General features: G+C 34.5%; 2 pseudogenes; both read right to left on the minus strand.

Moving 5' to 3' along the window:
- Nucleotides 1-25,518: 25,518 nt before the first annotated feature.
- On the minus strand, nt 25,519-28,894 carry LOC120114755 (annotated as a pseudogene).
- A 1,761-nt stretch (nt 28,895-30,655) lies between these two features.
- LOC120114738 lies at nt 30,656-33,288 on the minus strand (annotated as a pseudogene).
- Between the last annotated feature and the right edge of the window lie 38,801 nt (nt 33,289-72,089).

A 72,089-nucleotide genomic window follows, 5' to 3' on the forward strand; every position in this document is an offset into this window, starting at 1 on the left:
TAGACTTTGTTTGAGAAAGTCGAACCACTGTAAATCGCTGTGCAATTACTTTCAATTTTTCTGCAAAAGCTTCCACGAAATTTTTAATTGCCAATTCACCCCCCTCTTGGCCGATTCCGTCGATCGATTAACTCAATAATTGGTATCAGAGCCTAACTCATTTGAAGGTTTAATCGCCTCTTGAGTCGATTCGGGAAGAGTTATATCGATTATTAAAGTCATCAATGGCCTCCGCTTCAAACTTCGACTCCGGTCTCGATTCGATGCCCGTCAACAAGCCTCCTTTCTTCAATGGAGCTAACTATGCCTATTGGAAGAATAGAATGATGTACTTCATTCAAGCAAGTGACATGGGAGCATGGAATGCTGTAGAAGAAGTAAACATCAAACCTCTCACTCATCCAAGGTTGTGGAGTGAAGGAGAGACAAGAATGTTCCAGCTCAACTCCAAAGCCATCCATATTATTTTTTGTGCTCTTGGACCAGATGAATACGGAAGAGTTTTATCGTGTACAACCGCCAAAGAAATATGGGACAAGCTTCAAGTCACACATGAAGGTACAGATGAGGTAAAGAAATCAAAAATTAGTATTCTAACACATAGCTATGAAAATTTCAGGATGAAACCAAATGAAGACATCAAAGCTATGACGGATAGATTTTCAACGATGGTCAATGGTCTCAAATCATATGGAGAGAACATCTCAAATGAAAAGCTTGTGAGGAAGTTAGTCTACTCCCTCCCAAAATCATGGCAATCAAAGAAGACGGCAATCATCGAGTCTAAGGACCTATCGTCCTTAACTCTTGAAGAACTTATCGATTCACTCCTCACTCATGAGATGATGCTTGAAGATGAGGTGGACCTTGATAAAGTTGAAGAGACACCAAAGGAAAAGGAGAAGAAGAAAAATATTGGAGTTGCTCTCAAATCCACAAAAGATGAGAGTGATTCTAATAATGATGATGATGACGAGGAAATGGCATTGTTTGCCAAACGGTTCAGAAAAATGATGAGACCTTACCAAGGAAGAAAATTCAAACAAAACAAAGGCCTCAAAAATGAACCAAAAGAGAAGGACCCAATCATTTGCTATGAATGCAAAAAGCCGGGGCATGTCAAATATGATTGCCCATAATTGAAGAAAAAGGGTCAATCAAAGAATAAGCACAAGGCTCATGTGGCTACATGGAGCGATGGAGAAAGTTCCGATGAAGAGGAACAAGAAGTAGCAAACTTGTGCTTGATGGCATTCGGGGAAGATTCTAAGGTAACCTCTAACTCATCCGATTTTGATGATTTATCTTATGATGAGTTATTTGAGGAGTACAATGGGTTGGCTTCGGATTATGAGAAATTGTTTTTAAAATATAAAATGATGTTTCAAATTGAAAAATGAAAACAAACTCATATCCAAAACCAACAACGATCTTGAAAGTAAAATCAAAGATTTGCAAATCAAACTAGAAGAGTTTGAAAAGAAAAATTTAGATTTGCAAAATTTACTTTCAAAGATCAATGATGATCATCAAAAGAAAATTGATGATCTTAAAACTTCTTTTGATAAAGTTGGAACAAAACATTTTGAAAAAGGTGGAAATTCAAAATCTAACTTTGTTAGAAAAAGTTTTAGAAACTACAATCATAGAGGTCCCCAAAGAACCTCTAATGGAAAAATCATTAGAAGTATGTGGGTTCCTAAAGAACTCATTACTACTAAAGATAAAAATATCCTACACAAATGGATACCTAAGGGGACTAGGATTTTGGAAACTAATGAATATGGACCCAAAAGAATTTGGGTACCAAAAATCAAAAATTAATCTATGTTTGTAGGGAAAGGAGCATTGCTACAAGGCACGGGAAACAAATTCAAATTCATGGTACCTTGATAGTGGATGCTCAAGACATATGACCGGAGAAAAAAGTCGGTTCATTGAGCTTAACGCCAAAAATAGAGAAGAAGTGACTTTTGGAGACAATTCAAAAGGTCACATTGAAGGTATTGGTACAATAGGTAATACCTCTTCCATACAAATTAAGAATGTTTTATATGTGAATGGATTAAAGCATAATCTATTGAGTATTAGTCAATTATGCGATAAAGGATTCAATGTCTTATTTGAAATTAATGGTTGTAAAGTCATTGACATTGCATCTAATCGGATTATGCTTGTTGGTCATAGAATAGGAAACATTTACATGGTGCATTTAGATTCTATTGATATTACTAATTTATGCCTAGTTGCTAAGGATGAGCATGATAGTTGGTTATGGCATAGGAGACTAGGTCATTCTAGTATAAGTGTTTTGCAACAGTTAATTCAAGGAGACTTAGTAAGAGGGTTGCCTAAGCTTAAATTTGATAATGATAAAATCTGTGATGCTTGTGCTAAAGGAAAACAAAAACGAGTTTCTTTTAAATCTATTAATGATGTATCAACTAGTATAATATTACAATTGATCCATTTAGATCTTTTTGGGCCAACTAGAACTACTAGCTTTGGAGGAAAATAATATGCATTTATCTTGGTAGATGACTATTCTAGATACACTTGGGTTCTATTCTTAAGTACTAAAGATGAAGCATTAGAAAATTTCATCACATTTTCAAAAATAATCCAAAATGAAAAAGGTTACTCTATCACTAGTGTTAGAAGTGATCATGGAACTGAATTTGAAAATCTTGGATTTATTGAGTTTTGTAATTCTAATGGTATTAGCCATAATTTTTCAGCACCTAGAACCCCTCAATAAAATGGAGTTGTTGAGAGGAAAAAATCGAACTTTAGAAGAAATGGCTAGAACCATGCTTTGTGAAAATAATTTGCCAAAATATTTTTGGGCGGAGGCCACAAATACCGCTTGTTATGTTGTAAATCGAGTAATGATTAGGCCAATTTTAAAGAAAACTCCATATGAAATTCTCAAAAATAAAAAGCCTAACATTAGCTATTTTCATCCTTTTGGATGTAAATGTTTTGTTTTAAACAACGGTAAAGAAAACCTTAGCAAATTTGATGTTAAAAGTGATGAAGGAATTTTTCTGGGTTATTCCTTAAATTCTAAAGCTTATCGTGTATTTAATAAAAGAACTTTAGTTGTAGAAGAGTCTATACATGTTGTTTTCGATGATAATCCCCTTCCGAGGAAGGATTCTTCTGTTAATGATGATGTAGGTATTGTACAAGCAAATGACGTTAGACATGACGTTGGAGAATCATCATCAAAGGAAGAAACAAAAGATGAGGAAACTCATGATCCCCTTGAGAATCCAACCAGTGAAGAAAGGGAAGTATCTTTTCCAAGAGAGTACAACTATGTCAAGGATGGTGAAATTATAGGTGATCCATCAAAAGGGGTAACTACTCGATCTTCTCTTAGAAATATCTGTAATTATGTTGCATTTATTTCATGCATAGAGCCTAAGAACATCAAAGAAGCATTAAAAGATAAACATTGGATTATGGCTATGCAAGAAGAATTAAATCAATTTGAGAGAAGTAAAGTATGGACATTAGTTGAAAGGCCTAGTAATAAATCTATTGTAGGTACTAGATGGGTTTTTAGAAATAAACTTGATGAAAGTGGTAATATAGTGAGGAACAAGGCTAGACTTGTTGCTCAAGGCTATACTCAAGAAGAGGGCATAGACTATGATGAAACATACGCTCCCGTAGCTAGGATAGAAGCAATTAGAATGTTATTAGCATTTGCATGTTTCAATGAATTTAAATTATATCAAATGGATGTTAAAAGTGCATTTTTAAATGGTTTTATAAAAGAAGAAGTGTACGTGGAACAACCTCCAGGTTTTGAAGATTCAAATTTTCCGGATCATGTTTTAAAATTGACAAAAGCTCTTTATGGTTTAAAACAAGCTCCTAGAGCTTGGTATGAAAGATTGTCAAAAATTTTTAATTGAAAAAGGTTTTTTAAAAGGAAAGGTTGACACTACATTGTTTTTAAAGAGAAAAGGTAAAGATTTATTAGTAGTTCAAATTTATGTTGATGATATAATATTTGGTTCTACTAATGATGTTCTTTGCCAAGAATTTTCTAAGCTAATGCAAAGTGAGTTTGAGATGAGCATGATGGGGGAGCTCTCATTTTTCTTGGGACTCCAAATCAAGCAAAGAAAAGATGGCATCTTCATTAATCAAGCTAAGTACGTCAAAGATATGCTCAAGAAGTTTAGACTGGAAAATGGGAAACCTCATAACACTCCAATGAGCCCTTTCAACAAAGCTTGACTTAGATGAAGGAGGTAAATGTGTAGATGTTAAATTATATAGGTCAATGATTGGCTCTTTGCTTTATCTAACCGCAAGTAGACCGGATATTATGTTTAGTGTTTGCTTGTGTGCTAGGTTTCAATCATGTCCTAAAGAATCACATTTACTAGCTGTTAAGAGAATCTTTAGATACCTTAAGGACACTCCTAGTTTAGGACTTTGGTATCCTAGAGACTCTAGCTTTAGCTTGCATGCCTTTTCTGATGCGGATTATGGAGGATGCAAATTAGATAGGAAAAGCACCTCCGGTACTTGCCAATTCCTTGGAAATATGCTGATTTCTTGGTTTTCAAAGAAACAAAATTGTGTTGCATTATCTACCACTGAAGCGGAATACATTTCAGCCGGTAGTTGTTGTGCACAAGTTTTATGGATGAAACAACAACTTTTTGATTATGGAATTGAAGTAGGTACCATTCCTATCAAGTGTGACAATACTAGTGCTATTTGTCTCACTAAAAAACCCATCCAACACTCTAGAACTAAGCACATTGAAATAAGACATCACTTCATTAGAGACCATGTCACTAAGGAAGATGTAGTTCTAGAATATGTTGATACTTTGCATCAATTAGCGGATATCTTTACAAAACCCTTAGACAAGGAAAGGTTTTGGACACTTAGAAGAGAATTAGGTTTAACTAACCTATCTTCACTTAGTGTTTAAAATAATTTAGCACTTTTAATAAATACTGAAAAATGCTTATAATAATAATTTTTGATTGCATTCTTGCTATTAGTTAGGGGGAGTTTATGATTCTTAGTGAAAATTAATTTTATGTTCAAATAATGTTTAAAGATTAATTTAATTGTTTGAACATAATTATTTTTCAATATATGAGTTGCCTATACCACTAGAGAAGATTAATTTAGCATTTTATGTGCTTAAAAGTCGGATTTTAGCATTTTGGTACAGAGGGAATCGATCCCCCCATGAGGGAACCGATTCCCCCTTTGAAGGGGAACCGATTCCCCCCCACAGGGGAATCGATACCCCCTGGGGTTCTATTAAAATCGGGCAGAACACCCCAAAATTCCCAAAACCCTTCTTCTATCTTCAAGCCATTTCTCACCCTCAAACATTCAAATCTCCATTCTTGCCTCAAATCATTGATTTTAATCGGAATTCACTTCAAATATCATCTCCTAAACTTGCAATCATCATTAAAATCATGCAAACAACATCTAAATCCCCTCAATCTTCATCTTTCAAGGTAAATTTTTCTAAACTCTCTATTTCATTATTTTTGAACATAGGATTAGTTTTAATTATTTATAGGTTGAAATAGTGATCGGGCATTGATTGTTTAGTGATTAGAAACTAGATGTTACAACTAATTTCATCAAAAACACAAGAATTTTCCAAAAAATTTAAATTTTCGAAATTAAAAAAAAAATTGTTGTTTTTCAAATTATTGTGTTTTGATTAAATTATGTTTTGTTATGAAAACTATACATATATTGTTTCTCAAAACCATATTTTTCAAAAAGTTTTTCAAAAACTTTGCCTATTAGGATTGATTTAGAGAACCTTAAAATATTGAGGACTCAATTGAGTTTTGGGATTAATTGAATTGCATACATTTGTTTTTAAAATTGCAGGTTATCCAATCTATTACGATTTCCTTCACCATGTCTAATCCTAAACGTGTTAGGTCTTCATCTAGTCGTTCACACCGACAACCAAATCCACCTCCAAATCCTCCACCTATTCCAATTTCTAATCCTAATCCTATGATCCTAATTTGACTATCCAAAATTCGTGTTTCAATCATCCTGGTCCTAGAAATCATCGTTTTTGGTATTATCAATATTTCGACTCTTACAAAATCCGGGAATAACGTATTCCTTCTCGTCAAGCTATGTTAGCTATCAATTTTAAATATCTTCCTCTTTTACAAGAGTAGAAATTTGATAAACTCTTTGACCTTGAACCCATCGTTTACCATCAACTTGTTCGTATTTTCTATTCTAATGCCGTTTGTGTTAAAGACCAAACTGAAACCGAAACCATAGGAATTCATTCCTACCTTCTAGGACAATTCTTATATATTGACTCGGCTTACATAGCTAATACATTCGGATTAGATAATGAAGGGATTTCAAATGAAAAACAGGTTTTAGGATCTCGTTATAAAAGAAGGGATAGTGCAAGTGTCCTAGACCTTCATGAACGTTTTCTTCATCTAATGATTTCTTGGTGGTTTCGACCATCTGGAGGTCATTATTCTACACTTAGAGCCTTATATCTTTGGTGGTTACATTATTTCGAAAACAATATTAAAATCAACCTACCTCAGATTATTTTTGCTGAAATTGTTGAAACCGTAAATCTTGTTCCTAATAAAAAACTTTGTTCATCTCTTGTTTACGGTTGTATTTTGAGTAATCTGTTTTTCAAAGCTGGGCTTAGAGTTGGTCTAGATGCCATTTTTCCTCTTAAGAAACAAATTAACCTTCTTTCCTTAACGAGAGCGGGATGGATTAAGGATAAGGAAACCGGGGAATGGGTTCGATCTTCTGCAACTACTCCGGGAGCTAGTTCTTCACAAGCTCCACCCGAAGCTGACGAAGATCTCGAGCTTGAGCAACTAATGCGAGACATCGATGAAGTTGAAGATGAACCTGAGCAGGCCGAGGAGCAGCCCGAAGAGCAAGCACAACAATCGACTCAAATGCCTCCATATTTTCAATCTTTTATGGAGACATTTGATTACCGATATGCGACCATGGATTCTCGCTTTACTTCTATAGAGTCCCATTTATCCACAATGGGAGCTCAACAATTAGAAATGCTTCGGGAAATGCGTGCAAATAATGAAGCAACCAACGCACGTATTAATGACCTCACTAACGAAGTGGCCGCTATGCGAGCTCGTTTTCCTCCTCCTAATCCGGATATATGATTAAATGTTTTACTTTGTTTTCCAAACTTATTGTTTTAACATTTTGAATATTTTGGGATGTTTGAATTTGAGGATTGTAAATTTGTTTGGATTTATGGATGGTTTGAACTTATATGTTTGGTGTGATTTATTTATTATTGCATCATTTACATCATTATTAGCAATATGACCAATTTTGTCATATCACATTATTTATGAATATTGATTACGGAACTAATGGCTAACGTTTCTCTTAATTGTGATCTTAGCAGCTTATGCATACATATACCTAATCAATTGGCTTAATGTTTTTCACGTTTATTTGAATCTTTTTGATTTAACAAAAAGGGGGAGAAGTGTGTTTTAAGTGTGTTTTTAAAATGATAAATGGGAGAAGTGTTAAAGTAAGGGGGAGTAATTTCAAAACTTGATTTCAAAATCTTAAAATTACTAAAATGTTTTGTTATATCAAAAAGGGGGAGATTATTGAAAACATTTTGATATTTCGATATAACAAATTAAGTTAAATGAATTTTAAGATTTTCCAAAATGATTTTCTAAGTATATTCGATATAATTATTCGAATATCAAAACATTACTCAAAATATTTCAAAAATCATTTTTGATCCTTACTTAAGTGCAAAATTAAGTTTTAATCTTAAAACAATTTCAAAATAATCTTTCAAAGTATTTCGAACCATTTCAAAGCCAAAAATTCCTAATTGCTCAGAGGGAACCGATTCCCCCCCAAGGGGGTACTGATTCCCCCTGAATGGTTTGGCTCCGAGATTTCCAGAATGCTCGGAGGGAACCGATTCCCCCATAGGGGGTACCGATTCCCCCCTGTTCAACGGTCGAAATATTTGAATTTTACACTTAGGGAACCGATTCCCCCCACGCTCCAAACTGTTTTATTAATTGTTTTCACACTAAAACGGCTATATGATCTTCACTAATCATCCCCAACGTTCAGAAGAGATTCAAGGTGTATTTAAACAAGTTTTAAAGCCCTTGATCAACAAGAAATCATAGAGAAACAAGAGAGAAAGCATCAAACACCAAGTTTGTGCAAATCAAGCCAATTTTCCTTTCAATATTCATTTTGCTTTCAAGAACACCATTTGTGCTCATTTGTAATTATCTTTGAGTGTTCTTTTCTTGTTCTAGAATTGTGCAAACATCTTACCATGTGAGGTTTTCTTGTAAGTTTGCAAATTTGTAATCTTCTCTTTGGGAAAAAGAGTGTTCTCAAGAGTTGGGGTATACTCTTGAGGGATTTTGTAAGGTTATCTCTTTGGCCTCAAAAGAAAGAACAAATTAGTGAATTTGTTGGAAAATCCTTAGTGTGGATAGTTAAGGTAGTGGACGTAGACTTTGTTTGAGAAAGTCGAACCACTGTAAATCGCTGTGCAATTACTTTCAATTTTTCTGCAAAAGCTTCCACGAAATTTTTAATGCCAATTCACCCCCTCTTGGCCGATTCCATCGATCGATTAACTCAACACCTATTCTCTTATTAAACCGATATATTTTACCTATAAGTTCCCAAACTTGGACAAAATGTTGGAATCAAATCTTTGTGTTTATTAATTTTGTCATTTTTATATTCTATTTTTGCCACCTACATTGTAAATTTACCTATTACTTTAAAGTTATTGCATTTTGTAGTTATTGAACATACCTAAATATGGAATGGCCATTCAGTCCTGCACATGATGATAATTATGTTAGTGATATTTGGAATAATGCAGACAAAAAACATGACTCCTACTGTGTATAAGAAACATGTACAAAAAACATTTGGATAAATTTTCCCAACTCATACATAATTACATTCACATACAAAATTATAAATCATATACAAAATTAAAAATCTTATACAAATTAACCATGCATTTACATCATCCCTTCCTTTTGTTATTCTTGTGTAGCATGTCAGCTTTTGTCATCTTCTCTTTTAGTTGATTTTGATTGTGGCTTACGAGATCGTTTAATATTCGCATACGATCCCATTCTCCAACAACCTATATTCAAATTGTCAGTACGTTAAGTATTGTAGACCACAGCATTCAATCTACGACTTTTAACAATTTAACCGCAAACAAAACTTTAATTCTACTTACAAAATCACAAGTAGCCCCTCTAGAATCAATCGATTCCATCCACATCATCACATAAATGCCGCAATCATGTCCATTCGATTCTCGTTCATCTTATGCTCCGCGAATTTGAATCTTTGCAAGGGGAAATTTCCTAAAGATCCACAGCTCCTACCCAAATGCGTTTCTTATTATAACTATCTAATATTTTCATCTGCATTAAAAGAATATGATGTTATGATCCAAACAAATTATGCATTAGAATTGACATAATTTCCTTCATACATACCAATCTCTTAGCATCATTCACTCTCTGTTTAGCTACTGCATATGTAAACAGACAATCATGTACAGTTGCAACACAGTCTACCATATCCAACACCAATAGATACCAATGTGAATTATTGTGGTTTATTGTGATCATGATCTGTAACAAATTTCACACCCAATTTGACAAAATTCAACATTATATATCCAAAAACATCATTTATGCCTATTCGTATGGTGTCTTACCTTCTCACAGTTGGTGAATTTCTCATAGTTATGCAACATGGGAACCCAAAAACTCACAATACCCTCAATACAGACGTTGTCCAACGCCTGTTGCTGCAATTACGTGACAATCATTATTAATTTACCGTCTATAACATTACTTTTCAACATTTATTAATTTAACTCACCGCTAAGTGGTATGGAATGTAGCCAATCGTCCGGCCTGACTTTTTAGAATCGTAGCATACTGTCCAGGCGAGCAAATCAATAACCTAACAAAATTAATTATACAATCAGAATATATTCAATAGGTTTTAACTTTTAATCGATGTCTACTTACCACACCGCCAACCCATTCACTAGGCTTCAACGTTGCAACGTTGGATACACTAGCGTATTCATTTCCCATTGAGATTACAGAACATCTGTATGAATCATTAGGATTAATATATTGTCATGAAATATTTAAATATCACTCACAAAGCAATATATTTAACTTACCCCGATTCTAACCCACTATTCCATAAATAATCACAAATTGCAGCTTCGATCGGTTCAATTCCGCTTGAAATAACCCCTTTTTCAACCTACAGTTTTGCATACAAATTTTAGTCACAACAACATGATAAAAATAAAAATAAGTTTTATTTTATTCAACTTACCTTATGCTTCCTTTTATGGGGTGCAGGACATTCCGAATCCAAATCTGCATCTATAACACTCTCCGGTGTATAGATGTTAGTGACATCCTTTCTCCTCATTTCCTCCATCTTCTATTCTTCAATTTTTTTTAATTCATCATATTTTTGCTATACATAGCTTTTCATCCCTTTTATTTCACCCTTCATTTTCCCCCCTTCATCCAAGTTTTTCTCAACCACCTCCTTCAGCCCTGTAAGTTCACTCCTCAATTCCACAACCTCCTTGACAACTACATCAATTTTTCCACCCGTCAACAGATTAAGTTCCCTCAACACCTCAACTTCATTCACCACTACATCTACCTTTCCTTCCATTTCCCCCTTATGCCTCTCAAGTGTCTCTTCATCTCTTGATTGTCTTTGATGAATATCAAAAAGGATTTTTTTAATATCAGCCAATTCAGACATCAAAATATTGAATTTACTCTGTTTTCCCTCACCGTAATCCCCCCGACCGTCATCCACCCCTCCAACCATCTCTTCTTCCTTCTCCACTGCCTTCTCTGTTCCTCTACCTCCTCTGCCTCCTCTACCTCATTGACAATAACCTTCAAAATTAAATTTATATTAAGACATTGATTATATTTTTAATATTATTTAATTACATTATTACCATTTCTAGCTTCCTCGGTCTATCCAACTTCAACTTCGCCATTACTCTAACCACCTCTTTCTTCCCCCATGCACGGATGCATGCTACTCCGTTTCTTTCATAAGCCGCAAACTATCACAGCCCGACCAAAAATCAAACAGTGCAACCTGCATTTATAATAAAAGTTATCATTTTATATAATAACTATACTATCATTTTATATAAAAAACAAAAACATTCTTCAACTCAATTACCTCTAAGATTACTATGCACCCTTTGAGGTATCTCTGGATGCCCTTTTGAAAGGTGATTATTGATTCAATCAATCTCGAATGGACATATCCAGCCCAATTGAATTCACCCTTTAAGCCTTCATCGCAAATGAGCTTCATATATTCCTTGTTCGTTGACGTATCACCCGTTGGACAAAGAAATATCCTGACAAGGTACAATAGAACTCGGGCCTTCAGCTCATCCCCCCGTAAGATCCACTTTTGATATCCTCTTCAACTTCAGCATATGTCATCTTCTGATTCAAACCAAATTTGGAGGCAAGTGCTTTCCAGTTCTTACTCCTACAGACTTCTATAAAACTTTTGCCTTTGTTTTGTACCCCCAAGACGGTTGCAGCAGTCGATACCCCCAAAGGGAATGAATAATCACCATATTTAGCAATACATTTTTTGATATCAAATTGCTCCATCAAGGATCAACACAATTCCCTCCGATTTGGTCGATCCCCTACTTCTATCAATGATCCAAACCCTATTTCCCCCAGCACATTCAACTGATCCTTCTCTTTAAGGTTTTCAATTAATGAATTCACCCTTTTTATGCTACACCTTGTAGACATTTCCTACATTTTTTAACAATATATAATGTTATTGTTCTTATATATCTTGTATCAACGTATTTACAAGTTTAATGAATACCTTCTTTTCATGTGCGTTCATCCGTTCTTTGTATTCTTTACTATCATTCCTTGATTGTGTGATGTAAGTTCCTTTTCGGCATCACTCATCGAATTCCATTTCGACCTCACATCTTTTGTTACCTAATATTAAGCGTAAATGTTTCTTAATCAATACATTAACGCTAAATAATACTCAATGTCAATTTCATTTTACATATCGAACCGCTATGTGTGTCATCTTCCTTCATCCTTTTACATTCAGCCATACTGTCAACATTTAAAATTTGTAATCAATTTAAATTTTTAATCCAATTACATTTCAACAATAATAACAAAAAGCCTGATACTTACTAGAAGTACATATATCCACCCTTTGGTTGCTTTCCTCACATTGACTTCATTTTTCCTTCATATATCAGTTTGCACAAATCAAATCAAATACTGCTTACATACACTTTATTCAATATACAAAAATCAATAACCACTCTTTGTGGTAAAATGGTTGGTCTTCAAAAGAATTTGAATGGCCACTACAACAAGTGTCGGTACATTTATACAACCTAAAATATCATTTTCTACCTATAATATCATTTTTACCTATAAATATTAACTAAAAGTATCGATTCGGTCCCAAATGCTTCTTTACTTCGAAAACCCCCCCAAACAACAATACATAAAAACCCTATTTCCCATTACTATAATAATAAAAACTAGGGTTTCAACAACGTACCTTTCTATTCGACTGCAGCAACAAACAAACAAAACTTCAAGTAGAAACGTCTTCTGAAATGCAACAACAATTACGCTTCGATTTCAAAAACTCTATCTATTTTCAAAGGATATCAATGCCTTTATATTTACACCGGATATATTATTTATATTTAATCGATACAACTACATAAGTGTCGATACTTTTATGTCAAGTGTCGATACTTTCGATAGGATATTTACCTATTTCTTGAAAGTATCGATAATTTATTACGCGTACTTATTAAAGTATCGACACTTTCAACATATCCGTTATCTATTTACCTATTTTGTCATTTTGAGACCGATTTTATCATATTTTTACCTGTTATATTGTTTTGGATCGATACATTTTCATAAAGTGTCAACATTTTTTAGCGCTATAACTTCTTCTCTTTTAAATTAAGAAAGTGTCGATACTTATATTAAATTATCGACACTTTTAACATATCCAGTAACTTTTTCTGGTTTTGTCATTTTTTAGACTGTTTTATCACATTTTTACCTGTTTATATTGGTAAGGATCGATACATTTTCATAAAGTGTCGACACTTTTTAGGCGCTATAACTTCTTCTCTTTTAAATTCAGAAAGTGTCGATAATAATATTAAATTATCGACACTTTCAATATATCCGGTAACTTTTTCTGGTTTTGTCATTTTTTAGACCGGTTTTATCATATTTTTACCTGTAATATTGTTGTGGATCGATATATTTTTTTAAAGTATCGACACTTTATAGGCGCTATAACTTCTTCTCTTTTAAATTCAGAAAGTTTCGATACTTATATTAAATTATCGACACTTTCAATATATCCGGTAGCTTTTTACCGATTTTGTCATTTTGGGACCGGTTTTTTCATATTTGTACCTGTAATATTGCTATGGAGCGATCCATTTTTCATTTGTATCGATACAAACCGACAAGCTAAGTTTACTGGTTGCCAAATTTTTTAATATTTCTTCATGATTTAGACCTACTACATTATTATTACTCAACATTTCCGGTAGCGCTAAATCGAATATTGTAAATATATTATAATGTATCCGGTAACGCCGTATATTAGCCGTATATTAGCCCGCCTTTCCGGAGACAAACCCAAGAACAACAACACTTTGCATAAACATACCAATTCTTTCACGACTATAAATTGTTTTTCAGTCCATTGACCATGTAATCTCTGAGAAAAAAATCTAGTTTAAAGTTAATAGTGCACTGAAATAGTTAATAAGGGTATGCTTTCTTATAGCTATACATATTGAATTTATGTGTTTGCTTATACACTCAACAAAACCACTACCCCAAGAGAAAAGTAAAGTGCAAATTTTGTGCCAAAAAAGAAAGTTTGCCTACACAAAAAATAAATAAATGTATACATAAAATCATAGAAGAGTTACATGTTGTCTATAAAGATAACATCTTCCCCTGCAGAAGATGAAGCACCCTAAACCCCTTGACTGGTACATACTTTTCAAATAACATGAAAGAAGACCAGTGTGCCAATCATTGGCTATAATGATAACATCTTCCCCTGCAGAAGATGAAGAACTTAATGCCTAAGTTTCACAAAAACAATGTGTTGAAACTTTCAAGTTTAAGACCAAAGAGGAACAATCCATACCATATGGTCCTGAAAAATATTTGGTGTTGTTTAAATTCAAAACCCTAGATGTCTCCAGAGCGGTCGAGCACCATCCACGTCCCAGTATCCTCATCAGCCATACATACAACAACAATAAACATTAGATTTTTATTTTTCACACTTGTAATATGGGTAATAAAAATCCAATAAAAAGAGGAGAATAAACCCTCCTCCTCTGGCCCCCTTTCCCTTTTTTTCGGTTCTCACTAACAAAAAGAGAACATTTGTAACAATTTCCTCCGATTGATTGAAATAGCAAAGAGTATTGGAGAATGAAAAAACTTTTTTCCTTTAGATTTTTTAACAGCTTCTATTTTTTTCTTATTAACTTTTTCGAATAAAAACAGTAGGGAGAGAGCGTATATTTTGTAACATTGGTTTTTTTTAACTCCTACCCCATATTCTCTCCTTCAATGAAACTACACAGCATGTTGTCAAGATGCTTAATTGCTTATAGAATATACGAGATCATGAAATTTTGCCCAAATTATTGCCATAAACAAAACACATATAAGACACCCTAGTTTTTTTTTCCTTGGATGCCACATCTACAGTAAAAAAACATATTTAAATAAAAAACCAAACTAAAAACTTTTAAGAAACTTAAAGAAAGAAACAAGAGTTGAATAAATTCTGAATGAAGAAATCAATGCTTAGAGGCTTACCCCAATGGGTATTTATAGTCCTCACAAAAAACCTAAAAGATAATATTTAAAACTAAAAAGTAATTACTAAAACAAAAATAAAATAAATCCTCATTTGAATTCAAAAATTCGGCTGAGTCTTTGGTCTTCACGCTACAGCTGACCGGATCTTCTAGAAGCTGTTGATTGGGCCTTCTAGAAGCTATTGATTGAGCGCCATGTTACCTTCCATGTCATTGCCATGTCAGCTACTGACTAGATGCCATGTCGGGTGTGTCATGTCTCAAGTCGTGCCCACTAATCCGGTCATGAATCCCAAAAAAACAAAAAATTGTACGATTTCGTTTTTTTAGCAAAATTTTTTAAATTCAATGTCCTGCATCGAAAATGAATAAAAAGGCTCAAGTTAGCAACTAAAATTATCTAATCAATGAGTAATTAATCATGAAATAATGTATAATTTAAACACTAATAAATAGCCATCATGTAATCTCTCATGGATTGAGCATATTTTTTTCATTGATCAAAGGCGATGATGTAATGCCATAATCTTTGCGTAGAAAGATAGGAATATAACATGATACCAGCATTCCAAACAGTTGTTGTAGATTCAGTACCTACCAAATGAGGTAAAATATTGGATATGAATGTTGAAAGAACCAAGAATGTAAGGAACTATCTTGTTTAATATAACGTAGATAGGTTAGGTTGATAATCTACTCATAAGCATTGGTAAGAGCCAATTTAGCTAGAACATGCACGGATTCTTTAGGATAACCTTCAAGTCCAAGTCCTCAAATGGTGAAAATCACTTGTTGCTTCCACGTGAGATAATTTGAGTCAATCAAGCAAATATTGATTCTTTTGTTTATGAAGACTTGCGAATTGGAATAAACAATTTGACCATTATCATGAACATTGAGAATGTTGTAGTATGCGTAATGATTAGAATTGCAAGTTATGATACTTAGGCTTCAAGAGATCACCAATAAGAAGATGAATGACTGTAACTGATGAGTGTTCTAAATCGGTAATTTTTGCTCGTTATTTCTTCCATCTTATGGATTTATTGCTGCTGATTTGGTTATGTTATGCTTATTTTCGTGCAGGGCCTTACTTTCAAGAATTACTGGTAAAACGGGTGCATTCTGCATTTTTTTATTATTTGGTCACGGCGGGAGACATGGGCACGACTCTAGGCATGACACGGTCTGACGTGGCAGTTTCTAGAAGGTTTAGTCAGCGGCAGTTTACTAGAAGATCTAGTCAACGCGCCTTCTAGATATTGGACGTGCAGAGTTGCATTAGGAGACTTGTTTTAAAGTTTGAAGTTAGAAAAAACAATAATCATTAGATTATTTTTATTTTATTTCTTTGTTTATCTCTAGGTTTTTAGAGGATATAAATACCCTCTTAGGTAAGCCTAAATAGACAACTTAATTACAATCTTCTTTTCCTTTCTAGTTTTATAAAAATTCTTTCTTTTATTTTGTTTTTCAAGTTTTCAATTTTTCCTTTATTTTTTTAGCTTTGTTTTTAAATATTCTAAGTATGAATTTTGTCATGCTTAGCTAATTTTCTCATAAACCGAGAGTTGAAGCGATGACTCAATTCCAACGGGAGAATTGAAAAGACCCTTACTAACTTTGGAATATCTCTATCAATCTTTGTGCTTATTTTTCAAAATCAAAATAGTTTTTAAAATAAAGATTGACTTTGGTCAAGAGGTTGTTGTGATTAAACGTGTAGGAGGAAAGATCGACTTATTGAAATCACATTAGACTTCCAGGGAACACAGTTGGCGAGATAGTTTTGCCAAGAGGGAATTGAGATCGGAATTAGTGGTTATTGAAGCAACAATCCAAGTTGGTCTTCACAAACTTAAACGGTAATTCATCTACGACAATTGATGTTGTTCAGATCAATTCCCGAAGCCGAAATCAAAGATTTCCTTGGGTATTCGGTATACAAAATAGAGTCATGAGGATTGCCCTTGTAGACAAAGTAACCTACGTGAATCCCAAAGGGAAAAACGAATTCGATGATCTAAAGAAAATTTAGTCAAAGCGAGGCTTAAGGCTGTTTTTGTTTTACCATATTCAATTTCAATGTTACACTCTTTATTTTCTTATTTTCACTTAAAATTACCTTTTATTTAATATATTTTTATTACTTAGTCCATTTTACCAAAACCCCCTACTACTTTTCGCCTGGTTAAAACCATTCAGACAAAAATTTGGAATTTTTCTAAGTCCCTGAGGATCGACCCTTACTTCTCTTTACTACAAATTTCCTTGATTTATTAATTGAGAAGAAGAAATTTATTTGACATCAAAACGATAGTTTTCAAATTGGTGTTATTGCCGAGGACTTCTCCAAAGTTACTAATTTTTTGTTTACTTTTGATTTATGACCAGGAAAATCCAGACGCATTAGTAGAGTACAACCCGGAAATCGATGCCAAAGCTAGGAGACTTCACGCACAGATGCTTTGGGAAAGAAGGAGATAACAATCAGATCCATAATCAAATTCAGGTGAATCTGTTAATGCAGAACCAATTCGATGGTCGATCCTTCTATTAGAGAGTTAGCTGCGGCACCCACTGAACAAGAGACTTTGTGCATTGATTTTCCCAAAGGTAAAACTCCATACCAGTTAAAAACTGGCCTTATTCATCTCCTCCCTACCTTCTGCGAATTACCCAACAAGAATCCACATAAACATCTCACGAAATTTCACATGGTCTGCTCCAGCATGAGACCACAATGAGTAACTGATGATCAAATCAAACTTAGAGTTTTTCCTTTTTCCTTAGCGGATTCAGCTAAGGAGTGGTTATTTTATTTACCCCCAAATTCTATTACTGCATGGGCTCAAATGACTAGTCTTTTTCTTGACAGGTTTTTCCCTGCGGCGAAAGTAAGTGAACTACGAAGGAGAATACTTGGAATCAAGCAACATGATGGAGAGTCACTCTATGACTACTGGGAGAGGTTTAAAAAGTTTATGCTAGTCGCCCACAATATGGGTTAACAGAGCAAACGCTCCTTCAATATTTTTATGAAGGATTAACTTCCCTGGAAATGAAGATGATCGATACTGCCAGAGGAGGAGACTTGGTGAACATGACTCCTACTGAGGCTAGGGATTTAATTTCCACAATGGCCGTAAATTCCCAACAATTCTGCACAACTAATGCATCTCCTCGCTTCTTTAGAAAGTAAGATAGATAAATTAATTGAAGTAATCAACTCTCTTGTTGTAGGAAAGACAGGACCAAATAGATCATGTGGAATATGTGCATTACGTGATCATCCAACAGACGATTGTCCACTGATCTAAGATGACACATCGACTCAAGTCAATGCAGTCCGAAACTTTCCAGGACCTCCACATAAGTCTTATAATTCCTACGGTAATACTTACAATCCAAGATGAAGGGATCATCCAAATTTTAGTTATGCTCAAAACTCAAGGTCGAATCAAGGTTATCAAGCAAACCACCTCCACTACCCCAACAGCCACAAAAGACATCATTAGAGTCAATTGTCGATAGGTTAGCACTTTTCCAGAAAAATTTCAGATTTATACTAAAGCCCACTTCCAAGAGATAGACAAGCAGATGAGCCAACTGGATCAAACCGTAGGATGCTTAGAATCACAAGGTAAACTTCCATCTCAAACCGAGTTAAATCCAAGGGAAAATGTTAGTGTCATCACTCTTCGGAGTGGTACAGTAGTGGTGCCACCTGTTCCAAAAGATGAAGCAATCCAAAAAGGGAAGAAGACTGTTGATTCAGGATCCTAGAAGAAGAGTGACAAAGAACAAACGGATCCAACGCCATCTCCCTATGACGTGGCACTACCTTTTTCATCGAGGTTAGTAAAAAGGGATAAACAAACTGAGGAAAAGGAAATACTAGAAGTATTTCGGAAGGTGGAAATCAACATACCTCTCATTGAGGTTATCCGAAAGGTTCCAAGATATGCCCAGTTTCTAAAGGAGCTTTGCACAACAAAGAGAAAACTTACCGGGAACGAGAAGGTAAATATAGGAGAACATGTCTCACATGTATTCCAAAAAAAAAAGTTGCCACCAAAACTAAAAGACCAAGGTATGTTCGCAATACCCTGTAAAATTGGTAAAATTGGGATAAATCGAGTCATGTGTGATCTTGGCGCCTCTATTAATGTAATGCCTCTCTCTGCTTACAATATGATTACTAATGAGCCCTTGAAGGATACAAAAATATCAATTCAGCTTGCCGACAGATCTGTCATCTTACCAGAATGACTTTTGGAAAATGTGCTAGTGGAGGTAAACAATTTAATATTTCCCGCTGATTTTTATGTAATTTACATGGAGAATCATCGCACCAGTACTTCTTCCGATATTCTATTGGGGTATCCCTTTCTAAGTATTGCGCACACAAAGATTGGCGTAAGAAGAGAGACTTTAACCATGGAGTTTGATGGCGAGGTCGTTAAATTTGATGTGTATAAGGCAATGAAACACCCAGACAAAGTGGCGAGCATAAATCATGTTGATATTATTGATCCTTTGGCAAATGAGTTTATAGAAACTAATGTATCTTTTGATCTCTAAAGGGAGTTAGAAGACCGCAATGAGGAAATCAGGGAGTTGGAAAATTTATTTTCTATCGATTCTGATTTACGTTTGATTCTTTCTAAGTCTAAAGGTATCCTTTCTGTTTTACAGGCACCTGAGATAGAATTGAAACAAATGCTGAAAAACTTAAAGAGTGCATTTTTAGGAGAAAATGCTACTCCACTGGTTATTTCGGATAAGCTTTCAAAGCTAAAAAAGATTCAAAGAATAACCTATGAGAATGCCAAATTCTATACGGAGAAAATAAAAGAATTATACGATTGTAGAATTTCTTATAAGGAAATTCTTAGCTGGAAAAAGCGTATGAAGTGAAAGAAGTATTTCTCTTAGAACCTGTAGTCTGAACCAGGTAGTCGAGCTAACGACGTTAAACAAAAGCGCTTCATGGGAGGTAACCCATTATTTTTAATTTTTTTTGCATTTTGTTTTATTCTATTTTATTTCGGTTAGAAAAATTTCATTTAATTTTTTGCTTTATTTTTCCAAACCAAATGTTTTCAGTCAAGCTAAAACGATCTAGATTTGTGAAATTTTCATTTGAACAGTGCCAAATTCAGACCCCATGAGCAACAACTTTATCTTTTCTTTTGCGCAGAATGATGTTTCAGCCCGTGCATATCGTTTCATTAAACGACGCACATTAGCACAACCCTTTTGAAGGTCGACGCACGTTAGCAAAACTCAAATCATACTTTTCCCCCTTTTGTGAGACATTCTGTCGCTGACCTTTCACCCTATCTCTTCCCTTTCTTTTCATTTGACCGTGGGCCCCACCACTTTCCCTAACACTTCCCCTTTTTAATTTTTAAATTCTTCTTTTCCCTTATTAAAACCAAATTATAACCAATTTTAAACACCCACCACGTACGAAACTAAACAAGAACCAAATTAAAACCCCAACACCCTTTCATTCTCCCAAAATGAAACTCCCCTGAAAAACTATGAAACCTCGCCTTTTCACTACCGTGCTAACCGTCGCCGGTTTCATTGCACCACCCCGTTCGTGCTTCTATCGTCCACTCCTTTCCACAATGGTGCGCACGAGGAACCAACAAAACAATGATGTTGAAGCCCGCACCAAACACTCAGCCCACGTCGTATCATTCTGCGTTCGCAGCCACCGTCTCTCTCCGTCTCGGACCAAACACTGTTCGCCGTCCCTCTCCGTCGTACTCACCATCTCCATCATTTCAGTCCATGCCAACCATGGGTTCTTCTTCCTCATGTCCAGGCTCGTCGGATTTCCTTTCGTGTTTAATACATTCGGCAGCCTCTTACCATACTCCCGAGGTAAATTCTGAACTTATTTTCATTCAACTATTACTAATGTACCATCTGATTTATAGTTTTAAAGAGGATTTCGATGTTGTTTTTCCACCTACCACACACCTGATGATGTTTGTAGTTCACGACATCAAACTGGACAGCCCACTTTTTCGTCCAGTACCACCACGACCGTGGCCGTGGTCAATAGTATATCCAGGGAGTACTCTATTCCTTCTTGTGCATTTTAGTTTTATGTTTTGGGACAAAACTCTTTAAGTGAGGGAAGTAAAGTCTAGGTTGAATTTCCCTTTGCTTATCTCTATGTTTTGATGTTATTATGTGTTGATTAGATTTACCAAAAATTTCATTGAATTTCTTTGTCTTGTGGAATATTTTTTTTTTGAATATATTATTTGAGAACACATTTAGGATTAGGATATTCTTTATAGCGAACAGCATGAATTGTGATCAAGTTGATATTTTTTGTGATATTCCATGATTTTGTTGGTTGAAATGTGCTTAGCTCAATGCATGAAAACAATTTGGTGAGATTTGAGCCTTTACAAGCATATTCTTTTGCTTTCATTTTGTTGGATTTGAGTGTGTCGAATTTGATATTGATATTCTAGAACATGCATTTTAAATATTGTCTATATTACATATGAACATGATGCTTAAAAATGATTTGGGCACCTTAGGATTAATTTCGTTTTCCCCATTAAAATTGCATACCCATGTATTTTCCCCTAGTTAACCACTCTTGAGCCTATTTCCATTCTTTGTTTTCACAATATTTATAAACCCTAGCCTTTTTTATCACTCTTTTCTACCCTTTTCAGGGCAAGTGAACAGTTTAACCGATGTATGCTTCATAAAGTAGAAGAAAAAAGAAACAAAAACAGAAGCAGTTCGAAAGAAAAAAAAAGTTGTTCGAAAAAAATGAGAAAAAAATGGAAAATGAAACAACAAGAAAGAGAAAAAAATCAAATGCATTTCGAAAAGAAATTTATTGTTTGATAATTTTTCTTTTTATCTTGTTGTGTTTAATGATTTGATGGAGTTGAATTTGTTATTTATTAGTTCCTTGCCTTGAATTTTTAGCCATATATTTAGCCTTTTCCTCACCTTTACCTAAGCCCCGTTACAACCAATAAAAGTCCTTTTTGATTTATGCATCTTGTTCACATTAGTAGTGGAGATTTGATTTACTTGCATACTTATGGTAATATCGTGTCGATTCTGACATTGAGTGCTTCTATACCCCAAACGCATTGAGTGATTCGAGTGAATCATGGTAAGGTGTTAAGTTATGGGTATTGAGATTAATGAATGAATGGATGTTACAATTGCATTTAACTTGTTCCAATTGCATTTAACGTGTTCCAATTGGTGATATTCAATTGATTGATGTCTTGACTTAAATAATTCTTGTGGTCTCTACATTGCTTCCTTGAATGTGAAACTTGACAAAGAACGGTAAATTGAATTTTTTGACTAATTTGATTATTTCATACTTGAGGACAAGCATGAGATAAGTGAGGGAGAATTTGATGAGTGTTCTAAATCGGTAATTTTTGCTTGTTATTTCTTCCATCTTATGGATTTATTGTTGTTGATTTGGTTGTGTTATGCTTATTTTCGTGCAGGGCCTTACTTTTCAGAATTAGTGGTAAAATGGGTGCATTATGCATTTTTTTATTATTTGGTCACGGATGGAGACATGGGCACGACTCTGGGCATGACACAGTCTGACGTGGCAGTTTCTAGAAGGTTCAGTCAGCGGCAGTTTTCTAGAAGGTCCAGTCAGCGGCAGTTTTCTAGAAGATCTAGTCAACGTGCCTTCTGGAAAATGGACGTGTAGAGTTGCATTAGGAGACTTGTTTTAAAGTTTGAATTTAGAAAAAAACAATTATCTTTAGGATTATTTTAATTTTAATTTCTTTGTTTATCTCTAGGTTTTTAGAGGCTATAAATACCCTCTTGGGGTAAGCCTAAACAGACAACTCAGATTATAATCTTCTTTTCCTTTCTAGTTTTATAAAAATTCTCTATTTTATTTTGTTTTTCAAGTTTTTAGTTTTTCCTTTATTTTTTTAGCTTTGTTTTTAAATATGCTAAGTATGACTTTTGTCATGCTTAGCTAATTTTCTCATAAGCCGAAAGCTGAAGCGATGACTCAATTCCAACAGGAGAATTGAAAAAAGACCTTTAATAACTTCGGAATATCTCTCTCAATCTATGTGCTTATTTTTCAAAATCAAAACAGTTTTTAAAATCAAAGATTGACTTTGGTCAAGAGGTTGTTGCGATTAAACGTGTGGGAGGAAGGATCAGCTTATTGAAAGTACATTCAACTTCCGCAGAACACACTTGGCGAGATAGCCTTGCCAAGAGGGAATTGAGATCGAAATTAGTGGTTATTGAAGCAACAATCAGAGTCGGTCTTCATGAACTTAAACGGTAATTGATCTACGACAATTGATGTTGTTCATATCAATTCCCGAAGCCGGAATCAAAGATTGCCTTGGGTATTCAGTATACAAAATAGAGTTACGAGGATTGCCCTTGTAGAGAAAGTAACCGACGTGAATCCCGAAGGGAAAATCTAATTCGATGATCTAAAGAAAATTGAATCAAAACGAGACTTAAGGTTGTTTTTTTTACCATATTCAATCTCAACGTTACACTCTTTATTTTCTTATTTTCACTTAAAATTGCCTTTTATTTAATCTCTTTTTATTACTTAGTCCATTTTACCAAAACTCCCTACTACTTTTCGCATGGTTAAAATCATTCAGACAGAAATTTGAAATTTTTCTAAGTCCTTGAGGATCGACCCTTACTTCTCTTTACTACGATTTTTTTTGATTTATTAATTGAGAAAAAAGAATTTATTTGACATTAAAACGACAGTTGTCAGTAACACCAGCCGACAAACGATGCACAACAGAGCATTTTCAAGATCTAATGGCGAGTGATATCATGTTAAAGAGCATAAACTAGAAAAGAATTGCTTTCTATTTCAAGAAGTGTGATACCATACAATTGTTTAACCTATATAAAGGCTAAGGGGAGGATGGATAGATGCTATCCATCTGTTACGATAGTTTAAACAAACAACCACATGCATCAATGGTCTAACCAACTAACCACGTGTAACAACAGCTTATTAATTTTGAAATACTTCTAACAATCAAATGGGGGTATATAAGTAATTCTTACTAGATTGAGGGATTAAACAATAAATATGGATAATAATATCCATGCGTAACACCCTAAATCTGACTTAGAAGTTTTGACTAAATAAGTCGAACTTTTGGGAATGAATTTTTTTAATTTGGGACTAAAATGAATAAAATCTAGATCTAATGGCTTTGCCTCTAAGCCTTTGTAACCTGCCCCTGAGCTTCTTCCGCCTCTTGGGCTTGACTCCGGAATACAGCCAACTCTTGCCTCAAATCCTCTAGTTCACTCTCCAATGTCATAATCTTGCATTAGCGACCGGTAGCTCCACTTCTTTAGCAGTAGCTTTGTTCTTCTACTCGTTACCCTCCGTCATAGCATTTATAAAAGTAGTATGAACCTCCTTATCTACCGCATGGAGGGATACCATAACCTTCGTCACAAGCTAAGCTGCCTCATAAGCTAGCCGCCTAGCCTCATCATAACTGGTCCCCCAAAAGCTCGAAGAAGACTTTGAATAAGCACCTCCATCAAGAAGCACTTCATCGAAGAAGCTACAACCATGACAACAAACGTTAAACTAAGAACACTTCTAGTAACTAAGGAAAACAAATAATGGGCCATAGATATGCACCTGAGGTAAACAGAGTAGTAGGTGTTGCATGAGCCAAACTAAACTACGAATCAACTTGCCGTTGGAGGGTGGTAAAAACAACCTTCAAAGCAACGACAACAACTTCCTCCCCCGGCTTCCCTTATCCTTTCAAGTGTTGTGCTTTCTTCGTCTCTCCTGTGGAGGAGCCTTTCTCGCCCACAAGGTCCAGAGGAACTAATATCCTCTTTCAATTTGAACTCCAAAATTCACTATATGTTCATTTTAATTTGTATCTTCACCAATATTTATAAAAGGAAAAGAAAAATTGGATAAACAAGCTTATAAATAACTCGATAAATGAACTTTCAAACGAGCTTATTCATAAAAATAAACGAACTGAACACATTTATTCATGTACGTTTGTTTATTAAATGAACATAAAAAATTGTTAATACTTGTTTGTTAGTTTAATACTCGAACAGTTCATCGAACATTATGCTCATTTACACCCGTAATGTCAGTCCTAAAGTTGATGGTTACTGATGGTAAACTTTAACGTCAATTACTTCAATTTATGACATAATTTGATTTCCTTACAGTCGCTTTAAATCGCTAAATGCTCTTATAGTTAAATGATTTTATTAGTAGATTGATGTAGAATTTTTTTAAAATATAATTAAATTCCAAGTTATAGTCGCATTTTATCATTGTTAATGATTTGGACTAAAACATGAAATTAAATATAGTAGGATAAAATTATTTCAAATTAATGTACATGAACTGTCTTCCAATTGAGTACAATACAATTTTCGACTTTAATGGAGGTGTAACTTTAGTAGTAATCCCCTTAATTGAAGTCGTTGAGTCGCTTCAATTCTCCATTTTGTTGTTCCACCACTGCCTGGACAGTCTACTATAGAAACCATGCCCACAATTCTCCCATTTTTTTATTATCGGCAGATAAATCTTTATTTATAAAATAAACCTAAGTTAAGAGACTCGTTAAAAACCTCCTTAAGCCTGAATGGAAGAAAAGAGTACTCTTAACTAGGAGCAAGGTACACCTCAAAGAACACTATCAAAACAAACACCGATACCCTTTCAATACCAAAACCAGCAAAAGAATATGTGATTGTCTGGGACCATTATTAAGGGATAGTTTATGCCATAAATCAAAGAGAAACTGAGTTCAGACTTGCATAAATAACCACCATGCAATGTAATACGCATTATTTACCTATCATAAATTGAATTGCTTGAGGAATGCTTGTATCAGATTTCACTGTAATTAGATTCTTCTGTTTCATAAATGCCAGGTTTAACGTTGGGAAGAAAAATGAATAAAGAAAGAAAGAAAAAGGAAGTGTTTGGAAGGAGAGAAAATACCTCATCAGTCATGATTTCCCCACTCTGGTGTATTTAGGTGATCTTCCTAGTCCAATGATCATCGTCAGGTAGTCTACCAAATCAAAAAACGTCTCAAAAGATGGAAAGAAAATTTTGTACTGAGATGATCTTCCTCGGGTAGTTTACTAAACTAACCACTTCTTTTACATCTTTCTGTGATGATTCCTGCAATATATTGGTGATGTCCCGGTTTTAGCACGACTAGTGACCCAATGTTATGTTGTGCCATCGGCAAAATTTTGCTTGTTTCTTTTTAATAACGGTATTTTCCAGACCAGATATTTACATTCTTCATGGCATCAGCAACATCGTCATTGACGTGACACGAAAGCCAAGACCGATGGTGTCGTCTTCTTTTGTCAGCAGTACATCAGCTACGGTGATGTTCTATAATCCCTTCTCTTCCATTTCCGTGACTCGATGAGACCGTGACGGTGACACATCTCATACGTGACAACATGCTTTTAGTGTTATTATTGCCTCCTGAATTTCTTAGAATTGCTACTTTAATCTTTTCCTGCCAGCAGGATCTTAGTCCTTGCATCATAGTGCCACTGTAAATCAATGATTATCAGATACATATATAGACTTTACGTTATAAATGCTGAATTGCATAACTTAGAAGAGCAGCTTCTGTTGGTACAATGGAAGTGATCCTTTTGACAAATCACAATGAAGCTGACCTGGACTTGTCCTTTTCTATCCAAGAATATTGCCTTGTACCAAAGGAAAACTTTCTGTTATTGATTCAATGTGCTTTTTTGGGGTGCTTTTTTGGGGTTCTTTCCTTGCCTTCCATCATCCAAGAAAAGAATAAGAGAGACATGGAACGTAGGTAAACATGAAGGCAACAATGGAGAAACACCAGATGCTGTCCCTGCCAGACAAGACATGATACAATCTTACCTTAAGAATCCAGATTATTTCTTATAATGATCTGGTGTTGCAGTAAAGCCTTCAAGGAATCACCTGAGATAAAACAAGTTGCTCCTATTACTGGCGCAACTACAGAAACACCTTCAGCAGTTCAGCACCATATCTTTTTTTTTTTTTTTGAGTAGATCCTTCAGCACCATTAAAGCCCAAGGAGAGGGCCTACAAGGAAAAAGGTTGTGGAAAAACGCAGGAAAGCAGCGGCAAAAGCTTCAACTAATGATTTAATGGTCTAATTACAAGTTATGACCCTGAACTTTCTAGGGTCCACGAACATTAATTCAATTAATTTCTTCGCAATTTGAGTTTCTCTTAATCTGTTAATACACAATAGCATTACTGATGGCAGTCTGTCAAATAATGTTTTAGAAAAAGGATTTTCTCATCTAAAATGATGTGAACATTATTTTTTATTTAGCGTAAATATTGCAATATCTCATTAAAGACATCTAGATTATTTGACGATTTTCGGAAAACGTTTAGAAAACTCAACAACTTCTGAAAGATTTATATAAGATACGACATCTTTCGGGAAGATGTAGTTTACGAGCATACATGCAGTTTGAAGAAGTTATCGGGTCTTTAGGACAGTTTCCATAAGTTGTTAGGTGATCCGGATGACTTTCATGTGACACTATTAACATTCACACTAGATGAAAAAAAATAATTTTTCTAACAGCTTATAAGAGAAAATATGTTCTCCAAAATCATTATTTAACCAATTTTACTCATTATTGATGCAATAATTAGTCAACAATTACTCATTTACTGATAATAATACTTACGTAAGCACTATATTCAAGGTTCGAAAATTGTGTGAAATCCATCTCCCAGTGTAGAATTCATACGCTTGTTAGTTTTGATAAAACGATCGCAATAACAAATAACCTAGCCCTATATGGAACAAAATAATAAACCTTGCAATTGCAATAAGATTCTTGGTCTCGGATTTTAGGTTAAGAGTCGACTTATAAATTTTTAAGGGCTGAATTTATAAAATTTTAGAAGATGGAAATAAATTATTAATAAAAAATATTTAAAATATGTAGGAATTTAAAATTTTCAGTAATTGCCAGTTTAAAGTTGTTCAAAGCCTATGGCCTGGATAACTCTGATTAACAACATAAAATATATATTAATATATATCTCCAACACTTATTATTGGAATCATTAGTTAGAACTAACAAATCATCATCCGTCAGCATCCTCAACTAACCTTATTCTCTGAAGCTTAGACAATTCACACCAGGACAATCTGTAGATGATGCTGTCAATGTAAAACGTCCTCTTTCTTATCTCTCATAAAAATGATCTCTGTCATATATAACAAATCCTACTGTATGTAATTCTTGTTTTTGGTATACAATGTCAAGATATCTGAAATTTTGCTCTCTTATTCTTTTTACAGCAATGGACTCGACAAACATAAACCTGATGATCTTGTGTGTGGGATTGAAACGTACGCTTGCCTGGAAGGTTTATGATTGAATTTAGCTGGTACTGATCAACAGCCCCATTGCTTTTTGAAATACTCTGCTGACTAAGCCTTCAAGTTGTTGAAGCCAGCTCCATTTGTGGTCGATTGTGGATGACGCCGCCTTCATCTGAATCGAAGATGTGCTTGAATTGCATGATCTTTTCACTCCATATCCAATCATTCTCCTATCCTTGATTCCCTCACTTACCTGACCTGCAAATCGTAAAGCAAAACATTCAGAGACAAAACACTAGAAGAAGTGAGATTTTAAGCTCCTACCATTGGTATCCAGAAAGGGTTTGGAGGATTCTGACAAGAGAACAAGTGTTGGTGTGATAATGGTGAGAGCTGCCCAGAAGAAGAATATCACCACAAAGATTCTATCACCCATTTTTTCTTCTCTCTATATGAAATATGATTAGTTTTTGCTTGTTAGAGAGCTTTAATGCTTAAGGTTTTTGAGAGGGGGAGAAATGCCAGGCAGAAAAAACTTCAACAATTAGCTGGCCATGTTTAAGGAACAATACTAATATAAAACTTGTATTAATTAATAACTCGAATATTCAAATTGAAATATTTTTTTTGCTCTCAACTAATCAAAGTCAATAACAAACAAAAAGGAAAAAACTCATGGAGATTACTGTTGGTAGGTGAGTTGTTATCCAATGATTAAGCCATTCCATCGGGCATTTCGCATCATCTCCCCAAAGTCAATTAACACTCGGTAAATTAATAAACTCCCTAAAATAATAAATTTATTCGATCTCGACTTAGACCAATGTAAAAAATTGAAAAATTCAATAAAATAATAAGATAATAATTTTTCGTAAAATCCTTTTATAATTTTCAGTCTCAAGAAAATCATAAATTAATAATTCATAGAAACTGAAAAAAATATATTACTCTATTGAAATATAATTCAATAGTTGTCTGTTTTTCTTTAAAGTTCAAGTCTATTTGGAGCTCATTATTAATTTAACTCATCTCTTGCAACGTAATTCTAAGAGACATAGACCAATTTGCCTTTTTGTTTGGTATGTACAGTATAATTACTTAAAAACTCTATAAATTAATAATTATTAATTTATCGATAAATTAATAACTCTCTAAATTAATAAATTTCTCCGGTCCTGACATTATTAATTTATAGAGTTTTAACTGTATAAAATTCAAGTAAATTGATCCAAGAAATGAACTTGAATCAAATTTCTAAATTAATTTACAAAATGTTTATTATTTGACACCATCCCCACTATACAGATGTTTGGAGATGTGTCTTTGATGCATGAAACTTTTCCAGCTACACGCTTCCATTGATGATCGAGGTTGATAACGCGGTAGAAACCGATTCTGAATTGAACCTTTATTAAAAGATTTATTGTCTCATCCCACTAGATCAATCGGTTGTGGTTGTGTTGTTAGTTAGGGGCAATGTTATTAAAAGACCAGCAGCTTATGATATCGTCTGCAACATTTGAGAATGAGTCAGCAGGAACGAAACAAGGTTCCAAAAAGGCTAACACACTTGGTCTGTTTTTACAAGAAGGAGAGAGCATAAATAAAGAAAGAAGAGGTGTACCTCAAACATGAAAAATCTAATGAGTATTTCTTTCTAATTTTCTTCTACAGAATTCTTCCAAGTTTATGACAATCACCGCCACCAATGGCATTCTTCATCAAAATCAAGCAAAAAAACCAATAAATTATAGTTAATTAATTATTCAGAATTTTCAAGTTAACTCAAATTACTCGAATTGTCCAATTCGAATCTAAAATAAACTATTTAACTAAAATTATTTATTCAAATTGATTTGAAAACTCAAATAACAAATTATTTTATTTGAAATTTTAAAATTTAAAAAACCCTTTTAGAATCAGATTTTACTCGATTGCACAATCACGTTTTCGGGACAAAGGAAAGATTTGAATCCATTAAAGTCAAAGTTCAATAGCTTCCAGGAATTTGATGCCATTTTAATTTCAGCTTTATACTCTCAGTTCTAAAACTAGGAAAACATAGGTAGTTTCATGTGGGCAGCACCTTTGGCCCGGATGCAAATTTGAGTCAATCACATTAATGGTCTTCAAAGAGACGTGCACCAAATGGCAGTCACAAATAAGTCGACTACTTCAATGAGACTATCTCAGTATAAATGTAAATGTACTTTCAAGTCTCAGCTCGAGATAGCATGCATTTTTTAACCAATGGGTAAAAGATAATCTTGCATAAGAAAGAAGGAAACATCCAGCACAATAATGTCTACAATGACCGATCCAAATTTCCAAGTACGTGCTAGAAAAACTCATCTAGAAGGCCGGGACGCTATTTCTTCCATCCTCAAATATCCATTGGGGCGACGCCTTTGCCAGCAGCAGCACCCTGCTCAGGCTCGGCTGATGCATCCTGTCCTGCAGCAGCATCAGGCTCAGCAGCAGGACTTTCTTTCTGTCCCACAATCTCAAATTCATCGATCATTTGTTGTACGGTTCCCTGATCCAAAATATGGAACGGCTCTCCGGCCCCTACCACAGCAATCATACATACAGAGACTTTTAGGGTTTCTCCTTGCAGGGTCTCCCTTATTGCCATAAGAACATCCTTGACCAGATCATCCCGTGATGCATTGGTAAATTCTCAAACCTGCGTTCCAAGTATGTCTTTGCAGCTTGTGAGGGTGATCCGATGGCAAAAGCCTGGTACTCCGAAGTAATTTCCACTTGGGCAGTTATAATAGAGATGAGCTCCTGATTCATCCAAGCCAGCTACCAACAAACCCACACCATAAGGTCGTTTCTAAGAGCGTTAGGTGCAGACCTGGTACCAAAAACAAAAGCAGTTCCCCCTTTTCAATTATAGAAACAAATAACAGTATTGTGTTAGTTCTAAAAAGAGATGCTTCAACTTTCAAGAAAACCAGTAGGTTCTGTTTTCTATAAGAAAATTAGCTGACCCTTATTCCCATATATAATGGGGTAAAGGGGAGGTAGGATAGTAGGCTGCCCCCAATACCAGGTTGAGAGCAGCTTCCGTGGGAGACCTCCGAATTATGAAATGCCCTCCGTGTTTTGAAAAGAGTTTTAAATTGGGGTTACAAATTGAACACCAGAAAATAGAAGTTCGCTGCATAACAGGGTTTTAAAAAACGGTCCGCGATCGCGATTTCGGCCGCGATATAGCGGTTTCGCCGCCGTCCGAGTTACCCGCGGCGGCCGCAATCATGGTATATCCGAAATAACCGAAAATGCGACCGCGATTTGAAACCCTGCTGCATAATGCCAGAAACGAAGATACACAAATAATATAAGACATTCGAATACGTAACTGAATCAAGAAAATGCTCCTATTACTTTTGGCAGATTTACAAAATTAGGGCAGTGAATTAAATAAGCAGAACATTGAAGAAAAGAAACAAAAGAGAAACTTCAAAAGACTTTCAAGTAGCTATTAAAGTGTCATCAGAAAACAGAGATCATACATCAAACTTCTTGTAGCTAACTACAATGAACCTCAAAGACTTCACATCATTTAATGCCATAGCACTAACAATATCTTCTCTAACATCAACACAGTATACACAATCCATACTAAGTTGTTATGAGTTCAAGTTAAATGCTACCTGATCACATAACACCGGCACTTTAAGCATAAGCACACAGATGATGTTCAATTAAAAGTCATAGGCAGGCACTCATAACAGCATTCTTTTTCAAACCATACTTTTTAGTTCTCTAACAAGCTTTGTACAATGAAGTTTTTGGTCATTAAGAAAGAGAAAATATAAGCTTTTTTGCCCAGGTCACTTGATGGCAGATATGCTCAAACTCTTATCCACAACATTCAGTTATCGCTAACTCAATTATGGAATACAAAAACCACAAGATTGAAATTCCTCAGTTGTAAACATTTGTTATTTGCATAATATTAATCGTCATTATCCATTTCATTTTCTTATATTCCGTATTGGACATTCGGTTATCATTTTACATTGTTAATCATCTGCCACTTCAGCAATAATGCACTTGGGTAATGCTATTTACTTATAGTTTGCTCCAAATCAATACTCAAAAACCTCACACTTGCCAAGACTTTAGCAGAGTACACCTCAAAGAATTTACCATTTCTGAAAAGCCCTAAATCAAGACCACCAAGTTAAACTACAATAAAGAATGGAGATTTAATTGAGAGATTAAAGACCTGGGCGTTATCGGCGAGTTGGAAGACGAGTCGGCCCACAGGAAGCGGCGACTCGTACGTTAAGATGTAGTTGATACACTCGTTTCGCATATACCGAGAGAGGACGCGGCCTTCGGCAGTGAGACAGGCGATGGCGACGCCGATGTGGTCGTCAACATTGAAGATCTTCTTCTGGTGGGAAGACAACTCGGAGTTAGCCTTGTTGACACAGCCCAATACAATATGGGTCCTGGATCGGAGTCCAATTGCTGCTGAGCCATGTTTAACGGCCTCCATGGCGTACTCCACTTGGAACAACCGCCCCGACGGGCTCCATGTAGTGACGTCGGTATCGTACTTGTTCCTGAACATTTTCCCCTACAAAACCGTCCCGATTTGCTATTTGCTTCCAGTAGAAACTTGATTTCCCCCAGTGTATTTATCCTTCCCTGGACTGTTATTTTAAGAAGGGTTTTCTTCTTTTCATCTTCTTCAAGACAGAAAAAAGAGAACGCCAAAGAAAAAGATGCCCTTTTCATGTTGCCTGGGTCACTGATAGGTTCTTGGCATTGAATAACTAGGCTAGTGATCTGATGTTGGATCGCGCACTAAGAAATTCACCCGATTAATCTTTAATACTCGGGCCTAAAATGGTTGCTCTTGTAGCCCGTCTTTTCGATGCATTTGGGTGAGTCGAGTTGATTTGTTTGGTAATTTGGATTTAAATTTTTAAGATACATCTTGTCGGGATTATTTTTAATTTGTTTCTTATTAATATTTTAAGTTCAAGTCATTTTAGATTTGATTTAATTTCAAGCTTAAGTTATTTTATGTTTGGGTCATTGTGGTATCAGTTTATGTTGGTTGCGGTTCAAGTTATTTTCGATTTGAGTTTGTAAATCTGATTTTCTCGTTTAATTTATTTAATTAATATTAAATTAATTCTCAATGTTTTCTTAGGTGATATTTTGGTCTCTATTCTTTTCTGAGCACTTTAATCTTCAATATTTTAATTTTTTTTTAAATTGATCCATCGTGTATTTAAATCGTTAGTTAATTAGCGATCAATGCATGTTGTTGATGTGATATTTTCACGTTTGCTTAATTATGGATGTGTCGCATGCTACGTTACCCAAGATGCAATGTATCATATGTTGTGTTAGCAATTAAGTGCATGTAAAAATATCACATCAGTAACATGCATTGATCGTTAATTAATTAATTAATTATTTATGGATCAATTTAACCAAAAATTAAAATGATATGGGTTAAAATGCTCCCAAAAAGAAGAATATAGGCTAAAATTATCATTCAAATAAGTATTGAAGGCTAATTTTGACATTATACCTAATTTATTTTAGTTTTGAATCATTTAAGATTTTATAATTCGGGTTTGACACCCATATTTGAGTCATTTTGAGTTACTTATCCAATTCATTTTTAAATTTGATTAGGCGAGTTTTGATATTTAAATCTTTATTATCAAATTTTAATTAGATGGAGTTCTGATCGAATGAAAAGTTTAAGATAGAATTAAAATGGATAGATTTATTGTACTAACTAAGAACACGTTGAATACAATTGTATTTCAAATAAATGGGACTGATTAAGTTATGAAAGAACTGAGAATGGTGTAGATATTTGAAGGATGGGAGATTCAGTGGGGATGATCTTGTTGTAGCCGGTTTTCGTCCGGACACGAAAATTTTATTTGGCAGGAAAAATAATGTGGATAAAAATAATTTTGATTAAAAAATGTTTTGGGAATCGCCATCGACCTTTTTGGGTTAGGTAAGTCGAATACCTAAAAATTATCTTTTAAAAGAGTTTTTAAGAAAACATCAATTAAAAGATAAATTGATATGCGTTTAACCAAAAATTCATTCGTTTTAAAAATAAAAAAGGATTCGTGGTCGATTACGTTTATGGAAGGATTAGCACTCCTATAACGCCCAAAATTGGTACTCATTAATTATAAATTGTCTCTATTATTAGAAATTTTAAAATTCAAAAATATATTTAATTCATAATCCTATTATTTCAAATTTATTAATATAATTTTAAGAAAATATATTAATATATATATATATCTTTATTTTTATAAATAAGATATTTATTACTTAGAAATATCAAAAATGACTTCTAGGTGTTTTAAGACAGCTCATTTCTTACTATTAAAAATAAATAAATATTAATAAAACATTTCTCTAAAAATAATTAAAATAAATTAATATATAATTTATAAAAATATGATATTTATTTACTTAAGAATATCATAAAATGACTTCTAGGTGCTTTAAGACAGTCCATTTCTTTGATATAAAAAATAAATAAATATTATTATTTAATTAAATTATAAAATAAATTAAATTAATTACCAAAAAAAATAATTTAATGAGCACATTATCACAAAATTTGTGTAGAAACTATAAAAATCAAAGCTTAGGAATTACAAATGTTAGAGTTTTGAAATTAAATTTAATAAATATAATTTCTTACAAGTAATAGTATAATTTACTAATACATCATTTATTTATTAATACATATACGTGGAATTTAAATATTTGTAGAAATTACAAAAATCAAAGCACATTATGATTAAAAAAAACATTCACGTAGGATTTAAAAATGCAAAAGTTGGTAAAGAAAAGCATTTTAGTTATTATTTAAATGGCAATAATTATTGTTTAATGAAGAAAAACATGCACATCTTTTTTATTGGGTTAGGTGACCAATCATGCATTATGACAGTGTTTTTTTGTTCTTTAATTGGAGAAAATCCTTTCCAATATTTTATTATAAGAAATAAAATATTATAAGAAAAATATTACTAAAATATTGTCAAACTTATAATACTAACCAAGAGCTTAAATTTCAATATTTAAAGGAAGAAACGGTGCCATTGATGAAGGAAAGAAAAAAACTATTTGCTAAAGTTTTTTTTTATTATATTATTTATGTTAGGTGGAGGAAAACTATTATCTTTAATAGACCACCAAACGTCCTTATCCTAATTTTAATGTGGATCTGCTAATGACAATGATACTAAAAACCCGAAACAAATGGATTCAAAATTTGAATTATATTAATTTGACTGAAAATTTGAATTATATTAATTTGACTGAAAATTTGAATTACATTAAACTAAATGACTAAAACATAATAAAATAAAATTTAAAATATAAATTAAAATTAAAATTCATAAAATATAATTTTAGTGATTAAATTATAAGATTATAAAATATTTAAATTAATAATCCTAATTTTAAATTATTAAATATAAGTATTATTAATATAATTTAACCATAATAAATTAATCAGGATTAAAGTATAAATTAATAAAATTGCATGGCTAAATTTGTTATTTTACCTAAAATATATATAATTAAGTCAAGGACTAAATTATAATAACCTAATATTTGAATATCAAGTTAAAATAAATTAAAACATGTTTTTCGGGATTAAATTGAAATATTTTAAAATCACAGTGGCTACAGGTACAGTTAACCCGCACACGAAATTACACAGAAACCCTCAACAAAACTACGTCGTTTTGGTGAGGGTATTTATACCCCCTTATAACCAGCCTTAAGGCCAAATTTCTCATTTCTTCTCTTTTCATTCTTTCTCTAAGAGAGAGAATTTTTTCTCTCTCTCACCTCTCTCTATAATTCCCTCATTTGAGGGAATCCGACAGTCGGCCGACAGCCACACGCCGCCATCAGCTCCGCCGCCGGCCACCACAGTCGGTGGACGGAAAATATAAAATTCCCCTAAATGATAGATCTGACCAATTTAAACCCAAATCCAACCTCCGTTTCTCTAAAAAGACCTTAGATTTTCATAAATCTAAAGAAATACCTTCGGTATTTCAACCTTTTTGATGGCGAGTAGAGGCGCGTGGAGACTCCGGGGGGCGGTGCTGCTTCCTCGATAAGCCTTTCTCTATTTTTTGGTTTTGATATTTGATGATTTTGGTTGTTGTTGGTTGCTTGTTGCTCATTCCTCCTCTTTTTCTCTGCAGGGATGGCCTTTTATAGGCCTCATCGACGTTGCTTTCAAAACGGTCACAAAGGTGGCCCTCGGTGAGTCACCGAAGCTATGGTGGTGACTCACCATAGGGCAACGACATGTGCGGCTGGCCTAGCATCTTCTAGAGCCTTTGGAGTCGTGGCAGCATCTTACTAGGGAACATAACGGCGGAGCAGTTCGGAGTGGTTGAAGGCAGCGCCAGAATAGACCCTAGGGTTCACCAACCTTAGGGTTTATGCTGGATCTTCTTTGGACCGTTGGATCTCTTTAGATCCAACGGCTGAGATTGTTGGCGGCTGAGATGATGTAAAAACCCTAGATGGGTGTTGGGTCGGGTTTGGATCTGGGCTTCCGGGTTTTGGATCTAGACCTCCGGGTTCTAGATCTGGGCCTATAAAATTAATTGTAATTTTTATTATTTTTTATAATAATAATAATAATAACAATAATAATAATAATAATAATAATAAATGGGACAAAAACTTAGTGTTTACAATCCTAATGTGATAGTGTTTGTTTGATGCGAAAGCAGAAGCTGTTATGCTTTGGATTCTGATTTGTTTATGATACTGACAAATATTCCCTATGTGTTAGATTAGATCAAATTTGTTTTCATTACTTTCATCAAAATGACTCTCATGAAGTATTTCACTTTCTCCAAAAGAAAAAGAGTATTGAGATCCATTCTAGCTTTTGTTTTGCCTCTCTCTCTCTCTCCCTCTCCCTCCCTCCCTCCCTCTCTCTCTCCCTCTCTCCCTCCCTCTCCCTCCCCCTCTCTCTCTCCTTTCCCTCCCTCCCTCCCTCCCTCCCTCTCCCTCTAAATATTTTCTTTTCCTTTCTTGCTTTAGTTGGAGCTTGCTAAGATTCATGTTACTAATAATTATCACATCTTTGGATAATATGATCATGATTTCGCAGTATTTCCACATCATCACATGTGCTCCCCTCCTTACTTTATATGATGAGCTTTATATAAGTGATATTTGTATTTTCATTCATACTTTATATTTTAAGGTGTAAGAGTTTAATTTTTTTTTTTCTATAAATAGTTTGATTTTGATCGAATCACTATATTGTTTTTCTTTATATATATACACATATATGGCTAGGATTCAGTTACATTGTGTAAAACTCTTTTAATTTTAAACTTTTTTAGAACCATTGGATAACAGAAATTAAAGACTGAGATTAACAGTAGAAAATGAGAAGATATTCACTAAAAAAAATAAGGAGTTAATATCAATATTTGGTTTCTCTCAATCCAATGATCCTATATATAAATGGGCTATGATCCAATCACAAAGTGTAAAATTAAAAACTTTTACATCTTTTTAGGATCGTTGGATGATGAAAAATCAAAGGCTGATATTAACAATAGAGAATGAGAATATATTCAGTAGAAAAAAAATAAAGAGTTAATCTCAACCTTTAATTTTTCCTCATCCAATGACCTCGATTCGAAATTTATATTTAAAATTTATAAATGTTTTTTAGTATTTTGGCGTGATAATTACAAAACAAAAAAAAAGTACTGCTTAAAAGAAAAAGAGAAAGAAATGAGAGAATGTGGAATGAAAAAAATTTTCCCATTCTTTTCTTCCCATTCTTTAAAAACATATAAACAAAGGAGTGGCCTAAGTTAACATGTGAATATATATATTTAAATAAAATAAAAATTGATAGTAACATGATTTTGTCCATGCAGATGTTTAAGAAACATAGGGCACGCAGGCAGAGGGGATATATGACGAAACTGACGCAACTGGGAGAGGGAAGCAAGGGGTTTGCTCCTTTTTCGAAAGCCACTTCAGTTTATGGTTATGGGGAGAGAAGGCAGAGAGAGAGCTAAGAGGCATCATATCCCTGGCTCATGCTTCAATTTTCATCTTAAATTGTAGAATGAGGCAGTGAAAAGTTATCCATAATTTATATCTTTTACTTACTTTATTATAGAAATAAATTATTACAATATGATATTTATTTAAAATTTCTTTTAATTTATTAATAATATATATGCTTTACATACAAGGGCGAATACATATGACTCCATATAGAGGCGAATGCATGCCTATTATTTTAGATTATATATTAAATATAGCTCAATATATTATAAGAAGGATAAAAATAATAATAAATTTTTCATACCTATTATATTGAGAAAAAATATTAAAATTTTTAGACATTATTTTTTTTAATTCCTAGATCCGTCAATATTCATATACACGATTATCTAAATGTAGATCTTCTAAAAAATAATATTTATTTTCATTATTAAAACCATTCAATAAATTCTATAAATTTCAAACGTAGGAAATAAAGTCTTTTACTTTTCAAGTGGGGTCACAAAACTACAATCTACTTGGAGATGATAAGACTTTGGGAATGATAACAAAGTGTTGCACCATTTACACAATATTGTGGGCAGTAATTTCACAGATTTGAAGGGCAAGGCAGGCTGGAGATCACTATCGAAATGATGAAAGTGACAGATATTGAAGTCCAAATGTGATGACAAAGATGTTCAGCAACAAGTAAACCCTTGAAATGGCAAAACTCACAAAAACCTGCTCCTTGTGGGGGCATCACAACAAGTAATGTCCAATGCCTCTCTCCTCAGTCCTCTCCTCTCTTGTGATTTTTTTTTGAAAGAACTAACATGTCATGTTTTGAATATCAAAAAGGGGTTCTCCCTTTTTCATTATTGAACATCCGTTTCCCATATAATTGCTTTTTATTGTTAAATAATGTTTCAGTTTATGTAATTTATATCAGTTGATAATATTCAGTTGATGTGATATATTTATATTGATTTTGATTTTTATATAACAATTTTTTATATAGGATTATAATGTGTTAAATTTTGTAATACTTGAATCTAAGACTTGGAATGATGGTTCAATGCTTAACATTAGAGTGAGCTTCAATTAAAATTCTGATAATCCATCACAACATCAATCATCGCCATCAACATTCAACTAACAGAAAAAATTCACTCGGACATGATTTTAACTTTTTTTAATTCGACCTCAAATTTATCGAAATGGGTACTATTTTAGATCTATATCCAAAATTTCGAACTATTTTTCCTTTGGATCACCCTAAAATTCAATTAGGTTACTTGTCTCCTCTTAAACTACTCTTCCGTTATTCGAATTTGTCAAAAAGTGACCCTAAACATTACCAATGAGAAACAAATAAACCGATGAAAGACAATAGAGAAAGAGATCAAGCGACAGCTTGAGAGAGAAAAGATCAATGTGTTGGATTAAAATTTAAAATTTTAGATAATTATGTATAATGTATGATACGTGTTCAATTTCGTTATTATTTTATTATTAATTACTCCTTGATTAGTTGGTTTATGTTGCTAAGTCGGGCGTTTTCATTTATTTTTCATGCACGACATTGAATTTCGGAAACTAAGATAAAAAGACGAAATTTTGTAGCATTTCTATTTTTATGAAATCATGGCCGGATTAGTGGGTATCATTTGGAGCATCACTGTTGATGAGGCGACGAGTCAGCATCTTCTAGAAGGTCTAGCTGGCAATTCTGTGTGGATAGAACACTCAGCACAAATCAGACTTGAATTTCGAGATTTCTTTTATTTTGGGGATTTAATTTGAACAATTATGGAATTTATGTTTTGTTGCATTTGTTAGGATTCAACCTTATGAACTATAAATACCCCTTTGGGGTATGCTTGAACATCATCGAAGATTGTCTTGTTCTTTCGTTTCTCTAATTTTTATAAAAGTTTTTCTTTGTTTAATTTGTCTTTCTTTTACTTTTCAAAGTTTTATTTTCTTATAAAAAATGCTAAATATGATTTATACCATGCTTAGCTAAGTTTTTCATAGCTGAAGGCTGAAGCGATGACTCGATTCCTAACTTGAAAATTGAAAAGCGCCACATACCCTCTTGGGTTGAACTTTTTAATTTTCAGAAAACAAGATCAGCGGATAATTTTTATTTAAATAAAAACGCTTTCATTTTGAAAATAGATTTTATTTTGGATATTGTTATGGTTTATCGCTAGGATTATAGAATCAATTAATTCGAATTCCCTCGAGCACACTTAGCGATTGCACTCTAAGGGAAGATTGGGAGCGAGTTTGACTTCCATAGAGAAAGCATAATTTGAGTCGGTTTTTCGAGCACTTTTAAACTGTTTTGAATTGACAACGATAGTCGCGATTAATCTAAACAAGGATTGAGATTTCTAAAATAGATTTGGAAAATCAATCACGAAGGAGAAAATTCAGCTATAAGGATTGAACCTTGCGAACTCAAACCGACATTTAACTTGAGTAAAATCCTATTCAAGGATCGATTGGAATTTAAGGAAAATCAGAAGTATGAGGCTGATTTTTTCAAATAGAATTTATTTTAAATTTGTTTACTATTAATTTTTATTTCATATTATTCTTCGATCAACAACAATCCCCATTTTATTTACTTTCTTTGCAGCACACACCTAGCATCAAAGGAATACCAATTTATCAGAAATTGTAACATTCTCTGTGGATCGACCCTTACTCTCTTTATTCTACTTATTTCCATTTTTTTTTTATTGAAATTAAGGCATATTTATTTGGCAATTAAAACAAAGCATTTCCAATGATGTTATTATAGAGTATGCTACAAAATGTTACTATAAAGTATGATACAAAATTAAGCGATCAATTATATTATGTATCAAAGGTATTAAATTGTCATGTAAATAAAATTTCAAATATCATAAGTTGTATTTATAATTTCAAGAGGAATGAAATTGTAACGCCTCAAATCCTAGGTTAGGAGTTTTTGGCTAACTCGAGAGAGAACCTTAGATTAAATCCATTATCTTGTGAAAGAGGTTGTCCCAATTTGGGTTTAGACTGGGCTTGGTTTGGGTCTAATAAAAGTTAAAAAGGACATTTTTAATCTTGAAGTAAAGGAATAAGGACTAGAGAAGCAATTAGCCATAAATTCTTGGAAAGACTGATTTTGTTTAAATGTTGGTGAGGTCACGTATCATGCTTTCTTTTTCTTCATATTTCTTGTCTTTTTCTTCACCCAAAATCCTCATCTTCTTCCTTATTAATTTGAGTAAAGGTGGGAGCCATCACTTCTAATCTATGTTTGCAGAGGTAAGAGTTGTAATATCCATCTTTAGAGTTTCAATTCAAGTCCTCAAGAACAAGTTTTGGTTATAATAATCAAATATAGGTTTTAGTGAGGATTTAGAAACCAACTGTAATCAGCCCGTGTTTAAAAGATTTAAAGCCTTAGTAAGAGTTTTTAATCTCCTTCCAAACTCTCAAACCAGATAGTAGTTCTTATGGTTCATCTTTGTCTAATAAGAGAAATGGAAGAAAGTTCCAATAATAAGGAAAATGAAAGAGTAGCACTTGGTTGAGCCTTGGACACTTCCAGCAGCTTAGGATTCAAGGTAACACACTTATAACTCATCTCTACCACTTGTAGATCACTAGGTGTATTTTGTTAGCTCGAATGAGTTATAAAACATATAAGCATGTTCATAGTAGATTTCAGTATTTGGAGTTTTTTAGCTTGTTTATTGGCCTATCATGACCATTTATATCTTACATAAAACTTAAATAACACTTGGCAATCTCAGTAGGGCTTTTGGGAGAAAAGAAAAGCCATTTTCGTGCCCAAACAGGACATTTCTAAGTTTGAGTATCGGTACTAGAAGAACAATAATGATACTCTTCATCAGATAGCCTAAAATAAGAGGATTTTGGGCTAAGAGTATCGATACTCCTTTATCAAGTAACATTACTGCTGGTTAGGTATCGATACTCTTAGGAGGAGTATCGATACCGAGTTCACTTTGCAAATTCCAGTAGCCAATTTTGATATCGGTACTATTGAGAGTATCGATACTGAGAGGTACAATATTGATACTCTTAATAGAAGTATCGATACTAAGTTATTTTTTAAAGCATCGAAGCAAATTTTAGTATCGATACTCAGGATAATATCGATATCCTATCAAATTCTTGGAACTTAGGTGCAAGGAAAATTATTATATATCTGGATAACATGGAAACATTTAAACTCATTTCACCAAGACAACAAAAGCATACTAATCCAATCATTTTGCAACACATACATGAATAGATAAATAAATGATATGAGGTTTCTTTCAAACAAGTGAAGCGTCAGGGTAATCAGTTAGCCGATAATGTAACAAAACTGGTTCAAAAAATAACTTTTGGGGAGGTGATCAATTAGTAGTTTATTTAGTTTTATTTACCAAAAAAAATAAGTTGAATAAAAAATAAAATATATTTTTAAAGTTAGGACATGAATTTAAGTTAAAATGTATAAAATAATATGAATTTAAATTAAATTTTAAACATTAAGTATACAAGATATACAATATATGTTGCAAAATATAAATCATTCAATATCAAAGATAAATATTATATTAAATTATTCAATTTAATCTAATCAAATCAAAGTACAAATTATAATCAATCAAATTATACCTTGTATAAATCTTATATGGTGTATACATTTGACTTTCCTTACCTTTGTAGGATTTAGATTCATTTTTAATATTTTATATACCATCACTTGTAAATTTCAATTCATAAAATATACAAATCCTATACATGGTAATCAGAGCCTAGTAGAATTTCTCTACTTTTTTTTCGCTCTCTCACAAACTGGATCCTTTCATGGCTCTGTCTTCCACCACCAACAATCTCGTGCATCTTAATGCACCAACCAATTTTCCAATCAAACTTACATATGTCAACTTTCCTATTTGGAGTCGACAAGTGGAGGTCTCTCTCTCATTGGTTTTTGGTTCATCTGTTATATTGATGGTTCACAACCTTTCTCATCCTAATTTACCGATGCTACAACAAAAATTGTTAAATCCTAAATATCTGGAATGGTATCTCATGATCAAATTATTATCAATGCTCTTCTTGGCAATTGTGATAATCTAGTTCAACTTCTTATTTCATCCACTGTCATTGCAAAAATGGGGTGGGATACTCTAGTTGCAATTTATGTTCGTGCATCTACTGGACATTTTCTTGCCCTTAAATCGAAGATATCTCACAGTCTATGTGGTTCTAGATCTATTTCCGAATACATGAAAGATATACAGGATATTACCTTTGATCTTACCCTGGAAAATTTTCCTATTTTTGATACATCTGTTGATATTGTTTCTGATACAAATCTGTTGATCTTTATTGTCAATCAATTAGATGATGATTATCGTCTAATAGTTGTTGCTCTTCGTGTCCGTAACACATGGACTACAATGATTGAGTTGTTTGAGATATTGACTGATTATGAACGTCTTCTCCAAAAATCTTAGCAAGCTACACTTATTGCCACAACAAATTCTGCATAGCGAGCTAATCAAACTCATGGTTATTCAATAAACCACTATCGTGGGAAAGATGGCAATAATTCCAAGCGAAAAAATATTGTTTGTAAGTTCTATAATTTCCCAGGCGTATTGTTCGGGATTACCGTAAGCTTGTTCAATTCCCTATCAACATCCAACGACTATCCCACCAGTTATCAATACTACTACTACTCGCTCATCATCTGAACCTAGTCCTTAGATGTTTCATAGTGGTGCTTCACATCACACCACCATGATTCCTACACCTCTTCAGGACCTTTCCACTTATGATGGTCCTCATACAGTTCAACCGGGTTATGGTAATTCTATACCTATATCTCACATTGGTCGAGGTATATTTCCCACTACAACTAAGCCTCTTTCGCTCACAGATGCTATGTGTTCCTCATTTGCATACAAACTTGGTGTCAGTTTCTCATTATATCAGACTAATCATGTATTTTTGAATTCTTTGACTCTCATTTTATTGTTAAGGATCAACCCACAGGAACTCCTATTCTTTGGGGAAATAAAATTGGTGGTATCTACTATGTTCTTAGTTATTTTCTTCCTCAAGTTAATTCAATAAGTAAATTGTTCGTGCATATGTTACATCACAAGTTTGGTCATTCGTCTGATAAAGTCTTAGCCTCTCTATTACATACATATAATATACCTTATGACTCAACTAGTATGAAAGAGTTTCGTTGTTCTTCGTGCCTTATCAATAAATGTCATAAGTTACCATTTGGTCAAAATGTTATGACAAGCTCTCGCCCTCTTGAAATATTTTATCATGATGTTTGGAGCGCTAAACATATGACATATGATGGATATTCATACTATGTGGTATTTTTTTATCACTCCACTTAGTATAGTTGGTTATACCCAATAAAGAAGAAATCTGATGTTGCAGTAATTTTTCTGCAATTTAAAAGGCTTGTTGAAAACTTTTTCAACCGAACTGTTGTGGTACTATTTTCTGATAATAGAGGTGAGTTTGTTAAGCTCTTTCCCATTCTGAATTTAGAAGGCATTTCACACTTCACTTCACCACCTCATACTTTTGAACACAACGGGATATTTTTCGATCTTTATCTACTTCACTTTGTATATCTTCCAACAAAGTATTGGCCTCATGCTTTTCAGGAGACTTTCTATCTCATCAAACGGATGCCAACAAATATATGGATAATATGTCATCATACTCCCTTCTTTATCAATAATCTCCAAACTATGATAAGCTAGAAAATATTCAAATGCTTATATTTTCCATGACTACGACTGTACACGGATCATAAACTTGAACCATGGTCCATTGAATGTGTTTTCCTTGGATAATCCATGACGCAATCTACTTATAAATGATTCAATCCATACCAATAGAATTTATGTCTCTTGTCATGTTCGATTCGTTCCTCACATTTTCCCATTTGTTGCAGGGTACAATCACTATGCCACAACATTCATCTCCTGCACTATTTCCTGTTGCCTCGATATTCTCTCCTCCAACTACATTAGTTTGTTTGCCATAGAAAAATGATGAACCAACTGCAATATCGAGACAACAACCTGATGATCCATCAGCTGTAGTACTGACACGACAACCTGATGATCCAAATGATATACCAACACCCTTGGTTGATATGCCACAACACAATGATGTTTCTGCTACTACAACAGATCTATTACTACAGGAAAATACTCAAAAACTATGCACTTGTAAAGCAAATATGAGGTATTTTAGTCCTTCATTTTGTTAATACCACCACATGTCACCCTTTGTCTTCCACATTGGAGCCAACAATTGCTGCTCAAGCTCTTAAAGATCCGTTATGGAGACAAGCTATGGAAGATAAGCTTAATTCTTTGATACGTAATCACACATGGGATCTTGTTCCATGATCTAAGCAATATGTTATAGGATGTAAATAGGTGTTCTGCGTGAAAAGACGTCTAGATGGATCTGTTAATCGATATAAAGACAAATTATTGGTCGATACTATTTTGAGAATTTAGTCCCGTGATAAAACCTGTTACAGTACGCTTTATCTTTACTCTTACACTTCATCATGTGTGACCCATCTATTGACACTTGTTTTTCGTTTTGTTTTATTATTATTAATTATTATTAATATTTTTTTTTGCAGGCTTTATAACAGTGACATGTTACAAGCCCAAACCCGAAGCCCAAGTGGAAATCTAACAGTCCACCAGCAGATACCAACCCAACAACTCAACCCGTTTACAAGTCTGACATGACCCAAAGATAATCTGAACTAGACCATATGGTACCACTCAACACTTAGGGTTTTGAAACCCTAAACATCAAGCTGCCACCGTCAATCAATCCAGCCGCAATAGTAAACGCCGTTCACCGCCGCTGCATGCTCCGGCCGTGCAACACTGAGTCACTAACAAGGTCATTTGCATCATTACCTACGTCAAGCAGCAATCAACAATCCACTCAAAACAAACATCCACTAAGACTTTTAAAAAACCAAATCAAATCCCGAAATTTAGGTATTATCACTTACTTTACTCTACCACTATTCAGACATCAATGGAGAATCCATTACTGAGTAACCAAAAAAAAATGTTATAAATAGAGGGGTTTTTACATAGAAAGGAGGGGGAAAACAGTGTAAACAACATTACTTTCTCGGTATTCAAAGAGCAAACAGTGTAACAGGGGTTTCCCCTACCATCGTAAAAGCAATATAAATCTATTAAGGTATTTTTTATTTCATTTTTTTTACTTTCTAGTAATTTTGTGTGTGTTTAATTGTGAAATACGGGTAAATAAAATAATAAATAGTGAAAATTCGTTTACCTGAGGGGTCGGGTTTCGTTGGTGCTTTATCGCTTGACCTTTCGTCGGAGTGGTGTAGGGTGGTGGCCATGGTGGTTCATGGCCACCGGTTAGATTGCACATGAAAACAAAGAAAGAAAGCAAAGAAATAAAATTGAAATGAAAGAGAGAAAGTGAGGCTGCCGCATAGTTTAATTGAATGTGGATTAGGTTTAGTGTTATAATAGTATATATATATATATATGGGATCATCAAAACTACGTAGTTTTTGAGTTAGGGGTTTCACCTTAGAGTGCATGGGTAAATAGCTTAATAAAGTCTTTGTTTTTTTATTTTTTTGCATATTAGTCCTTAATTAAAACTTTTATGCTTTTAACTTTTGTCCTCTATTTATTTCGCGTGCTCGTTATAATCACCGTAAGCTATTTACTTTTGTTTATTTCAATTCTGGCATGATAGTTTAATAATTTAATTTTTAATCCTACAGTTCATATTTATTTTGATTTTTTGGCATGTTTATAAGTATATTATATTTTTTTCCCATGTTTGTGTGATTCATTCCATGCATATATATATATATATACATGTAATTTAGGTATGTATTTTTTTTAGATTTTAATTTATGTTTAAATATTAATTTTAGTTACTTTTTATTTATTTTCAAGTTTATTCAAAGTTATTTACAATATATTTTCTTTTCTTTAAGAACTTTTTATTTCCCTATTTTTTCCAAATCAAATGACTTTTTTTTTATTAATTTCCTTTAAAGTATGCGTGATTCATGCCTGTTGTTTTGGTATGAAATCAATCCCTTTATATTCTTTTATTCCTTTTGTTTTCTTTCACTTTTACATGTGTATTATTGTTTATTATTTTATTCATTACCTTTAAGTTTCATGTTCTTTACTATTCTCATATACTAAATTATAATTTTACGGGTCTAACTTAACATTGAATTTAGGTTGATTGAGTTAGTTTAATTCATAAATTTAATATCTCTTTAGAATTAGTCCATGAACTTTTAAATTAGGGAATATTCAATTTGGTCATCACCTTAATTCTTGAAGTTCCATTTTATCTATTTGATTGCAAGGCTTACTGTTAATTATTTATGTTTTAGTCTTACTTTTTTTATTTTTATTTTACATGTTGTTTTTATATTAATTTATTTTAGTCATAATAAATCTTATAAGATATCTTCATTAATATCACTTAACTCGATTTGAAATAAATTGACTAAGAGTAATATTCGATCATTTTATAATTATCGAAAGAAACTTTCTAATACGTGAATATTTAATCTATTTTAATATATAACATTAAGTATTAATACTAGAACTTACATTTTAGATTTGAGCCCCTATGTTCCTTAATTTTCATAATTTGACATTTTAAGTTAGAAAAAGGCCTTGATTTACTTTTAGTTTAATTAGGACAAATAAAATTTTATTTGATTGCGTTGTTTTTACAAATCTAAGGCACTGTTCACTTATTTAGGAATTAATAGTATATCCTCCGCGATCGTGCTCAGGGGGTGACTACTGGTAATTCCCCAAATAAGTCAACATCCTTTTTAAACCACATCATGTTTTCTAAAAATGAGGCAATGTTCGGTTATTAGACAGAATAGCTGATCTCCCGCATTTACGCTCGGGGGCGAATGCTATCGGTCTCAATAAACGAATACCCTTTTCAAACTCTACATCCTTAATGATTTTTAAATTAAATAAAGATCGAACTCAAAATTTCCGATTTTAAATATAGGGTAATCAACTAGGTACCAATTTTTGGGCGCTTGTGGGGGTGCTAATCCTTCCCCACGCGTAACCGACTCCCGAACCTGATTTCTGGATTTTGCAGACCTCAAAAACTCGGTATTTTATTAAAATAAAAATATTTTATTAAAATCACCCGGTTTTTATGGTGTTCCAATCTCACCTTAAATGATTGGTGGCGACTCCTCACCTTTTGAAACGATTTTCAAAGAGAAACCCCCCAAGTCGATATCGGTCTTTTCCCTTCGGGCGAAAAACGGTTACGACAGCTTGGCGACTCCGCTGGGGACCTTTGTTTTTTTAAACAAATTGAGAGTCGAGCCACGAGTTGGTTACCCTATATTTATTATTTGGAAATTATGAGTTCAATCTTGTTTAATTTACGATTCATTATGTTATTTCAAAAAAAAAACAAAAAAAAAAGATTTTCTCTCTGATTAATGCTTACATTTCTGTGAAATATTTAGAATTGTTGCATATCATAGCTCTAAACCTGAGCTCAATCCTAGTATACTTAAGTAGAGAGAAACGTCACACCTCATGAGGAGCATTGGGCTTTCTTGTGTGGGTCTGACAAAGTATCTCTGGAAAGCACCCTAAGTTGCCTATCCGGATATCAGTTCCGAGGTACGCTTTTAGTGGTGTGATCCCCTGAGCTGAACCCGATTCGCAAGTCTGTAATGGGCCAGAATCGGGGTCAACCTTAGCAGGTTGTAAAGATGGCTTAGGAACCTTTTGTTAGAACCCAACCTCATATAAAGAATTTAGTAAGCCTACCTCGTTAAAGCCATGCAGATAACTTAGAAGAATTAGATCGCATGATGTTAGGATTTTTTATTTTCTTTGATTATTTTGCATTCGATACTTTAAATTTTTACTAATTATTCTTTGATTTTTTTAATTATTCTAATATCACTAACTTATTGCTTTGTTTCTTGATTGCATGTATCATTATCATATCACATCATTTAATAAACGGTATTGATTCCCAGATTACCTAGTTATTATAAAAAAGCTTAAGGCAACAATGTCTTCCGATGGGATTGAGAATGCAATCAGTGTTCAGACCTGGTCTGAATACAGACAAACACGGTTCGGGGACAGCCTTGCCACTACCGAAGATACAGTTTTTCCAGAAAAGGTAATCATTCGAGTCAGACAGGCACATTGGGTTGAGTTATCAAGAATTTGGTCCACCTGGGATGATAATGAGAAGACATTGTTCAGAGGGATATACGGCGACATCGTAGAGCTGCTGAGAGTACCAATAGATTCAGTGGTGATTCGAGCCCTTGCCGAATGTTGGAATCCAGCTTACAGATGTTTTACTTTCGGTAAAGTAGACATGACCCCTACCTTAGAGGAGTATACGACTTTGCTGAACATTCCGAATGTTAGAAGACATTCCATTTACACCAAGGCAATTCGACCTAAAGGGTTCATAGCCAAGATGATCACGTTGACGGGAAAGACCAAGGAGTGGGTTGAAGAGTACATTCGTGATGAAGGGATCTCCTGGGCTCAGCTGAAGAGTTTAATTTACGAGCAAACTCCGTCGAAAAGAAGAAGAGATCACTTCGCACTTGCAGTATATGGTTTGGTAATTTTCCCCAGGAATGAGGATCACTTCGACATCACCTTAATCGATTTCGTCGAAGCTGTCGCTAGAAAGAATCCTGCACCAGCCATCCTTGCAGAAACATTCTTGTCACTGAACCAGTGTAGACGATTAGGGGGAGGTCAATTCATCGGATGTGCTTCACTATTACTAGTTTGGTGGTGGAGCCACTCCTGGATAGTCGAGAAAGGCTGGGCTCGGAGACATCAATCAAATTTTTCACCTCTAGTGGATTTCCTCGACAAATGCCAAATCCCAGAGCATCACAAGAGGAAAGACTGGGTTGAAGCTCTCCATAACATGAAAGATACTGAGATAGTATGGAAGGCTTATTGGTTACCCAAAGAGGACATACTTTTTAGGTGCGGTAATGATAGTTTTATAATGCTACACGGATTATGGGGAGCTATCGGGTATACTCCGCTAATTGTACTCAGACAGTTTGGTACCCGACAGTTCGTACCAGCTACCCATGGCCTGAAAGAGGCAGAGTTTTCTTTCTCTACTCCGGGTTACCGAGAGCGGATTTCAAAGATCTACGCGGCTTGGCAGAAGCCTCAATGCATGAGCTTCAAGATGATAGAGCCTGTATTCACGCTGGCCTATGAGGTTTGGAGGTCGCAGAGAATTAACAACAACACACCTAAGCCAAATTTAGAGGACCAGTTGACTATGGAGGAGCGATTGAGGAGGCTCCCAACAGAAACAGAGTTGTTAAAAGAGGAAATGCGACTGATGAATTTGAAGAGAGAAAAAGAACAGAGAAGCTTTTCGGAGGAGAAAACAATATGGGAACTTGAAATGATTAAGAAGGACGGAGTGATAAAACAATTGGCCAAAGAGAAAGAAAAGGTCCAGGAGAATTTTGATGCGCTAAACCAAGATTTTCGGGCCTTAGAGAGGAATATGAGAGCCCAAGATCTACATCATACTGCCAAGACCCTAAAGATAAAACTCGATAGGGTAGAAAGAAGCGCAAGAAGAGGCCAAGAAGAAAAGAAACGATCCATACAACACGCTCGGAAACTGAGAGAGCAAAGAGATGAGACTAACAAAGAATTAGCACAAAGGCGAGCACAGATTGAACAACTCGAAGCACAGCTGCTTAGCATCGATGAGACTTTTCGGAACCCTTACAACAGTCTTCAAAAAGAAAATGAGATGTTAAAGAAGAAGATAGTTGAGCTAGAAAGAGCAGGGTTAATCCACTCATCCGCACAAGAGGTAACCATGCAAGAAAACGAGGCCTTAAAAGCCAAGATTACTGAGTTAGAAGTCATAGTGCATAGATCTCATCAGCGAATCCAACAGCTAGAAGAGAGCCGACCATTAACTAATCCAGAGCTTGGAATTGCTCTACGACAGGCTCAGGACACCATTCAAATGCAACATGAAGCAATGGAGAGAGCAGTGGATCAGGCTCGCGATGTAGCTTGCCAAGTTTATGAATTATCTGAAGAAGCAACAGCTTTAAGAGTTTTTGTGATTCCAGAATCAGAGGAAGAACGCCGCATCATGGGATTGATGATAGAGCTCGAGAGATTAGGGAATAGGGCAAGATTCTATGTTTAGTAATCATGTCGATATAATCTCTTTGCCTAAGTGCTTAGACGTTGTGTGTTGTTGAGTACTTTTTATATAAACTAAGTTATTTTGGAATCAATATCGGGTTGCATTTGCATTAGCATTTTCATATGTTTTTTTTTCTAAATTTTTAAAATCTTAATGATTACATTATAACAATTCATTCATTAAAATTCACCAAATAATAAAATACAATTTCCAATCATTTGTAGTTATTCTGGCATACACCTCACACCCATACGGTACTCGTTAATCAACCAAGAAAATGGATGACAAGATCGCACAAATTGAAAAAACTCAAGCTGAAATGCAAGAGAATTTAAAGAAAGCGCAAGAGGATATGCGCGAACAGATGATGAAGGCTCAAGACGACATGATGGCAAAGTTGATTAGTTTGCTACAAGGAAATAGTATAATCCGAGAAGAGACTCCAGTTATCCGTCATACTACCGAAGAACCATTATATCCCCCTGGTTTCACACCACCGCATTTCCACGCACAACAAACCACAACCATCCAACCAAAAAAAATACAAGTAAACCTACCTGGCTCTTCTACAAACCCGCAACCAATTGAAGATGTCCCTGATCTGGATGAGGAAGACAAAAAAGAACAGGATAAGGAGATTAAGAAAGAATGGGAACAAATGAAGCATGAATTCCGAGCTATGAAAGAAGATGCTAGCCTATATGGAATTGACGCCAGAGAGCTAAGTCTAGTCCCTGATTTAGTGTTGCCGCCGAAGTTCAAAGTTCCAGATTTCGAGAAATTTGATGGCACCAGTTGTCCTTCTGCACACGTTACCATGTTTTGCAGAAAAATGACAGGCTATGTGGGAAACGATCAGTTATTAATTCATTGTTTTCAAGAAAGCCTGGCAGGATCAGCAATTCGTTGGTACAATCAGCTAAGTCGGGCTAATATTAAATCCTGGAAGGATTTAGCTAAGGCTTTTCTAGAGCAATATAAGCATATAAAAGATGTGAGGCCAAACCGAATTCTGTTACAGAGTATGGAAAAAAGATCCAACGAGAGCTTCAGGCAGTATGCCCAAAGGTGGAGAGATGTGGCTGTGCAAGTTCATCCACCATTAGAGGAGGAAGAAACTAATATGTTCTTTGTAAATACTCTGAGGGCCCCTTTCTTTGGACATCTTATTGGAAATTCGTCCAAGAATTTTGCTGATATAGTTAATGCAGGAGAAATGATTGAGATGGCGATCAAAAGCGGGAAACTAGACGGGGGAGAATCTAGCCGAAAGCCTCCAGCAAGAAGGAAGGATAATGAGGTCAGTAATGTGAAGAAATATGATTCTAATAACATTACAGTATCTCGACCACAAGCCACTGTATCGTCAGCACTAAATCCTGTCCAGCAAGGGGCGAAAGAACCAAGACAGGAAAGGGAAAGGGTTCAATTTGACCCTATCCCCATGACCTATAAAGAACTATTCCAGATCCTGTATGACAAACATGTGGTGTCACCTTACCACACTTCTCCAATACAGCCTCCTTACCCAAAATGGTTTGACATCAATGCTCAATGTGAGTATCATGCAGGGGCATCGGGGCATTCAATTGAAAACTGTCTGGCCTTTAAAAAGTTGGTGCAGAGATTAAGACAAAGAAATGTCATCAATTTTGGTGACAGCGAGCAGCCCAATGTGGCTCAGAACCCACTGCCGAACCATGCAGGGACAGGGGTTAATGCTGTTATTGAAGAAAAAGGGAACGAAATCATTACCAAAGTCAAAGAAGTGAAGTCACCCATGCATTGGGTATGGGGGCAAATGGTCAAAATAGGCTGGTTGACCTTTAATGCTAACGAAAATAAGCATGCTTGCCCCTACCACCGTTGCGAGGATCATGTCATTCAAAGTTGTGATGAGTTTAAGGCTTTGGTTCAAAGGCTGATGGATAGTAAAGATATGGAATTTTACCATAAAGCTAAGAAAGAGAAAGAGATTGAGATTTGCGCTTCCGAAGACACATCTAAGGGAGTTTACAATACCAACTGCCCTTTAGTCATCACACCGAAAGCCCAGACTATGGAAAGGTTAATCCCTAAAATAGTGATCACGCCTCCGTCGTCCTTTCCTTATAAGGACAACAAGCAGGTCCCTTGGAGGTATGGATGCCAATTAAAGAATGTTGAGAGTTCAGAGGCTGCTAAGGAAGAAGTGGACGAGGTAGGCCATTTCACCAGAAGTGGGAGATGTTATTCTCCCAACCAGACCAGTGAACCCGAGAAAAGAACGATCGTTGATAAAGGAAAAAGGGTTGAGATATTATTGAAAAATGATGAGCCAACAATTAATGAGCCTGTAACCGAGAATGATGCTGTAGAGTTTTTAAAATTCTTGAAACATAGCGAATATAGCATTGTTGAACAATTACACAAATTGCCAGCTCGTATCTCAATCCTAGCTTTACTATTAAGCTCTGAGGCACATCGAAACGCCTTGTTGAAAATCTTGAATCAGACCTTCGTACCGAAAGATGTACCAGTGGAAAAAATAGACCGACTGGTTGCAAATATTTAGGCGGATAACTTCATCTCTTTCTCTGATGACGAGATCCCGTCCGGAATGATGGGCAATCCCAAAGCCCTGCACATTACCATCCAATGCAAGGGACATGTGTTATCGCGAGTACTAATTGACAACGGCTCTGCCCTGAATGTGATGCCATTAGTAACCTTGAAGAAATTACCAGTCGATAGTACACACATGAGAAATTGCCAAAGCATCGTTCGAGCTTTCGACGGAACAAAGAAGGAGGTGCTGGGGAAGATTGATATTCCTTTAACCATAGGCCCATCAACATACGAGGTTGAATTCCTTGTAATGGATATAATGCCCTCCTATAACTGCTTGTTAGGAAGGCCTTGGATCCACCAGGCAGGAGTCGTTCCATCTACTCTGCATCAGAAACTCAAATTTGTAATTGAGGGGAGATTGGTATGCCTTAATGCCGAGGAAGATATCATTGCTTCCATATCTACTACCGCTCCATATGTTGAAGTAGATGAAGATGCAGTCGAGTGCTCTTTCAGAGCCCTGGAATTTATTAATGCCACATTTGTTGCTGAAAGAAAGAAAATTCCAAAGCCTAGGCTATCAAATTATACCAAAATGGGACTGAAAATGACCCTGGGAAGAGGAGCCAAGGTTGGAAGAGGGCTAGGGAGTCGCTTACAGGGGAATATTAGTCCAGTTTTTCCATGTTTTAAGCTAGATCATTTTGGTCTAGGATATCACCCGACCTTAAAGGAAAAATTGAAAAATGTTCAAAAGAGCCAGGAAAAGAGGAGAGCCAGGTTAGCCAGAGAGGATATTAAGTGGGAGCCTATGATTTTCCCATCGCTGCGTGACACCTTCATATCAGGGGGCCACATGTTTCAGGGGGACCGATCATCTAAAGAGCCTATTATTGAAAATGCCCTGAGGGATTTGGGTATAATGTGATATCAGAGGAAGGAATCGAAGATGGAGTGGCTATGGACATTTACCCTGCACCACCAGGCTTTGTGCTAAACAATTGGACTGCAGAAGAATTACCTGTAGTTTACAAAACTATTTCAGAGTAATGCACAAAAACTTTCCCTATTGTCTAAACCTTGAGACAATATATGATCTTCTGTAAGGGGTTAATCTATTTGTTTTTTAATAAATGATGCATTCCTGTTAATTCACGAAATGGCAAACATCATCTATTGCATTTTTTTTATTTATTTCTTTATTATATATTATTATTTCATTCTATTTTGATATGGGTTAGATCCTCCCGTATTTGTATATGTATATATATCCTCTCGTTCGTTATTCTTTCAGGACCTCCGGTATCAATAGTATGAATGCTGATGACTTTGACCCGAAGATAGATTTCGAGCTGCCCATATGTCAAGGGGAAGTTGAAGGTTATGATAGTGATGAGGGAAGTGACTTACCTTCTGAACTACTAAAAATGGTAGAGAGAGAAGATAAACAAATTCTGCCTCATGAAGAGCCCATTGAGATCTTGAATCTGGGATCAGAGGAAGATAAAAAGGAGATAAAAATTGGCACCATCATATCTACTGAGGGACGAAAAAGTCTGATTATGCTGCTCCAAGACTACAAAGATGTGTTTGCTTGGTCGTATGAGGACATGCCAGGTTTAGACACTGAGTTAGTGGTACATAAATTGCCAATAAAGCCTGAATGTAAACCGGTACAACAAAAGCTCAGAAGGATGCGACCTGAAATGCTGCTTAAAATTAAAGAAGAAGTAAAGAAGCAATTCGATGCTGGGTTCCTAAAAGTAGCCAAGTATCCGGAATGGGTAGCGAATGTTGTTCCAGTACCAAAAAAAGATGGAAAAGTTCGTATGTGTGTCGACTACAGAGATCTTAATCGAGCCAGTCCGAAAGATAATTTCCCTTTGCCATACATAGACACCCTGGTGGATAATACGGCTGGAAATTTTCTATTTTCATTTATGGATGGGTTTTCAGGTTACAATCAAATAAAGATGCATCCAGATGATATGGAAAAGACTACATTTATCACCATGTGGGGCACGTTCTGTTACAAGGTGATGCCGTTTGGGCTGAAGAATGCAGGGGCAACCTATCAAAGGGCCATGGTAACACTATTCCATGACATGATGCATAAGGAAATAGAGGTCTACGTTGATGATATGATTGTTAAAGCTAAAACGGAGGAAGAACACATCGAGAATCTGAGGAAACTCTTCCAAAGATTAAGGAAATGCCAGTTAAAACTCAATCCAAGCAAGTGTACCTTCGGGGTAACATCGGGAAAACTCTTGGGGTTTGTAGTAAGCAAAAAAGGGATTGAAGTGGATCCTGACAAGGTCAAAGCTATTCAGAATTTACCACCCCCACAAACACAAAAAGAAGTTCGAGGATTCCTGGGAAGATTAAACTATATTGCCCGATTTATTTCGCAATTAACCGAGAAGTGTGATCCTATTTTTCGCCTTCTCTGTAAAAATAACCCAGGAGTATGGAATGATGATTGCCAAGGAGCTTTTGAAGCAATAAAAGGATATTTATCGAATGCTCCAGTCTTAATGCCACCAATATCAGGCAAACCATTAATCCTCTACTTGTCAATCTTTGAGAATTCAATGGGGTGTGTATTAGGGCAACATGATCAAACTGAAAAAAGAGAAAGAGCAATCTATTACCTCAGCAAAAAGTTCACTGATTGTGAGGTAAGGTACTCATCAATAGAAAAGTTGTGTTGTGCTTTAGTTTGGACTACCCGAAGGCTCAGGCAGTATATGTTGTATCACACTACTTGGCTGATATCTAAACTTGATCCTCTGAAATATCTAATGGGTGTACCTGCTTTATCTGGAAGATTGGCTCGTTGGCAAATCTTATTGTCTGAATTTGATATCCAATATGTAAGCCAAAAAGCAGTTAAAGGAAGTGTTGTGGCCGATTTCATTGCAAGTAGGGCTTCTGAAGAGTATGAACCACTGAACTTTGATTTTCCAGACGAAGATTTAATGGTTATTTCAAATGAGGAGGTAGTTTCCTCTAATAATGAACAGTGGAAGATGAATTTCGATGGTGCCTCGAATGCCTTGGGGCATGGGATTGGGGCAATTCTCGTCTCACCTGGTGGAAAACACTATCCTTTCACCAGCCGATTGAATTTTGATTGCACAAATAACATGGCCGAGTATGAAGCATGTATTCTGGGTCTTAGAGCAGCCATTGAGCGTAAAGTGAAAACACTCAAAGTATACGGGGATTCAGCACTGGTAATTTATCAACTCAGAGGTGAATGGGAAACAAAGGATACGAAGTTGGTGGAATACCGTAAGTTGGTCCTAGAGCTCATTAAAGAATTCGAGAGAGTGACATTCCATTACCTTCCCAGAGAAGAGAATCAAATGGCGGATGCTCTGGCCACTTTGGCAGCAGCCTACAAAGTCAATGAATATTCAAGCATGATGCCTATTACGATGCAAGCTTACGGGTATCCAGCCCATTGCTATAGCATAGAAGATGAAAATGATGTAAATCCTTGGTATTACGACATCATTCAATACATTAAATATCAAAGTTACCCTGAGCATGCCACTGAGAATGACAAAAGAACTATTCGAAGAATGGCGGTAGGGTATGTGCTTGATGGTGATATCTTGTACAAGAAGAGTCATGATCAGGTCTTGTTGCGATGTGTGGATGCCAAAGAAGCCAGAACGATTATTGAAGAAGTGCATGAAGGAGTATGTGGTACTCATGCTAATGGACACGCAATGGCTAAACAAATAATGAGATTTGGATATTATTGGTCAACCCTGGAAACTGATTGTATCAATTTCTCCAGAAAATGTCACAAATGCCAGATTTATGGAGATAAGCTCCACACCCCTCCTCATCCATTGCACGTAATGACTGCTCCATGGCCATTCTCTATGTGGGGCATGGATGTCATTGGGCAAATTTACCCAAACTTCTAATGGCCATCGTTTTATATTCGTGGCAATAGACTACTTCACTAAGTGGGTAGAAGCGGCCTCCTATGCAAATGTCACTCAGTCAACAGTTTGCAAGTTCCTGAAGAGAGAAATTATTTGTCGGTATGGGCTACCAGAAAGGATCATCACCGATAATGCCTTGAATTTAAACAATAAGATGATGGAGTCAGTATGTAAACAGTTCCAGATTAAACATCATAATTCCACCACTTATCGCCCAAAGATGAATGGAGCGGTAGAGGCAGCTAATAAGAACATCAAGAGGCTCATACAGAAAATGACTGAGACTTATAGAGACTGGCATGAGAAGCTACCATTCGCTCTGTTTGCTTATCGAACTTCAATAAGGACGTCCACTGGGGCAACTCCGTTTTCTTTAGTTTATGGCATGGAGGCTGTGTTACCCATTGAGGTCGAGATTCCGTCACTACGAGTGCTGTCAGAGGTTAAGTTAGATGAAGCAGAATGGGTGCAATCTAGGTATGATCAGTTGAACCTGATTGAGGAAAAAAGATTAAAAGCTATCTGTTATGGGCAAATGTACCAGAAACGTATGATAAGGGCACATAATAAACAGGTTCGTCCACGAGAGTTTCAAGAAGGAGACTTGGTGCTAAAAAAGATTTTGTCAATTCAGAAAGACTTTCGAGGAAAATGGATGCCAAATTGGGAAGGACCTTATGTCGTAAAGAGGCCTTTTCTGGAGGAGCTTTGATCCTCACCGAGATGGATGGACCAGAGTTACCTAACCCTGTGAATGCTGATGTAGTCAAGAAGTATTTCGCTTGAAAAAAAATGAAAAAGACAAAAAAATGAAAAATGAAAGAAAGAGAAAAAAATGAGAAAAATAAAAGGAGGGTTCAAGATGAAAACCCATAAAGGGCGTATTGAAACCAGAGAAGGTCTCAGGTTGAAAACTCGTAAAGGGCGGCTTGAGAATTGTGTAAATTCAGAATTCGTGCATGGTGGAGCTGGATTAGTTGGGTAACCAGAAAGTAAATGAGATTCAAACACTGGCTTATAGCATTCAACAGTCGGGAATTTGGTAGTATAGGGGGAACTTCACACCCTTACGCATTACCATAATCCTCAAGATCCCCTTGACAGAAGCTACACTCGGGTCCTTTTACGGCGTGCCATTTCAAAAGCATTTATACTATTGATGTCTGATGACGCCTACTGTGTTTCCTTTTGATTATTCCAGTTAAAAGTTTGTCATGTATTTATCTAAAAACTCTTTATTTATAAATAAAAATATGTTTTTAACCGCATTGCAAGCATCTTGATTAAAAATAAAAACATGTAGATTAGCTCGGGAAATATGAGATCATTGTGCATTATTGTTCAAAAAGTTTTGGAAAATGCAAATATTCCGAAGCTGAAAATGGTTTTAGCATAAGGCTTACATAATGTCAAGCCACGAGAAGTTAAAGCTTTGGAATACACGCGATTGCTCAACAATGTGGGATAACCAAGAGGTTTTGTCACTAATTAAATAACGGGTCATGAGAAGCACATGGGTTCAAAGAGTAAAGAGAATCAGAGTCAGGCTCAACCAAAGAATGTTCAACCAGGGTTGTCGATTGAGGTGGACTGCTGTTGATTTTTCGTGCCCAAATGAAACTGAAGTACAAGGCCACTAACAAAAGAAAATACTCGTTTGAAAAGAAAATACCCTCAAAATAATTACATCATTGCATACATTTTAGGCATAAACAGGATCATGACATAAAATGCATAATAATGAGTGCTTGCAGGTTCTCTTAAAAGAAAGGACAAAGATGTAAAGACACAACAAAGAAATAACCAATTCGAATTTCCATGTTTGGTCGTGGCAAGACAAGCTTCCGCAAGAGAAATCTATTCCAAAAATTATCTTCCCAAGACTTTCAGATATTATGTTTTCAAATCCTCAAAAACATATTAACAAAGGTTAATGTTTAATTTTCAGGTTCGATCCCGATTCAATGGATCAACTCTCCCAGATTTGATATTCCCTTCAGAGTAAGTGAAACAGGTCTCTCTTCTCCAAGATTTGATATTCCCTTCAGAGTAAGTGGAACAAGTCTGCCATATCTGATATTCCCTTCAGAGTAAGCGGAACAGGTCTCTCTTCTCAAAGATTTGATATTCCCTTCAGAGTAAGTGGAACAAGTCTGCCATATCTGATATTCCCTTCAGAGTAAGCGGAACAGGTCTCTCTTCTCAAAGATTTGATATTCCCCTCAGAGTAAGTGGAACAAGTCTCTATTCTCCAAGATCTGATATTCCTTTTAGAGTAAGCGGAACAGGTCTATCTTCTCCAAGATTTGATATTCCCTTCAGAGTAAGTGGAACAAGTCTGCCAGATTTGATATTCCCTTCAGAGTAAGTGAAACATGTCTCTCTTCTCCAAGATTTGATATTCCCTTCAGAGTAAGTGGAACAAGTCTGCCATATCTGATATTCCCTTCAGAGTAAGCGGAACAGGTCTCTCTTCTCAAAGATTTGATATTCCCCTCAGAGTAAGTGGAACAAGTCTCTATTCTCCAAGATCTGATATTCCCTTCAGAGTAAGCGGAACAAGTCTCTCTTCTCCAAGATTTGATATTCCCTTCAGAGTAAGTGGAACAAGTCTGCCAGATCTGATATTCCCTTCAGAGTAAGTGGAACAGGTCTCTTTTTCCATGATTTGATATTCCCTTCAGAAGAAACGAAACATATTTTTTTCCAAGGTTTGATATTCCCTGAGTGACAGCGGAACAAGTCTACCCTGATTCAATCTTCCCTGAAGAACAGTGGAATGGATCAACATCCCCAGATCTGATATTCCCTGAGTGACAGCGAAACAGATCCCTTATCATATCTCAAACCTTGAAGTTGATTGGACGAAAAACATATTATCTCTTCGTCTTTGCCCTATTCTTGTTAACACAAAAATGTGCAAAGAGGGGTAGCTGTTGACACTTGTTTTTCGTTTTGTTTTATTATTATTAATTATTATTAATATTTTTTTTTGCAGGCTTTATAACAGTGACATGTTACAAGCCCAAACCCGAAGCCCAAGTGGAAATCTAACAGTCCACCAGCAGATACCAACCCACAACTAAACCCGTTTACAAGTCTGACATGACCCAAAGATAATCTGAACTAGACCATATGGTACCACTCAACACTTAGGGTTTTGAAACCCTAAACATCAAGCTGCCACCGTCAATCAATCCAGCCGCAATAGTAAACGCCGTTCGCCGCCGCTGCATGCTCCGGCCGTGCAACACTGAGTCACTAACAAGGTCATTTGCATCATTACCTACGTCAAGCAGCAATCAACAATCCACTCAAAACAAACATCCACTAAGACTTTTAAAAAACCAAATCAAATCCCGAAATTTAGGTATTATCACTTACTTTACTCTACCACTATTCAGACATCAATGGAGAATCCATTACTGAGTAACCAAAAAAAAATGTTATAAATAGAGGGGTTTTTACATAGAAAGGAGGGGGAAAACAGTGTAAACAACATTACTTTCTCGGTATTCAAAGAGCAAACAGTGTAACAGGGGTTTCCCTACCATCGTAAAAGCAATATAAATCTATTAAGGTATTTTTTATTTCATTTTTTTTACTTTCTAGTAATTTTGTGTGTGTTTAATTGTGAAATACGGGTAAATAAAATAATAAATAGTGAAAATTCGTTTACCTGAGGGTCGGGTTTCGTTGGTGCTTTATCGCTTGACCTTTCGTCGGAGTGGTGTAGGGTGGTGGCCATGGTGGTTCATGGCCACCGGTTAGATTGCACATGAAAACAAAGAAAGAAAGCAAAGAAATAAAATTGAAATGAAAGAGAGAAAGTGAGGCTGCCGCATAGTTTAATTGAATGTGGATTAGGTTTAGTGTTATAATAGTATATATATATATATATGGGATCATCAAAACTACGTAGTTTTTGAGTTAGGGGTTTCACCTTAGAGTGCATGGGTAAATAGCTTAATAAAGTCTTTGTTTTTTTTTTTTTGCATATTAGTCCTTAATTAAAACTTTTATGCTTTTAACTTTTGTCCTCTATTTATTTCGCGTGCTCGTTATAATCACCGTAAGCTATTTACTTTTGTTTATTTCAATTCTGGCATGATAGTTTAATAATTTAATTTTTAATCCTATAGTTCATATTTATTTGATTTTTGGCATGTTTATAAGTATATATTTTTTTCCCATGTTTGTGTGATTCATTCCATGCATATATATATATATATATACATGTAATTTAGGTATGTATTTTTTTAGATTTTAATTTATGTTTAAATATTAATTTTAGTTACTTTTTATTTATTTTCAAGTTTATTCAAAGTTATTTACAATATATTTTCTTTTCTTTAAGAACTTTTTATTTCCCTATTTTTTCCAAATCAAATGACTTTTTTTTATTAATTTCCTTTAAAGTATGCGTGATTCATGCCTGTTGTTTTGGTATGAAATCAATCCCTTTATATTCTTTTATTCCTTTTGTTTTCTTTCACTTTTACATGTGTATTATTGTTTATTATTTTATTCATTACCTTTAAGTTTCATGTTCTTTACTATTCTCATATACTAAATTATAATTTTACGGGTCTAACTTAACATTGAATTTAGGTTGATTGAGTTAGTTTAATTCATAAATTTAATATCTCTTTAGAATTAGTCCATGAACTTTTAAATTAGGGAATATTCAATTTGGTCATCACCTTAATTCTTGAAGTTCCATTTTATCTATTTGATTGCAAGGCTTACTGTTAATTATTTATGTTTTAGTCTTACTTTTTTTTATTTTTATTTTACATGTTGTTTTTATATTAATTTATTTTAGTCATAATAAATCTTATAAGATATCTTCATTATATCACTTAACTCGATTTGAAATAAATTGACTAAGAGTAATATTCGATCATTTTATAATTATCGAAAGAAACTTTCTAATACGTGAATATTTAATCTATTTTAATATATAACATTAAGTATTAATACTAGAACTTACATTTTAGATTTGAGCCCCTATGTTCCTTAATTTTCATAATTTGACATTTTAAGTTAGAAAAAGGCCTTGATTTACTTTTAGTTTAATTAGGACAAATAAAATTTTATTTGATTGCGTTGTTTTTACAAATCTAAGGCACTGTTCACTTATTTAGGAATTAATAGTATATCCTCCGCGATCGTGCTCAGGGGGTGACTACTGGTAATTCCCCAAATAAGTCAACATCCTTTTTAAACCACATCATGTTTTCTAAAAATGAGGCAATGTTCGGTTATTAGACAGAATAGCTGATCTCCCGCATTTACGCTCGGGGGCGAATGCTATCGGTCTCAATAAACGAATACCCTTTTCAAACTCTACATCCTTAATGATTTTTAAATTAAATAAAGATCGAACTCAAAATTTCCGATTTTAAATATAGGGTAATCAACTAGGTACCAATTTTTGGGCGCTTGTGGGGTGCTAATCCTTCCCCACGCGTAACCGACTCCCGTACCTGATTTCTGGATTTTGCAGACCTCAAAAACTCGGTATTTTATTAAAATAAAAATATTTTATTAAAATCACCCGGTTTTTATGGTGTTCCAATCTCACCTTAAATGATTGGTGGCGACTCCTCACCTTTTGAAACGATTTTCAAAGAGAAACCCCCAAGTCGATATCGGTCTTTTCCCTTCGGGCGAAAAACGGTTACGACTCCTCACCTTGTATGGATTGAAACAGGCACCAAGGGCATGGTTCATTGAGCTTTCTCAATTTCTTTTTCGGTTTGGCTTTAAAAATCAAATGTTGATGCAACATTCTTTATTTACAATACAAAAGAAGTCATCTTGTATCTTCTAGTAAATGTGGATGATATTATTATTACTGGTAATTGTAATGACTCCTTTGCTCTTTTCACTAGCTTATTGTCTACAAAGTTTGCTTTGAAGAATATGGAGTTGCTCAATCACTTTCTTGGCATTGAGGCCATTTCCACTCTGACTGGTTTGTTTCTATCTTATGCACAATACACTTAGATATCTTGACACAATTTCATATGGAAAATGCTAAGGAAATTTCAAAACCTATGTCATTTTCTGAAAAATTACCTCTACCTAAGCCATCTTTGTCGCTAAACGCCTCGAGTTATTGACAGTTACTTGATCTTCTTCAGTATCTCACAATTACTCATCTAGATATTACCTTTGATGTTAATCATCTCTCGCAATACGTGCATAACCCTATACTTGTACATTGGACAAAAGTTAAACGTATCATGCATTATCTCAAAGGTACATTAGGTCATGGCATTCTTTTTCGCTCAGCGTCTTCGCTATATCTCAATGCCTTTGCCAATGAGGACTTGAGTGGATCTTTACGGACGACAAATCTACTACTGGTTATGGTATTTATCTTGATTCTAATCTAATCTCATGAAAGTCGGCTCGTCAGAAAACAATCTCTCGTTCTTCTACAGAAGCTAAATATCGTGATGTAGCAAAACAACAGCTGAAGTACTTTGGGTTTAGCATCTACTTTTAGAAATTGGTGTAGCATTAAACAAACCACCATATCTTTTTGTGACAATCTTAGTGCCAAATATGTTTGTAAGAATTCAATCTTTCATTCACGGATAAATCATCTTGCACTTGATTACTTCTTTGTTCGAGTCTTAGTTGCTACGGGTTCACTTCTAGTTCAACATATCTCCTCTAAAGCTCAAATTGTGAATACTCTCACCAAACCGCTTGGACATAATCTCTTCCTTCATTTTTCGGTTCAAGATTGATGTTTCCGATGGATCCTCTATCTTGCGGGGGTGTATCAAAGATAAAAATTAGATTAGATTATTCAATCTAATCTAATCAAGTCAAGTTACAAATTATAATCAATCTAATTATACCTGGTATAAATCTTACCTTGTATATACATTTGAATTTTCTTACCTTTGTAGGATTTTGTAATCTTATATATACCTATCACTTGTAAATTTCAATTTATAAAATATAAAAATCCTTTATAGTCAATACCCTTACCTAGTGGTTGCTCATATGCATGTTAATCTATGCACCCTAGTTCAAGTCTTTTTAACGCCAACACCTTCTTTAATTTGATTTCTTATAATAAGAGTGACACGTGTCATCTCTAATTCAAGAAAAATAAATTTAATGAAGTAAATAAATTACAAATAAATTTAATCATCCAATTATAGACTGACACATGTCACAAAAAATTAGGATCAAATTATAATTTTGTGTAAGTAACATGGACCAAATATGTAATTATACCAAAACTTTTAAATGACACATCATCATCTTTGTTAATTTTTAATAGCAAGTGGTTTGATTGAATCATTTAAATAGTGGGTGGTCTAATTGACGAAATTGAAATATCGATGGTCAAAATGAAATGGGATAATAGTTGAGTGGTCACTCTTATAGTTTACCCTTGGTTCTATCACCATATTTTCATAGTCATCAAATGATTGTAGGATAATGATAACTTTAAGATTACTTTGGCGGTGATGACATCAACTAAGTTTTCTTTTTGAAGAAATAGAATTTAAGTTTATTGAATTGGCAATGTAAAACAAATCCACTATTTTTATGTTTTTATTTTAATTAATGTCAATGTCATATTAGTTATATATTTATCTTGTAAAAATATTTAAATTTATAATTCGAGTACTCTTTGGATTTGAGTTCTACCAAAACTATAATTTATCAACAATTAGATGAAAACCAAATTCCAAGTAATGATTAGAAACGAACAAGGAGAGGGAAACAAAATGATTCTGGAAAATGAATCACATTTATTATTTTTCATCTCTATATTATAAAGATTAACAACTCTTTTATACAATAATTAAACCATTTAGCTGTCTCATTACCACCTAACACTAGCTAACCATATCTCCTAACACTAGCTAACTAACCCTTTTAACACCCTCTCTCAAGTTTGAGAATGATATTTATCTTTCATTTCCAACTGCACATTAAGTATTCATGTTGATTTGTACCCAATCCTTTTGTCAAAACGTCTACTAGCTGATCCTTAATAGGCTCATGTTGAGTACATACAACTTCTTTCTAAATCTTTTCTCGCACAAAGTGTCCGTCTATCTCTATATTTACTTCAACCATGATAATTAGATTGGCTACTGTTTGTAAAGCAGTTTGGCTATCATAGTTAATGTTTTGAAAACCGGAACGGACCGGCCGGTTCAACCGGGAACCGTTGCCTAGTCCGGTTCAATCTACACTGGTTGAACCGCTTCTAGTGAACCGGCCAGAACCGCTGAACCGTTCGAACAGGACCGGTTGAAAATCGAAAAAAAACTGCCATTTTGTTTTTTTAAAAAAAATTAAACCAAACGACGTCGTTTGTTAAACAAGCCAAGTCGAACTCGAGTATTGCTGAGCTCGACTCGAACTTGAAAACTTAAAAGTAAGTTCAACTCAACTCAAACTCACGAGCTAAAAATTATCAAGTTCAACTCAAACTCAAAATATAATATTGAAACTTGAACTCAAAAAGGCTTGAACTCAAAAAAAATTTAGAAGCTCGATTGAAGCCTAAAATTCGAGCTTGATTGAAGTGAAAGAATAGTTCACTCAATGCTCACCAAAAGGCTCTATAATTTTGAATGTCAAATTACCTCTATTATTTATAGAAGTTAGTTGTGATGCTCTTCTATGTTTCTTAGCCATGTGGGATTGTTTTGTTATCATATTTACTCGTTAGACTTTTGGGATGCTCTTCTATGTTTCTTAGTCATGTGGGATTGTTTTTTTTTAAAAAAATAAACAAAACAATATCGTTTTGTTATGATTTTAGCCCCAAATTTATTTTTTAATTATAGTTATATAATTATATTATTATTTAATATGTTTTACCTTAAATATTATGTTGTAGTTAATTTGAATCATTTTGTTTCACTTGATTTTATGGTTTTAACTTATATATGTTATGACTTGCTTTGAATATGACTTGTGATATAAAAAATTATTTTTATTAAATATTTTTAGTATTTTTATTTAATTTTTAAATAATTATGACGTCGTCCGGTTCTTCCGACCGGTCGGACCGGTTGAACCAGTGAACCGGTAGCATGGCCGGTTCGCTAACCGATCCGGTTCTGAAAACCATGATCATAGTAAAGCATTACTAGTTCATGCTGCTCGACACTCAACTCTTCAAGTAACCCTTGTCCATATAATCTCAGCCATCGTCGATGCCATTCCTCTATACTCCACCTCGGGTGACGATCGAAAATTGGTGTTTTGTTTCTTTAATTTCCATCAGACTAAAGAATCAACCAACTTGATACAATGTCCTGTAATTGATCTTCTCGTCACCCAATTCGAGCCGTAGAAAGTACTTAAATGAGGCTTGTTGTTTGTTGAAAATAAACGTCTTTCTGATGGGTGCTTGAAATTGACAACTTTAAATGCTAATTCTCTTGCTTTATGAAATTTTCACTACTGATTTGAGTTCATTTCGTTTATTTTGTGCAGTGACTTTTTTACTGGAATTGATAGTAAAGAGTGCATTTTACAATTTTTATTTATTCTCTGGTCGTGCCTGAAGACATGCGCATGACACTGGGCACGATGTGGAGATTTCATGATAGTATCTGGAAGATTCTGAAAGCAAGTTCAGTTAGGAAAATTCTGGGGAGAGATTTTAGGAATTTCAATTTCTTTGAATTGAATTTAAAACATTTCAATTGTTATTATCACTTAAGATTATTTAGGATTTTCATTTTGAATTCTCTTTATTTTTAGGAAATTAGAAGCCTGTAAATACCCTTGCATGGGCAAGGCTTGGCAGAGCTATCAATTACTTAGCTTTGCATTTATTTTTCAATTGAAGTTTATTTTTCCTTTCTTACTTTCTTTATTTTCCAATTATTTAGGAAATTTTTAAATGCTTTCAAATAAAAAAGTCGATGTGGTATGAACGTTGTTTAAATATACCGTTGGGAAGAAGGATCGGCATGTGGCCATTCAACTTCTTGTGAACACGCTTAGTGGCGGTCCGCTAAGGAAAAATAAGATCGAAATTGATTCTCGACGAGACAATATCTAAGTCTAGCCTTTCCAGTTTTAATTTGATTATTTAACGACAATAGTTGAGGTTAATCCACTCAAGAATCATCTTTCGAAGATAAATTGAGAATTGGTTGCATAAGAGAAGGGCAAGCTACAATGGGTTGGGCCTTGTAAACTGTAACTGACATGAATCCTGGACCAAAAATCCATTTCAATGATCGGTGGAATGAGACAAGCTAGCTTGAAGCGATTTTCCTTATTTTTGATTTCTAAACTTATTTTATTCTCTTTTTATTTACTGTTTACTCTATTTTTAGACTTACTTTACCTTAGCCTTATTTACTTTCTTCATCGTATCTAAATCATGCTTACCCCTTCTTATTTACTTTTTAATTACTGCTTATGGATCTAAACTCGAAATCTATTTGCAGAAATTTGTATTTCCCTATGGATCGACACTCTTTCTATACTACACTTATTCAATTTAAAGAGGATTTATTTACTATTTTGATAAGTAAAACAATGCCTATCAAAATTGGTGCCATTATCGGGAACTTTTTCGGCAATTTACGGATTAAACTGTTTTGATTTTATGACTAGGAGCAATCTAAGAAATCTTGTAGAAATTGACTTGGAGATTGAAGCAAGAGCTTGTAGAACTTACGGCCAAACGCTTCGAAAGAATAAATAACAACGCGAACATAACAAGCAAATATCATATCTGGAATCTACATCCGAAATGATGAACTTATCGATCATTTGGAAATGTATTTCTAAAACTCAAAGAAATGATGAAGTCAAATTTTCATTAAAAGATTGGCTTGAAAAGTCACATGCTATGCATGTATCACAAAGGGGGACCAAACCGTCTCTTTCGATTCATCTTATGTGGTTGGTCTTGTTGAACTTATATGTCGTAATCGTCCTCAAGGTGGTCCCGGAATCGAGTTCCGACTTAATTTGATGTGATGGAGCCACCACTGGTCATTTTAAATTAGGTTGATCAGGCATATTAACTTATCATTTATCAGATCAATGTTTTACAGAAATTAATCAGATTCGGGAGTCGATTACAGTTAAGGAAGGATTAGCACCCTCGTACTGCCCTTTTGGAAACCATTTGATTTCCCGATGTCTTAATTACGAAAATTACAATTGAAATTAAAACTTAAAAATTCGATCCGAATTACTTATCTTTGACCAATTTAAAAATCCCCTAAAAATAAAATTAATGTTAAACAATAAAATAAAATAAAAATATTAAATCTTTTAAAATTAAATGTTAAAGAATGATAAATTGAAAAGAATCAAAAGATTAGGGGTTAAATTTATGCTAAATGAGAGTTGTAATGAAAAATAAAAAAAGGTTAGGGGGTCAATTTGAAAAATATAAGAAATATAACAGGGATTAAATTGAATTAATTCAGAATTCAAAGGCAAAATTACACAGGTGACCAAAATGAATTACGCATCAAAACTGCAGTGACTGTGGAAATAATTTAACTATTTTATAATTACACTAAGGCCCTCCCTATAAATAGCCCAACAAACCTAAAAAATCTTTTTCACTAATTTCTCCAAAAAGAATTCTAAAAACTCTCTCAAATACTCCCCTCCCGACCTAGTCGACCACCCACCGACATCTAGAGAGCCACCGGTGGCTGAAAAAACTCAAAACTACCCCCAATCTTCCTCTCAACTCTCCAAAACCAAATCCAACTTCAAAATATCCAAAAACAATCCCCGATTGGCATAAATCTACGCTAAAAGTTTAGGCCTTTAACTTTTCCGACGATGACGCTTCGAGTTCCAATGATGTCCTTATTCCGAGACCAAAAATCGACACTAGCTTTGATATTTTTGTGATTTTTGTTGCTATTTTAGAATGTTTTTTTCTGAATTTTTGCTTTACTGTGCGATGTTTCTCTTTATCTTGCTTGGTTATCTGTTGATTTCTTGGTATACTTCTTGGGTTTTTCCGTGTGTTCTGTTGGTTTCTCGGTGTGATATTTATATAGTCCCCCGTCGGGGCTGTTTTCGATAATTTTGGGGGCGTTTCCCCCATTTTCGATTTATTCGGGCTTGAAGAGGTTGTTGTTTTGATTACACTCTGATTTTGCTTCGGTTTGTTACTTTTCATTGTTGGCCAAAAATCATGGGACATATTCGCTGTGATTTGCTTCACCGGCTGTTACGTGTTAGTTGGCCTTCAACCTTATGGCTATTTGCTAAAGTGTGTAACCCTATCCCCTATTGGGTCAGGCAGACGGCTAAGGCCTTGCTGGGCTTCTACCGGGCACGCTGGTCAGGTTGCTTTTAGGTTGGACTTCACTCTGAACCTTATTCTGGACTTAGATTTAATTTGGACCTGGACATAAAGATAAAACCAAAAGTAATATTATTAATAATATAACATAATATAATATAATATAATAAATATATAATAAATAATACTAAATAATATATAATATATGTACTATATAAATATATACTATACTATAATATATATAATACATAAATACTATATAAATATACTATAATATAATAACATATAATATATAATATAATATAGTACTATAATATATAATATACTGTATAATTATATACTATAAATATTATGATATATAATATGAATAATATAAATGTTATATAATATATATATAATAATATAACATAATATATACTATATATACTATTACTATTACAATATATATAATACCATACTATATAATATATAATAGTATAACAATATTTGTATAAAAAGAAATCCGGATGAAAATGAGTGTCTACAGATGTTCTCTTTTCTCATTTATCGTATAACAAAATAGGGCAAAGATAAAAAAGGAAAAAATTCGTTTGGTATGAAGGGGTCTATGATTCCAATATCCTCCATCGTGAAGTTGAAATTTGATTATAAAATAGCTCCTTGTTGTTGAGCTAAATTATGGATAACTTCTTGAGAAATTGAGTCGATCTGGATGACTTGAGCACGATATCCTTCGTCTTGAAGTTGAAATAGTGGTTGATCTTGGGTCTCTTTTAGTCTAATATCATTCGTTGTGAGTTGAAATTCGACTTGTAGACTTGAATTTATCGTTAAATTGAACTATTTGCATATGACTCCTTTGTGTGAAGTTGAGTTGATTTTGGATGGTTGAGCATAATATCATTTATCATGAAGTTAAAATTACGCTCGAAATCTGCATGGAATATGGCTCCTTGTTTCGAGTTGAGCCACTTTGCAGTTGATTCTGGATCTTCTTGAAATTCAAATTGAAGATTTCAAAAATATCTCATTTCTGTTGAGCTGAGCTATACTGCGGATAACTCCTTCGTAGTGAAGTTGAGTCGATTTAGAGTGTCTGGGCACGATATCCATCATCTTGAAGTTGAAATCATGGTTGACCCTTCGTGTGAAGTCGAGTCAATCTTGGATGTTCGAGCATGATATACTTTGCTGTGAAGTTGAAATCTAGCTCGATACCTGGGTTAGGTTGTAACTCCTTGCCGTTGAATCAAGAAAAATTGTAGTTAATATTGGGTCTTCTTGTAGTCCAAAGTCCTTCATCGAAAGTTGAAATTTGACTAGACGACCTTAGTTGAGAAATAGTTCTTCGTCATTGAGTTGAAAAATGTTGTAGATGACTCATTCGCCGTGAAATTGAGTAAGTCTTGAAT

This window comes from Hibiscus syriacus, unplaced genomic scaffold, assembly GCF_006381635.1.
Source record: "Hibiscus syriacus cultivar Baekdansim isolate YM2019G1 unplaced genomic scaffold, ASM638163v2 tig00110243_pilon, whole genome shotgun sequence".
Lineage (NCBI taxonomy): Eukaryota > Viridiplantae > Streptophyta > Magnoliopsida > Malvales > Malvaceae > Hibiscus > Hibiscus syriacus.